The 72,089-nt window shown below is 45.4% G+C and overlaps 1 protein-coding gene across 1 annotated transcript; it reads left to right on the top strand.

Moving 5' to 3' along the window:
- Positions 1-26,676: 26,676 nt before the first annotated feature.
- Positions 26,677-63,598, top strand: LOC120844365. Its single transcript, XM_040216117.1, has 5 exons — positions 26,677-26,808; positions 57,668-57,837; positions 57,914-57,990; positions 60,366-60,443; positions 63,414-63,598. The coding sequence occupies exons 1-5, from the start codon at positions 26,677-26,679 to the stop codon at positions 63,596-63,598; spliced, it is 642 nt and encodes a 213-aa protein (XP_040072051.1).
- Positions 63,599-72,089: the final 8,491 nt, after the last annotated feature.

Raw genomic sequence — 72,089 nt, 5'->3', positions numbered from 1 at the left:
TTGGACTTTTTGAGTACTAAGTCTTAGGACGCTGGTTGCGACCACCATTCCAGTCGTCGTGGGTTCAGGGATGGTATGTTGTCCCACCATTAAGATCCCGCGGTAGTGCAGCAGTAAAAAAAATAAAAAGAAGTAACTTTAGGTGAAGGGACAGTGCAACAATAGAGAGTTTTAGTAGATCGTTCCAATACCTTCGATAGCCCCGATAACGATACAATGCATGCGCAAGGGAGGCGGTGGCGGAGTATCGGGTATCGTTATGGGAGTCATAGGAGCGATCTACTAAAACTCTCCACTGTTCAGTTACAATATTTTTTCACTTTACACAAGCTTACTGGCACTAATGGGAAAGAGAAGCCTTGAGTACACAGTAAAAGTTTTTACACACTTAAGGGTGTAAATCAGTTTGTCCCTGGGCTAACACCCTTATGGCGTTCAGGCAAGCGCCCTTCATAAAGGGTGCTTGCTAACACCCTTGGTAAAGGGTGCTTGGCATGAAATTGGCACCTGCTGGGGTGGCCCAGTGGATGCTGGGCCACCCCAGCCAATCTGGCGCCGGGAGGGTATCATGCGATGTTTTGGTTATGCGGAGTACAAGGTCACATGACGCTCTCTCGACGCTAAATTGGCTGGTAGCGTTCGCCGCGCTCGGACGAAGGGTGAAATGAAGTATAGACCCCAATGAACATTTCATTGGAATGTGTCCAATACACATATCACAACTTGTAAATTGTACAAAAATAATATATGATATTGCATATTCTTATATTATTATTACATGATTTACAGCTTATCATGTTTACTGAACAGATTTACACTTCTTTCACTTAGAGGGATTGCCACATCACCATATACGAGGCATGTGATAAAGAAATAATGAGTCACACTAAACACAACTCACTTCATGAAGTAATACAAAAGAGCTCCTTGCAAGCCACATTATAACCCCGTGGGCAATTGGGAAGTGCTACGGCACCCCCCTTTCTCGAACTCTAAGTGAGCAAGCAATGGCCCCAAGCATCGCACTGCACAGCTGAACCATTGTGAACATCATGGTCTGCCACAAACGAAGCATGTAAAGCTTTCCTGTTTGGAGATCAAGTGACATGATTTGTTTGTCTCAGAGGATTGCAGGCAACCCACGCTTCGCTTATCACTTGTCTCCTACGCGCATCTGGCTCAACTCACAAATCGCGCATTGTACCAAACGGTCCAAGAAGACGGAAAGGAAGGACTCCCCTCATTCTCGGACCCTCGTTCGTGCAACCGGAAACAGCCATTCTCCCCTCGAAGATTAGCCCGTCGCTCAAAACTCGAACAAAAGTTGCTTTCCCCACCCCGTTCAGCCCTAAGCTGACAGTGTTGTGGAAGCTACGTGCTCCTTGGGCCAGCCCACGTGGGCCAGCCGCACGCTCGTCACGCCACGGGTACTTCGAACGGCTCGGTTGTAACGCGCTGACGCTATTGACACCACCACAACGCTGCCAGTGCCACCAAGGGCAAAGCTGATAACCACGCCTTTTTGCTGCTCCACGAACGCGGGGAATCTTTTCTGCTTTTGTTTGCGCGGGATATCCCATGACGCATCGCGCTCTCCGTTCGCTTCTCTTCGAGCGCTTGCTCGAGTGCACCGTTTGGAACGCAAAATATAGCCAGTCGTTCAAAATACAAACATGCGATTATCATTTACGGTTATTATCCCTCATATTTGATTCACTTCCGAACGAAATTTGAATATTTCATTTTTTGTTTCCGTACCCCTTTAAAGAACACAACTGTGATGATGATTTAATGAATGATGATGATGAAATAATTTTGACTATAGAGAGTGACCACAAGGGTATACTGAAAGAATCACTAACAATAATGAAACCTAGAAACCTATTAGTGCATTCCCTGTGTTTTGCCATTGAGTGGAAGAATTTTCTTGGCCTATATTTTTGTTAGAAACAGGTGTGATGCGTCCGTCTGTTTTTTTTTTTTTAATCTTGATGTTGTGCATATTTTTTATTTCCTAGGTTGAAAGCTCAAGGCATTCCCTGTTGTTTGTTCAATCACATTTACCCCAATGTTAGTAGGTTGCTTTTTTATGTTTTCTGTCCTTGGGTATATCAGGGGTTGTGAACAGTAAAACGCTGTAAGGCCCAGGAAGGAATTCCCTTTGTAAAGTGGTGCAAGCAATAGAGAAATTGTAAAGACTGACTTCATGTCTTCCCTTACGCTTTCTTTTTTGGTTCGCCTATTCATTTTTGCACATTAATACTCAGCTGTGTTTGATACTTCTCTGCGTTTTTGTCATCCTTAAGAGAACCCGTCTTTGATAAATTATGTGTTTAGCCTGTTTAGCTAGCTTGCACCCTCCTTTTTGTTTTCGTCCATTAAGTAATGACTGTAGGATTCAACTGCAAGCACGGTGTTAATGCATACTAATAAATAGCAGCATACTTTTATTGACTAGTGCTGATGATTGGACTAGTTAGTAGCCACTTATTGAAAAGAAATCATGAAGAATATGGGAACAGAGGATGTGAACACAACACAGCGCTGTGTTGATATCCTCCTTCTTGCCCGTGCCATTCACATTCCATGTTTTTAATAACACATTATTAATAATTTTCTGCTTGGTATCATCTGTATAGGGGTTCACTGGAACGACCCATCTGCTATTGCATTCACTTTAGGGCAGCTCCCCCTTCCTCATGGTGCCATCGTTCAGGAAGTGCAAGGCGGGTGTTACTCTCACTCTTGTGGTTCAGTTCCCCAGGTTCCCATAGGTTTCAAGCTGTTAGCCAAACTGAGTCAGGCCTTCCAGCCCTGCAGGAAATGTCAATTCCACTCTTTTAGACGTAGAAACCCACATTTTGCGTGTACGTGAAAGAAGCTCCAACAGAGAGGAAACAAAATAATTGGCCCTTTTTTAATGCATCCTTTTCTTTTGCTGAGAACATACACAAACGTTACACGCTATTGTACATTCAGTGGTGCGGCTTAATTTAGGAATAGCACTTTTTTTTATATAACTTTTATGTAAAGAAAAAACTCAATATAATGGGTCGGGCATAAATGGTTGCCATGAATTGCCCTATACATTTTCACATTACCTGATATCACCAAAAGAGTAGAGTAGCGTAGGGCTGCAATGCACCAATTTCGACTTTGTAACCCATTAATAGTTGGCATTTATTTGTTTATTACTATTGGCTATTATTCTTTGACAGAAAGAATTACAGGGCGAGTTGGTACGGGGTAGTCTTTGAACTCCATCAAATATTCAGGTTTGACATTAGTTAATTTTGCCGCCTTTTTTCATGTTTTTGCCTTTTCTAGCTGCTCTGACTTTTGTAAGGGCTTTCGCCACTACTGAAAAACGTGACATCTAAACTCCTTTTATTTTTTGCATCACGCAATCGTAAACTTAAAAATGTGTGCCGGCTCGGTAAACGCGAAGAGACCTAATTTCCGAGGGTGAAACCTCTAAAAACAATGGACAAGTAAAAGAAACAAACACAGGGCGTTGTTTGTCCGTTGTTTTTAGCGCTTTTACCCTCGGAAATATGACGAAGAGACCGCGCGTCTCTGCGCACAGGCATTAGCTTATGCAAAAAATCATGCTGCATGCTCGCTCTTCTAACGTTTTTCTCGCTCCCGCTTTATGAAACAAATCGGTGGCGAGCGGCTGTTAGGACAAGAGGTCAGAACTAGCATGACCTGTGATTAACACTTTGGGACGGCGACTGAATGCTTGAACTGCCGTCAGACGGCACTTGAACGCTCCGCACAAGCGTCGTCGGACGAGCGCCGCACGACGGCGCAAAGAACATGCCCACGGTTCCGCCGCGCGGGTATCTTTCTCACACTGCGGAGCGAGTCACAGGTTTTGAAGAAGATACGCTCTTTTCAAATAACGAAATAACACAGGGCAGAAGCATAGTTAGAATCAAGCATAGCTTAGCAAGCGCACGGTGCACGACAAAGTTTGAAACAGCAGCCCACTTCGCAGAAACAAAAGAAAGTTGCTAACCGGCGTTTGCACGAGTCGTGCATGGGGGGTTCTGAACTTACGGGCGTTGGCAAGACGCAGCGTCTCCCAGCTCTCAGTCATCGATTGGTATTCTTGAACACGGTATTCCTAAGGGAGATATTTAAAATATCCACTAAAACGGCCAAAAACGTGAAAAAAAGGAGATTTCCGAAGCCTCTGGAACTTCAAAAACCATTCAACTATAGTGCCTCGATTGCGTCTTCGACTGGTGTGTTTACCGCCCTATCCCGCCCATACATCAAAAGTGGTCCCGATGTGGCAACAAATGACGCGAATGTCATGCTGTTGCCTGTCGCGATCCTGGTGGTTAACCGTAGAAATGCTGGCGAAAAGCACGAGCGAACGCGAGTGTCGCTGTCGTCACGGAGTCCCTTTAGGCGTCCCAACTCCGGCTGCTCTAGCTTCCGTGAACTGTCACAGTGGAAAGCGACCTGCAGCAGAACAGGCATCTGCCATATACACCACAACTGTTGGGACGCCGCCAGGGTCGGGACCGGCGACAGCATGACACTTTTATGACGTCATCAGGCGGAAATCGAGGGACCACTTTTTTGGCCGCGGTAAACACACCAGTCGGAGACGCGTTCCAGGCACCATAATTCAACCGAGCCCAACGGAAGCCGATTGCGATAGCGATGGTCTTGCGCACTCTTCAAGAGCCTCTTTTCCTTTTTATTTATTGTTATTTTTTTAGAACAATACTAAGCAAAATATTATTATATCAGTAGCAATAAGAATTTCACTAAAATAATAATGTAAAACATTACAAAACGTGAGTAAATCTTAGGTTTTATTTAAACTTTAGGTTGTTTCTTTTTGTCTAAACCGAAACCGAAACTAACTTAAGCAACGTTTCCTTCGTCGTAATTGTTTGCGTGTGTGTGTGTGCATGCGCGTGCGTGTGTTTGTGCGCGCGCGTGTGGATGCGTCCGCGTGCATGCGCGTGTGCGTTTCTGGTTGTGCATGCGTGTGCGTCTGCGCGCGGGCGTGGGTTTGCGCGTGTGCATGCGTGTGTACGTGCGTGCGCGCGTGTATGTGTGCGACTGCGAGCGCGCAAGCGTCTGTTTGTGCGTTCTATTGCACTGCGCCCGCAAGAAGAACAAGTGGATGTCCCGGGACACTTTTAAGACACTAACTTATTGATTAATATTATTATTATTATTATTATTATTATTATTATTATTTAGATGTTTCTAAGGCGTTCGATTTCATTAGTCACAAAATATTAATCAAAAAGTTATTTGACTACGGGTTTAGGGGTCCTTTCTTTAATATACTTGAAGACTTTCTGACGAACCGGACACAGCGGGTTTCTGTTAACAATACCCAGAGCGCCAAAGTATTTCTTAAAGCCGGAGTTCCTCAAGGTTCTGTGTTGTCTCCTCTACTGTTTAATCTGTATGTGAACGATCTTGCTAATTCGATGTCAGGTGGTGACATCTTTCAATACGCAGATGATACTTTGTTACTTTCCCGCCATATAAATTTGCGCAGTGCACTTAACCTGTTACAAGCTAACGCTACAAAGGTAATGGACTGGTTTCAAACGAATCTTATCAAAATTAACGTTCAAAAAACAAAACTGATGTGTTTCTGCAGTCCATTGAAACATAAATGCCTTGATTTTCCATTTGTGCTCCACACGTCAAAGTGTGCTAGCTGCAGCTGCTCACCTATTGAATATGTTTTCACAGCGAAATACTTGGGGTTATATTTTGATAGTGACATGTCCTGGAACTCGCATCTTAGCTATGTTGCTAAAAGGCTCCGAAGTGTATCATGCATGTTATATTCCACAAAATCCTTTCTTCCTTTTTCTGTTCGAAAGATGGTGGTCAACTCTTTAGCCTATGGTGTTTTACGTTACGGTATCACAGTCTACGCAAACTGTTCGATGATTTGGCAAAATAAAATTGATAGCATATTGAGGGGAATTCTGAGGGGCGTAGCTTACGCTCCTCTCGATACTCCAAGTGACGAACTGTTTTTATCTTTGTGCTTGCCGCGTTTTTCAGCTCTTTTTAAAAGAAGTGTCATTATGAAGAATTATTGGATTACCACCTTTAAGACCACCCGTGTTTCCGAGCGTATTCTAAGGAACTGTGAACGCTTTATCATTCCTCGTGTTTATACCAAGTATGGAAAACGATTACGCTCGTTTTATGTGCCTGAACTTTTTAATGCCCTACCCGATTCCTTTCTAGAGTTGAACTCAAAACGTCAGTTAAAGAGACAGCTAAAAACAATATGCTAAACTTTTAAATACTTATTTTTGTCCCTACATTAGCTCCTTCAAGTGACTGTTAAATACTATTTTTTTGTCGTGTTTTTGCTTTTTTGATTGACCTTGTCTTTGTAGCTCTAAGACATTCTAGATGAAGTACGGTTTTCTTTATTTGTATCATTCAGTATTGTAGTGTTATAGTTGTTCTTTCAGTGTTATAGTGACCTTGTTTCTTTTTAAGAGATCCTTCTTGGTGTTCGGTTTTCTTCGCTTGTATTCTTATTTTTTTTTTTAGATTCTTCAATATTTTTTTTTCCTTTTTGCATTTCAATTAATTCATGGCTTTTGTTTGGTTTTCATGTGAATAGTTTTGGTATTTTCTACGCCGCTGCCGGGTCCAGTCCCACAAGCCGCTATTGGCTTTTGACGGACCCGCATTTGTATATATTGTATTTATATTTGTGCAATAAAATTATTATTATTATTATTATTATTATTATTATTATTATTATTATTATTATTATTATTATTATTATTATTATTATTATTATTATTATTATTATTATTATTATTATTATTATTGTTGTTGTTGTTGTTGTTGTTATTGAAACATAGCCCTGAGATTTTAGACACAGGGCCCTAAACTTTTCTATAGCTGGCTGTAACTGTATCTATACATTTTTGAGGCCGACCATGCAAAGCTACAGGGGGTGATAGCCTCCCATTGAATTTCCCATAGACGACCATAGGCCATTTTTTATGGGATGTCTCGGACTGGTTTATTATGGGATTTGCCTCTTTATATGTGTGAGTTTTTGTGCATGTCACCATTTTCTCAAATGAATATTTTACTCGGGTTGACATGGTCATGGGACAGGTTCTAGCAGCATGTCATAAATATTTGTCAAACATTTTCACAATATTTTGATTTCATGTTGCCAGATATAAACTCGAGACTAACTGATTTTCTTACTGTACACTTCCATCAATAAATATTTGTAAAAAATGCTAGTATAGAGCATTTCACCCTACTTTGTGATTTCTGAGCATGGAGTGATTTGTAAGAAAATCAAATATGAACTCATATATAAAATTTTGTTTGCAAACATAAAAATTGTATGCAAAAGAGGCACTTTATTATTAGCTATTTGCATGAATTACAACTGACATTATAAGAAACTAGACTGCTAACAACTGTTGCTTTTCAAGCAGAAATCTTACCTGTACATTATGTACAGAGCCATATATAAGCTTTCCAAAACCATTTCACATTATTTATTCAGCTCCCTCTTCTACACCCTTCTCACATTCTTCACTAAATGTAGGGTGTAACACGAAACAGCACCTTTTTCGCTAAAATTATGAGGTTGTATTCCTAGTTTTTAGGGTGTTAAAAGGGTGTAGCCGAGGGTTATGTTGCTACAACACCCCTTTTACACCCTTAAAGGTGTAAAAACGTTTGCTGTGTAGTACGGCCGAGCATCACTGGCGTCAATCACCACGATAGCGTCAATAGAGTCACGGCGTTGCCCACCACCCTCCAACAACCACGTTGTTAACAACAAAACCAGCGTTCTGCACATCTAGGTCGAGATGTTCATTTTCTTTTTCTTTTACGCGTGGTTCGATTTTGAACCTTTCCGTTGCGTTTTTAACCGAAGCTGTTAGCTTTCCTTGGCTCAGGAAATCAGTATCCTAGCATAGCACCTATATGAAACATTACTGAGACAAGCTTAAGTTTAATCAATATATGAGAGACGTCTTGTTTAGGGTCTTCCAAAACACAAAGAGTGAAATATCCAATCTTATCCGATTCTAGCACAAGCTGATCGGGGTGTGTGGCTAGCGTGGCGGTTTACTAAGCTGAGTTCATTGATACACCAATAGGTTTTTAAGGTAGAGAAGGGGGCTAATGGTCGGTATACAGGTACACTGGCTGGGTAACGGAGGGTGCGTCTTCCAGGAAAGGGGAGCATGTGCGCCCGATGCACCCGACAACAACTTTTTTTACTTCGAGAGCAGTTGGGAAGTAAATATGTGGAGCACTAACCGAAAAATCGCGGATGTAGTATTCGCGCTAAGAGGGCCGCGCATCGACAGAGCGGTATTGTTAGCGCGAAAATGACGTCGGCGCTGCTTTCGTATTTTATTTTCATAGAACAACGACAAGCACAATGTTTTTCCACTTCTAGTAATGTTCCAAAATGAACATATCGCACGACAGTGCTAGTTAAGACAATAGCCTTTCAAGTATAACGAAAAAAAAACAGAATAAAACGGTGATCGTTTGCTTGCGCTAACAGTGTTTTCGCGATGCACGCTCTAATATCCTGCCAACCACTCGCTCATGATGCTTCTCTCGCTGCCCGTCGTTATGCCAAAGTTTCGTCAACGCGATGAAAGTTTAGATTATGGGTGTCCCTGCGGCGAAACTGAAAATCAGCACTTTTGGCCGAACACTTGTCGACCACGTTTATGTCCACGGCGGCCAAGCTGAGAATCAGCTCTTCTGGCCAAACACTCGCTGGCCGTGTTTATGTTTCCGGCGGCCAAGCTGAAAATCAGCACTGCTGGCCAAACACTCGCCGGCCGTGTTTATGCTTCCGGCGGCCAAGCTGAAAATCAGCACTACTGGCCAAACACTTGCCGGCCGTGTTTATGTCTCCGGCGGCCAGGCTGAAAACCAGCACTTGTGGCCAAACACTTGCCGGGCGTGTTTATGTCCCCGGCGGCCAAGCTGAAAATGAGCACTTCTGGCCAGGCGCTTGCCGGCAGTGTTTATGTCTCCGGCGGCCAAGCTGAAAATCACCACTGCTGGCCAAACACTTGCCGGCCGTGTTTATGTCTCCGGCGGCCAAGCTGAAAATGAGCACTTCTGGCCAGGCGCTTGCCGGCAGTGTTTATGTCCCCGGCGGGCAAGCTAAAAACAGCTAGTTTGTGGCCGGACCCTTGCCGGCCTTGTTTATGTCTCCGGTGGCAAAGCACTTAAGGCTCTGTTATACTCCGACGTAACGCGCGCGCAGGCGAACGCCGGCCGAAGTCGGCTACGTCACGTCAGTCACGCCGCGCGCGTCAAAAATTCGCCCTCTTTATACTCCGGCGTCCCTGGCGACTCCCGCGGCTGTGCTTCGGTGGGCCGCCGGCGTAGCGCATGCGCAGAACCTGACTACGAGGGCACGTTTCCTGCGAGAGTGCGCCACTTCCGGTTCCTTTTCGTTTCGAATAGCAGACGAAAATTCTCGCGCTTCTTGTGCGCCAAGTTCGAGCGATGGCGTGGACGTACCTTGCAATAAGAAAACTCGCGCTTGCACTGTTGGTGCACCGCCTGCACCGCAAGCGTAGGCGGTCAATGTACATATGGTACATCTTCGACAAGTGCCCGGTCTACGGTACTCAAGCTTCCTAGTGTTGTAGACACACGGGTGAAAACGAATTCCCTCGATCAGCTTTTCAACCGACCGAGTCCGATTCTTCAAACATGACGCCACACGGAATGGTGCTCCTGTCGTCTGCTATTGCTCGTATTCGCCGCGCTTCCCGCGCGAGGGCTGCCGGGAGCCAGCGCGTGATGCATCCTGGTCCGGCGCCGCTGGCGCGGCCGGCGCGGAATACGGCATGCTCCATTTTGGCGCCGAGGCGGTTAGGCTGCGTCGAACGCCGCCGGTCGCGTCGGTTACGCCAAGACGCCGGAGTATAGAGCGTCGGGTTTTCGCCGACGTGGCGTCGCTGTGACGCGCTCGCACGCGCTCACGCGTTACGTCAGAGTATAACACAGCCTTTAAAGTGTCCAAGCTGTCCAGACACTGGCCAACCGTCGGCCGATCGAAATTCACTTTCTAGTGCTGCTTGGGAAGATCCATGTCAGAAGCAATACTCGGCGCTGCAGCTCCATTTTCTTTTACACGTCAGGCAATTTGCGAGCACAACCGCTGAGTGCTCGTTTTTATACTTTGAGTGTGACCCACGTGACTATGCAAATACAGATGCGTTTCGAGGATGTTTGTTTATATTTTCGCAACTCGCCATGTTTGTTGCTTTTATCTTTGGGCTTTTTTTTCTATTCTACACACCGCGCATACACCTGTTTACTCAGAAATTGCAACACCACCTTTCTTTTAGTCTTTCCGGGTGAACAATGTTCTTCTATTCAATTTGTTTGTGCAACACGAACAATTGAAACTTTTCCCTCGAATCGTATGCGCCCGCCACCGCTTTGACGGCTTTGACGAACATGAAACGAAGTTTATTGTTTCCTGCATTTGAGTACGTGTAACCTAACCGGAATGAGAATATTCGCGGCAACGCTGGAACTATACTCTGTTTTGTTTTAATCCCAAGCGAAGTAAAAGCTACAAGGACGAGCATGTGACCCTGAACACTGCTTGCACAGCACAAGCGCGCGTGCATGGCAGGACGCTGAAAGTCCGCAGCTCGCTCTTGTCACCTCTTTCAGTATAATACCTCTTTCAGACAGGCGCATAAAAGGGCCTTTACGCCAAAGGCCTTAAGGATTTTCGAATTACCTTTAAAGGTCTGCAGTGCAAGAGAGCGCAAGTAAATCTCATTTAGACGACATTTACAGCGATTGAAGTCTCGTAGCTCGTTCACACGCATAAAGCACGTTCACGCAAGAAAAATAAAATCATGGCGATATAAAGAATTTTTTTAGGTTTTTTCTTAAGCAAACAATTAAGAAAAGACAAAATGACGAGTTCAGTCGACTGATTAGAATTGAGTTCACCTTAAACCCAAGGAAAGTGGTTTTTTTTTTGGCAATTAGCGGCAACCCTGAACGTCTTGCTCAGTGCGCGCGCTCCCTGCACTCTAAGAAAAAAAGGAGGAGAAAGCTAGCAACAGCGACTATTCCTCCCTGCTGTGAACAAGTTGCCCAGAGGGGGGAGGAACGGAAGTTCAGATGAAAGGAGGAGGTCCAGTTCCTCCTTGTTCAGTTAGCGCAGAGGTAGAACATCGCGCTACTGACAAAGTAATCTAAGGTTCGATCCCTGGAAGGGGCGGTGCTTTTTTTTTTTTCGTTAAGTCTTTTTTTTATTATTATTATATACCAAAACCAACATCAAAAAACCCAGACCGATGGAAGGAAAATTAAAGTCCTTATCATCCACCGACGCCAAGGAAAATTATACAAATATCGTTTCTACAAGCTTCATCGGCACGCTGTTTGATAAAGAAGATTTGGGCACCCAGATTGGATCTAAGCCGTTTACGCAGGGGCGGAGACGACGAGGTCGGTCCTTCAGTCGTTTCTTTTGCCGTGGCGTTTTCGACATTCATAAAGAAAGAAGTTTAAACACATCCGTCATAAGCCGCTGAGCTTCGAAACGTTGCCGACACTGCTACGCACACTGGGCGGCTGCGATCAGCTGCGATGGCGGCTGGCTTCGGCCACTTTGGCCACATATCGTGACTCGGCTGCCTCGGCCGCCTCGACTGCCGGGCCCTGACCCTGGCTGCGACCACTGCAACCAACGGTGCAAAGACTACAACGCTGTGACGCAACGAGGACTCCAAGCGAGTTGTGGCCCTTTGAGGTCCCTTGTTTTCGCGACCGCTGTGCAGCGACTGTGATGTGTGGTCTCTCTGTGCGTCTTCTGTGCAACGTTCGGTGTTGTCAACCCTTACCGTTTGCCAACCGACCATCACCTTAATTCTGTGTTTCCGGAGCTGCAGATGGCAGTGCTGCTTTTCCGAACGAAGGCGCGAACAATCGCCGACGTCCCATGTGTGCAAGGGCGCCCGGAGGTGTTGGTGCAAGGAGGTGTGTGTGGAAGTTGCAGCGTTCTACTTCTGGAAAAGACGCAAAAAAATGAGAGGGTTTTCCTTTCTACTCCGGCCCCTCTCCTCCCTCCGGGAATAGTTCTGTGGGCGCTCATGCCTGTGTGTCGTGGTATCCGGCCAACTTCTTGAAAGCCAGTTGGTAAAAGGACATTTTGTCCATAGGCCAATTTGCAGATCCCAACTTCTCGAAGACCAGTTTCTTTAGTCACCCTGGTCGCCAGCGGCCTGAAACGCGCGGGAAACACGCAGTGGTCAGCGCAAGCTAGCAACACAAGCTAGCAGCCGCTTCCAAAAGCACCAGGACATGCAAAATGTTTGCAGCATTTTGCAGCACCAGTGAAGAGAAGATAAATGCCCGTGGGATATACCACCAATGAAAATACATCACCCTTCAAAGCTATTTTTTCTTAAAAAAAGTGTTTAATGCTTGGGCCTTGTTTAAAAAGGAATAGTACAGGAGGCTGTTGATAGTTAAAACTGATATTTCATACTTCTGCTTAATTCAAATTTCAAGGTTCTGGTTGTCCCATTGTTTTAATGTATTTTAAGCCTCTTAATTCAAACAGCGTTTTCGTGCAATTCCAACTTTTTGTTCTCGCGGTCCCGCTGAGTGAGCTTCCTTCCGAGCACCGGTGCACCGCAGAAGAGCAACACCTGCGGAGCTTTCTTCTGCGGCTGTTGCTTCCCCGCAGTGAGAGGTGCACTCAACAGGGCTCAAGCAGGAAGCCACGAACGACGTGACGTGGCAACACGGCATAGGTCCATGTCGCAGCGTCTGCGCAGAATGATATGAAAACTGCCGCTCGGTGCCCGTTTTCGTCCCTTCTTGGCCCGATGTACAAACTTAATGTTGTTTTGAGTTGTAATATGCTATCGAAACAGTCCAGGCGAAACAACATTTGACATTCCACTGATCTTTCTCGTGTGGCATACCTGCTTATGATCAATTGGCCTGTGTAGCGGAAATTCTCGAGTATCTGCTTTGTATATGTAGCCATCTATATGGCAAATCACAATTTTATCTTGCATCATATTTAGATGAATTTATAATAATCCAACATTTCCAACAAGTCAAACAAAATTTCTGGCTTCCCAGAGTGTGACTTAATGAGTCTATTGTATAAAGACAAGGTCAATGGATAGGCGATTCTTTGGAGATTTAGCGGGAGAACGCACGGTGCTCGCAATTTGTTCAGGCTCAGAAATATGAAATGGAAATAGAGGACAAAAAGTTGCCTGAAGATGTGGGGTTCTGCCGGGCACTGTTAGTGTATAAGTAGGAATATTAAGTGAAAGGTAAGTGCCAAAGGAAAGGAGTGGAATGACGTGCAACCAGTCGGTTTCATTTTGGCGCATCCGCTTCCGCGACCAACCGCCGATTCCAGACATCAAACCGGAGGCACTTCAAAGCTTCACCGTCGAACGGCAACCTATCACATTATAAATGCAATTCTGCGAAGCGTTAAAAGGGCAGTGCAACGATTTTAATGTTAAAAGAATTGGTAGTTTGTATTTTTTATAATGTTTATCCAAGCATAAGTGACCAAAAACGTGTCACCTTACCCCGATAAACTGCTAATCCGCAGCGTAATCGGAAGGAAAAAAATTAGCTATTTGCCGATCTGCAGCTGCGTGTGGCTGTTGCAGGAACAATGGAAGTCAACAAAAACCTGTCCCCCTCCGCTGCTCCATTCGCCGTCAGCCCCGTGGCGAACAGTCTTTTTTGTCAAACGCTCGCCGCGACCTTCGACAATGCTAATCCTTTAGAAGTCGACAATGTTGATCCTTTGGAAGTCGACAATCGCGGAGGAAGCTGCTGGTCTCTCTCAAGAGAGAACCCAAGGGGAAACCACGTGATCCCCCAGAGTATGTCACTCGAAAGGCGACATGGAGAGTTGAGAGGCACTGATTTGTTTCATTTTTTAAAATAAAAACTAGCGCTCGCAAGAAAATACCGTTTCCTGTTCTTCGTTTTATAGGTGACACAAGATTAATTTCTGCAGGTAATTGGCCAAAGTCCGAAAATGGTTGCACCGCCCCTTTAAGACTCTGAATCGGAGGAGCCGACACCCCAACTGCCACTAATGCCACAGCAGCATTGACATTCGAGGCAACCACCTCGCACCCCCACGACATACTTGGTTTTCTCCAGAGGTAAAAATCCGTCGTGCGAAAACAGTACGACAAGCGCTCCGGAGGCGAGAGATGGAGAGAGAGGAAAGAAACTCACTTCCGCGTCCACCGCCCCATCCTCCGGCCCGCGGGTTGTTGGCGATCTCGTACAGCTTGGGCTTCACCACCTGGTTGGCCTCCTGCAGTACCGAGATGAGCTCCTTGGCCTGCCGCAAGTTGTTGGGCGTGAAGAAGGTGTACGCCGTGCCGGTCTTGTTCGACCGGGCCGTACGGCCGATCCGGTGGATGTAGTGCTCCGAGCAGTGCGGGTACGAACCGGACGTCGCCCACGTGTGCACGCAAGTTCCGGGGGGGGGGGGGGGGGGGGGGGGGGGGGGGGGCACGAGAGAAAGGGTTGCGGTCTAGAGAAAAAAAAAACTCCCGGTTCATTTTGATTTGTCTCAGATAATCGCGTGACGCTGCAGCACCAGGAAGGAAGACGAAGACGAGTGAAAGTCAACACGGAAGTCCACCGAGCTCCGCTATTTTTCTCCTTTTTCATCGAAAGCTCACCACGGATCCTCTACATTTGTGCCAGGGAGGTACATAAGACCACCCGGCACTGGGCGGCCACCCAGCGGCCCATGCGAAGACTCCACAGTCGTGTTTTGACATCGACCGCTCACGGTCAGAGGCATATCTTCAAGCAAGGACGCTGCGTCCGTCCTCGCCCGAGACCACCAAACCCTGCAGAATGGACACTCAAGAGACTCCGTCGGAACAGGAGTGGCGATTGGTCGGATCCGACCAACGCCTGTAAGATAACATCACAGTCGTAATGAAGTTCACTGACGGCACGGCCCTGGGGACCCTCCCGCCTGATACAATCGGCAGTAGCGTTCTCCAAGCAGCCGGCCTCAACTCGGCTGAAAGAAAAGACACCTTTATCAAGATAAGATCAATCCAAAATCTTATCGCGATAGACACCTACCGCCAGTCGGCAGCGGAGAAGATTCTCCGTCTCCACGAAATCCAGATGCATGGTCAAACGCGCAGCGTGATCGTCGATCAAGCCAGTGGAAAAGACACAATCAAGGGAGTCATCAATGGTATCCAAGTGTCTGTCCCAGACGAAATAATCCAACGCTCACTGGAGGTCCAGGGAGCCAAGATCCTCCAAGCGCTAAGAATCGCATCGTCAAAAACTATTTTGATAACCCTGGAGGGCAACCGCCTTCCCCGATATGCTCTTTACGGTAGGGTAGTCATGAGACTATACCCCTACAGACCCAGAAGCCTTTTCTGCCACATCTGCGCCGTCATAGGCCACCGAGCAGATGTGTGCCCCAACAAACCCCATTTCACCACCTGTCTTAACTGCGGAACCAAGCTCCCACCGGGATCATCGGGAAACACGCCCCGCAACTGCGAGATTCAGTGTCAAAACTGTGGAGGGGAACATCCAGCTAACTACCCCCAATGCCCCGCACGTCAAGAGGAAGACCACGCTCGAAGGGAGGAAGAGCGCAACAGGAAGCGGCGCCAACAAGCCCCACCCAAGAAAGACCCTGAAACACACACTAGGGGAAGATCGCGCAAATGTGACAGGTCACAGAGGAGACGCAGCAAGAGCGCAACGGGAATCCAGTGGCCAAGCCTACCAACAAACAACAGGTACTGGAGCCTCCGTAGCCCGGACAGGACAAGGAGCAAAAGCAAGGACCCTAAAAAACAAGACGACAGCCGCCCACGCAAACAAGCAGAGACTTTTGCCAAGGACCGACAAGTCGCCCCGAGAGATTCGTCAACAACACAGAGGTGGCAGATCCACCCATGGAATGGGCGGAGCTGGAGGGTGAGTGGGCAACTTCCTGTCCCAGCCGCTGACGTCACCCCTAGCCAAGAAACACCAGCACCCATGTTAAGCCCTGAAACGCACTATAACCTAACACTGGAAGCAGCTAAAGAGGCTCCTCCTCAAGTCAACCTTATCAAAGCAATGAAAGCAGGCATAGGAAAAACTCAGGAAACTAAAACTCCCGCAACACAGGGCGAGATAATGACAGAGATTCTCAACAGGCTAGACCTTTTCCAAAAAGAGCTACAACAAAGAGATGAGATATTTCATCAAGAGCTTCAGAAGAGAGATATCCTTTTGCAGAGTCTGCAACAAGAATTCCAAAAACGAGATATTATCCTAGCAGAGAAATTCGCCAGTCTAGCGGGAGGACAAACACAACTCGAAAAGTCATATAGCAGGCTCGAATCAATCCTTAACTCGCTTAGAAAGAGGCCATCAAACCCAGATACAGACTCGGTAGAGAGTCCCTGCAAAGTAACTATCCCTGAAGTCAGCACCCAGAGTACACCAACAACTATGCGATATGAATAATCTCAACCAGCCACAGAAAAGCAACCCTAACAACGTGCTATCAATATGGCAGTGGAATTGTCGAGGACTACGAAAGAAAAACGGCTTACTCAAACAATACATTCAACAAACAACAAAAGCACCTGATATCATTCTAATACAGGAGAGCAATGGGTTAATGACCATACCGGGTTACAATTTATTCAGTCAGCCTAGCATACAAAGTGTCAAAGGAAACAACCCAGGTAACACTGCTCCTCAAGGAAAAGTCGCTACATATATACATAAGAGCCTAGACGCTATCCAAATGAACACCACAAACCTAAACACACAAGAGCAAGAATACGTCGCTACCAAGATTAAAATCACAGATTCAGAGCTTGTAATACTAAACGCATACTGGCTTCCTAATAAGGCACACAAGAAATGGAATGACCTAGACCGATTCATTCGCGAAAATAACAGGCACCCCTTACTTATAGCGGGGGACTTTAACAGTCCTCATGCCTGTTGGGGTACGCCTACACCTCGCCCAATGGCAGGAAGCTCGAATCAGTAATGTCTAATAGGCAATTAACCCTCATGAACGACACCACATCTGCCACACGACAAGGTAACAGCATAGAAAGAGATACCATTCCAGATTTAGCTTGGTTTAAAGGAAAACTCAACTGCGAATGGGAGAACCTCTCAGAAAATCTAGGCAGTGATCACTACATTCTGAACATAACCATTCAAATCCGTAGAAGAAATAGAAAAAAAAATGTTAAAGGTACGAAAATAAAAATCACCAAATGGGATCAAATGAGAAAAGAACTAAGAGAATCTTTGTAGAAAGAACCACACATGAACTGGCACCAAGGACTAAATTTCATACGTAATAGCTATAAATATAACACGAAAGACTACCTGAGCAACGAGGACGCGCCATATGTCGATTCTCATCTCAATTTATGGGATAAAAGAAATAAACTCTGCAAAAAACTAAAAAAAAAAAAAAACAATACAAATAGAGGCCTGAAAAAAGCCATCCAGATAATGACGGAGGAAGCCTACGAATACGCGAACAAGCTAGCAAATGAAAATTGGCTAACAACATGCAATCAACTACATGGCCAACTGCATACTCGTAAAGTATGGCAAATTCTTAGAACGCTACTAGGGCAGCCTAAGACAAGACATACTACAACTAAACTATGTCTTCACTATCAGAAAGAACCCAAGGAAATAGCTGAAAAATTCGCAAACAAATTTTATCCTATCCAAAATGCTGCACCATCCCCGGCAGTTGAGACAGAGGATAATTGCGACGAAGATGCTGAGGGTATCAATTCACCATTCTTGGAAGAGGAGCTACGGGCAGCCTTAAACAGCTTCAAACGCAACACCACCCCTGGAGAGGACGGTATAACGTATGGGATGTTAAAAAATCTACCACATGAATATCTAGATTTCCTACTTGAGGAAATCAACAGGGTCTGGAATGAGGGCAGTTTACCGCCTCAATGGAAAGAGGCACTAATCATTCCTATCCCGAAACCAGGGAAACAGCCCAACTCTATTGACAACTTTAGACCGATATCCCTAACATCGTGCGTAGGAAAAGAATGGCACATGGAAAGCAAGAATATCCTCCCAGAAACCATGATAGGATTCAGGAAACATGTCAGCACGCAAGATGCAATGTTACGACTTAAACAACAAATTTTTGATAATCCAAGTTCGGCGCAACTAAGGACGGTTGCAGGGATTGATATGAGCAAAGCGTTCGACGGGGTCTTGCACACCACCATACTAAACAATCTAAAAGAAATTTATCCCGGTCGAAAAATATATAACTACATTAAAGATTTTCTCTCGAACAGGAAGGCCAAGATTAAGCTGGACGACTTTACCTCAGACAGCCACCCTAACACAAGGGGAACCCCGCAGGGCTCTATACTCTCCCCAACACTCTTTAACATAGTAATGAAAAACCTACCTAAACAGCTAAACCTCATACAAGGGCTAGAACACAGCATATACGCAGATGATATCACAGTATGGACGACAACAGGGTCTCCTGGAGAACAAAAAGAAATAATGCAGAAGGGCATAGATACCATCCAAGACTATGCATCCTCCATCGGACTAACTTGCTCAGCCGAAAAGTCTGAATACGTCGTGATTACCCAGGACACAACCAGCAGAACATCCGAGTACAGAGGAATGATAAACCTAACGATAGATGGGAAACCATTACCTCGGAGAAATTCTTTAAGAATACTCGGATACCTACTACAAAATGACGGCAAATTCAACCTTACCATAAATAAGCTAACAAGACAAATAGAGCAAATTCTTGCCATGTTACGGAGAATTACCAGACAAAAAAGGGGCATGAAAGAACACGAACTGCGTAAAGTTATCGAAGCGCTAATATACTCCAGAGTAATGTACCACTTGCCATGCATTAAACTAACTAAAACACAGCACGCCAAACTAGAAACAGCACTCCGAAAGGCCACCCGATTGTCGCTAGGGGTACCAAGATACGCAGCCAACCATAAAGTGGAAGCCACAGGACTCTTTAACTCACTAAATGATAGAATAGATATACACAAACTTGGGCAAGAACAAAGGCTAAAAACCTCAGCCCAAGGCAGGAAAATCCTTCAAAACCTGGGCTACGATGTAACAAACCTCCACTCCATCCCCTTGGAAGCTCCCCCTTGGGACCAACTCCCCAGAATTATAGTTGACCCAATCCCTAAGAATATGCATCAAACAAGAGATATAGAGAGAAGAATAGATAGGGTCAAACGCCTCCAGATAGGGTCAAACGCCTCCAGAACGAGGAGGAACACTCAAATGCAGTATTTTACTATACAGACGCCACCTACAGCACAGAGCACTGCACTGTTGCGATATGGAGCCGGAATAAAACACTGACCCGCAAGTATCAGGGAGCCCCAACGCCCATGCACGCCGAGTTGCTAGCCATAGCAACAGCCATAACTGAACTCATGAAATATGAAAAAGAATCTATAATTAGAACCGATAGCCAAGATGCCTGCAGAGCTATCCTGAATAACGATTTACCTACATACATTCACAACACTCTACAACGACACATGCATAGCTACCCGCTTCTAAACATCAAGATCCAATGGGTTCCAGGACATCAGGGACTGAGAGGGAATAGCCGAGCTCACGAGCTCACCCGCGAACCAAATCCGGGACCCCCTCTACCCTGGCCTGAAGAGTGTGAATATGAACCAAAAGTGGAAAGGAAAACTCTACATAAAGCTAGAAAAGAAATCCTTAAGGACAGGCGAAGAATCTCCTCTTTTCTACCCTCACCATCATATGCACATTCAAGAGAAAAGGCAACCCTCATTAGAAAAGCACGAACACACACTTTACTCACCGAGCAGTATATTCATTACTTCGCCAATGCTCCAGGACACCCCAGCTGCTCCCACTGCGGTGGATACCCCTCGAACCAGCATACATTCTGGGACTGCCCAGCAGCCCACCAGGGTCGACATGAATCCCTCTCCCAGTTACCCCACGACCTCACTCCAAGCGGCTGGGAGGAATGGTCCTCCCCCCCTCCAGAACTCCAAAAGTTGTGGTGGCCATCCCTCGTTCATCACATTCAAACTATGACGGGTGACGGAGACCAGCACCGCTACATAGGCCCGGACCTGGGCTTATATCGAAGAGCTTCCACTCTTCGGTTAAAATAAAGTTTCTCTCTCTCTCTCTCTCTGCAGCACCAGTGCTACGTAACCCGACGTCGGGAGTCGAGTCGCAGTGTCACGTGGTGCCCATAACCCAACCTTAGACTGCCTGTGACATAACACCCGGTGTTCAACACCTAACAACCATAACACCGCAACTTCACTTCGCGGGCCGCGCAACATGCCACGCGCGAGAACGAAATTTTAGTAGATCTTTTGCTAAATTACCCAAGTACAAAAGAGAATGCTGGGAACGTCGGCGCAGTGCACGTGCTCACGTTCCCCGTAGAAAAGATTCGAAAAAGCAGATGACCGAAATAAAGCGTCCGTGGAATGCACATGCGAAGTGCCCTTTGTTACAGATTTTTGCTTTCAAACAGTTATTGGCAACGTGCGCGACCGAAAGCGTCGCTGTGGTCGGCCTTCCACGATTGGCCCAAAAGCTGACTATGACGTCGGAAAGGGTATATCATCGACGGAAATAAGAGGAATGAAAGAACTTTAATTTTAGCGGTGTTTGCAGTGTTGCTTTGAGAGCGCAATGATTTCAGGCTTCCGCCATGCTATTTACAAACACCATCGAACTTGTTGTTCGCAAGGTAATGACGTGATAAAGGGGAACCATAGGAGGGCGCCACCTAAACATCTCGCCGCTAATACCTCAGGATGCCAGCACGCATGCCTACGTTCGCGGCATTCTTTTCTATGCTTGCGCAACTCGGCAAAAGGTCCATTGGCTCCCGTTAGAGTGCAATTCCGCACCAAAAAACGGGGACCGCCCAGATCGCCAAAGACAGCCGCGCAGCTAACCGCTTCTAGCATGTAATCGTTACCCCAACTGCCATCCGCCAGAGAGAGAAAAAAAAAAAGCAAGTCCCCACCGCCACAAGCCAAACTACAGTGCTCGTCTCTGTGTAGTGTGCAGTTAAAGTTGCTCCTCCCAGATTTCCCATTAAAAAAAAGGGGGAAAAAAAAGCTTGCGAGGTAATTTTCTACGGCACGCATCCAACGGGAACATTTCCTCAACGCTGCAAATGCCATGAAACATACTGCTAAGAAAAAGGAAAGAAACCCAAACTATTAAGGCGAACCAAGACCAGTTACTGACCATGGTGGCGCTGCTGGCAACTTGCTAGGAGACAATTATCCCACCCTCTGTAGCTAGGCAAGAAAGGGGAGCTATCAGGGTGTCTACCACAATCTATTTCCAAACTGAGCCTCCTTAGAACCCGCTGTCCAATAATGCAGAACAAAGGCACTCGTAGCATTCAGAGTGGTTGTGAGTTTTAGAATAGGCCACAACACAGTTTCGACAGCTCTACTTTCAGCACCCTTGCCCAAGCAATACTAATGTTTAAAAAAACTTCAAATTATAACCAGTTTGTTGTTTATCTAGAATGCTAACTATTCTAGAGAATTTTTTAAGCCTCAAAAGTTTGCGAGCCATTCTCCAGATGCTTCGACAGACATAGCATCGCTCGCTAAAGGAAATCGTCGGCATTACCACATGCGTTCTGCCAACGAAGTTATCTACGAAATAATTAGACTCGAAATCAGCGGCACAAGACACGCACGATGATCATACTAAAATCAGATACTGAACAGGTTAATACCCGCACCCTCCCCAAGGTTCTAGTTGCAACTAGTTAAGAAGATGCATAACTTAACTCGAACCTAGTTTGAAATCATGATCGCAGGCTCAATTTGCTTACACGGTCCTATTGGTAGACACCATGATGATGTAGAGAACCCCCCCCCCCCCCCCCCCCCCGGGAGAGAAAAGAGGAGAAAAGCGATCCCCGCATCTGCCGTTTTCTCGTGGCCCTCACAGAGACAAGGAAGCACTCCAGTTTACCTGCAAGTGAGTGGGGCCGCTGGGGGCCTTCCGCAAGAGTTCAAAGGGCGAGGGGAGGCCACGCAACCTCCTTCTCCCTCTCGGGCCACCGTCGGTAGCGACCGTGCAAGCCACAGCCGGCGGCCGGGGCCACCCCCAACACCCCTAGTGACCCCCTCCCCCCCCCCCCCCCCCCCCCCCCCTTAAGCGTGGCGACTCACTGTCCTTGGCCGCATTCATTTACAGCCCACCTCGCCTAACGGAAAGTGCCCCTCAAAGGTATCCCTCTTTAAAAAAAGAACATAGGAAACCTGCACTGAGCTAGGGAAGCGGCTCCCCTTCTGCTTAGATCTGGCAGTCTGCAGGTACACCGAGCCTACTCCTCCACGTGGGTCCAATTCTCTTCTTACTCCCCCCGCAGACGGGGGGGCCTAACCTACTCCCTGTCGAGCTAGGGGAGTATGCCCAGTAGCCAAACGACGCCCCTTTCCACGGAAGTCTCCCCCCGAGGGCTCTGTGGGTCCCTTGTCTCCTTCGAACGCTCTTTCTTTGCATTGGGGCCCAGACATTTTTGCTCACGAAGGGGCTGGGCCACCTAGAGCCACTCTATATGGCAGCGTAGCTGCCAGAGTAGCGACACGACGCAAAATTATCTAGATACACGACGTCAGATGCGCTGATAGTGATCTCCATTTTGGGCCTGAGAGGTTGCCATGGTAACCGTGCTTCTAGTGACGCCGGGCGGCAACCTTTGTAGTCTAGTTGATATCTCCATTCGTTCATTGAAAAGTGGACGCTTGGCATCGCGGTATGGCAAGAGCCTCCGGAGCAACGGTGCCTGTTTTTTTCTGAAAAGTGAGACGATTTGCAGCCCGGGGACTGTCGGGCGACGAGAGCTGCTATGGGATCGTACGTGCACGGACAAGGCGAGTGGTTTTCGGCGCCGCCGGGATGGCGGCCGCTTCGTGGGACGAACGTACCGTCCTAGTATTTTCGGACTTCGCTCCGATGGAACAAAATCCGATTACGCCGGCCACGACAGGACGATTGGCCCGGGACATGACTGCTGCTCGACTGCCCCATAGTGAGCGAGTATATGTTTAGCATCATACTTCTTCAAGACCCGATCATCCCTTCAAGATGAGATTTTCTCACCGACTGGTGAGGAGCGACGTCGACGGGGTTCAGCCAAGAAGGACGGCATGGTGGTCTCTAGAGAATTTTTGACGCCATCAAAAAAAGACGGACGCCAGATATGAGGTGTTCTTGCCGACAGGCCAAATAGTCGTTCAGAAGTTTACCGGGAATCAAAAAGTCAACATTTTTATGTGGTGTAGCACACATATCCGTGTTAAAGGGGCCACGAAATTATTTTTGAACTTCTTCTTCCTTACCTGTAATCCTCAACTCAAAAAAGAACTGTGAAAACACGCAGTCGTGACATGCTAGGACACCGGTGCGATGACCCCAAACTTTCAACGTGCTTTTTAAGCACACCGTAGAACTTGGCATTCGCAAGTGATGATAGGTTTTGTCAGGACACTCATTGGCCAGGAACTCGAATTCAAATATCCATGGGTTGCTGACGAGCGCATACATCCGAGCGACGCAGTTTTCGTGTCCAATGCGTGAGTTGGGGTCGGCTGACGTCATTTTGGCCTTTGTAGGCATTGTAAAGAGGATATTTAGAACCATACACACATGATGATAACGTCATAGCACACTGACATTAAGGGGCACAAAACGGGCCCAGCTACAGAAAATAAATATTACACTCGTAAGAAATAAATACGTCTGTAACGTTTTAATTACAAAGACGAACACACTTCTGATAGTATGTGTTGATGCATTGACATTTCATATACGTCATTTGAGCAAGCGCCAGTTGTTCACTTGAAAAACAAACCAAAAAACACTACGATCAAATGCAAGCTATTGCAACGAAAGCAAGTGATATCAAAATCTTCAGAACTGCCAATTCGTAAAATCGGCGATTAGTAAAAAAGGTTAAAGATCGCAGGAGCTTCCTCGCTAAAAAATGCTGTGATTATTTGGTGACTCAGTGCTGAAACAATTTCCCTTAGGCCCTAGACGCGCCGTATACTTTTCCTTATGATTCTCAGGAATTCAGACTTTCAAAGGAAGCTAGAAAAATTCGAAAATTTTATCCTAAAAGCTATGTGGAGCACAAGTTTGTCTGCTTCTTTTCGCAGGGGCTGTGGTGACGTCAGAACGCCGAGATCTGAGTGGCTCCGATTGAAGGATAGTGGGTAGACCTAAAAGCAAGCTGCCTTGAGGCCTACCCACTATTCCTTATTCAGAACCAATCAGAGCTCGGCGTTCTGACGTCACCACAACCCCTACTAAAAGAAGCAGACAAACTTGCGCTGCGCATATCGTAAAATCGTTTATTAGTACACTTGGGAGTTGTGTGAATATTTATACAGCGTGTACCTGGTCAGCCATTTCAAAGTTGTGACGAGTCACTCGCTCTAGATGAGCAATTTAGCCAATGCATTATAACCGCTAGCCTGGGGTCTATAGGTCTTTAACGTGCACCACGAAGTAGTGATACACAACCGCAGGCCGGTGCGATGCTCATCCAGGTTGAAACGGGCAGGGGTGGGTATTGAACCCAGGTTCCCTGGTTGATTAGTAGAAAACGTAAACATCGCAGGAGCTTTCTTGCTAAAAGTTTGTGATCATGCGGTTACCTGGGGCAAAAACAAATTCCTCAAGGCCCAACATGCGACGCATAGATTTCGCATCGATTCTCAGACACTCCAACGTTCAAATAAAGCTAAGAGAATGCGAAAATTGCATGCTAAATGTCATATCGATCCTCAAACACATCCGGGAACCCGTGCACCGCTAAGGCGATATTACTGATGCTGTCGCAAAGGTGCTAATATCCAGAGCGATCTTGCACAGAAAGGGTATAAAGTATAATTCTTTCAGATCTTCACGTTATGCCTACGTCAGACAGCACGAAGAAGCTTTAAATCGTCGGCAAGCTGCAGCACATCGCGACTCCGCGCACCGAACAAACTCGCATCCACCAGCTCTGGGCGCTGCCATCTTACAGATGACATCACGGCTCTTGAGAGGTCACGTGACGAGTCGTCACTCGGTTGCTACGGCAACCGAGCCAGCTCAGCTCGTGGCTATGGTACCGCGTGTGACCAATCGCGGTGGGAGGCGGCACAGGGAAAAGCGTGGCGCTACTCAGGCAGCTACGCTGCCATATCGAGTGGCTCTAGGGCCACTCAGAGCACTGGGGCCACCCAGTGCAATGCGAGGCACTGCATATGGACAGCGTGCCCACACACGTGCCTCTGAAAAGGAAACAGAGAAAGAGGAGAACAAAAGGTCATCCCACGGCCGCAGGCAACGGCAAATTTGGGGGTTTCTCTACGTGCCAAACCAACGAGGGGTCCCAGGACGCCACAGACATACCATTCCATTCGATTACGCCTCGCTCCTAAAACGGTCCACCCGCTCAGTTACCGTCCTTGCCGGAGTCTAGGGCAATCCCATAAACTCGCCGGTCCGAGAAGTGACCTCAACTGTCAAAAAGTTCTAGCGCAAACCAAGAGCTTAACACCAACAGGTTCGCTTGGAGTCACTTAGAGGTGCCAGCGGTTCATGAGAAAACAAGGAATGTTGTTCCAAATAGCCAAGGTTTACTCTTATTTTTAAATCTCCTTGCTATAAAAAGGCGCACAAAACATCCGTCTTGCATTCGCAATCTGCCTACCAGGACACAAAGAAAGAAAAAAATTCTTAGCGCGGAAAATTGAGACACCAGCAATCATGACAAAGCGAAGAAACCAAAACTAGGGATGCCGCGTACTTTTTTCGAACCGAAGGTTCTATGACCGAATCACGCGGTTCGAAAGATTTCCAATTTTCGAACTTTCCATATTGAGAAATTCGACGGAAGTCGAAATTTCAAACTTAAACTAAGCTAAACTAATACTGCGTTTCACTATAAATGTTATCGTGGCAGAAGTTACAAGAGCTAGCTGCGGACTTTCAGCGTCCTGCCAAGCACGCGCGCTTGTGCTGTGCAAGCAGTGTTCAGGATCACGTGCTCGTCCTTGTAGCTTTGACCTCGCTTGGGCTTAAAACAAAACGGAGTATAGTTCCAGCGTTGTCGCGAATATTCTCATGCCGGTTCGGTTACACGTATTCAAATGCAGGAAACAATAAACTTCGTTCCATGTTCTTCACAGCCTTCAGTCCTCCCTCCCGCGGGGGCGGGCACATACGGTTCGAGGAACAAGTTTCAATTGTTCGTGTTACACAAAGAAATTGAATAGAAAAACCTCGTTTACCTAGAAAGACTAAAAGAAAGATGGTGTTGCAATTTCTGAGCAAACAGTTATATGCGCGGCGTATAGAATAGAAAGAAAAAATTGCAAAGACAAAAGCAACCAACATTTGGTGAGTTAGCAACAAACATCCTCGAAACGTATCTGTATTTTCATACTCACGTTTCATGCACTCAAAGTATAAAAACGAACACTCAGCGGTTGTGCTCGCAAATTGCCTGACGTGTAAAAAAAGAAAATGGAGCTGCAGCGGCAAGTATTGCTTCTGACGTGGATTTTTTTTCTGACCTTCGACGTTGTCATCAACGCTGAAGCATCGCAATGCAGCGAAGAAACAACTCCAGAGAACGAGACTGAGAAGGTTAAAGAGGTATGTCATTATGGTGGTAGGGCCTGATTTACATAGTGCGATTTCACACGGGATTTCGCAGCTGCGACCTTTAGGAATCCCAGTGTGAGCACCACGCTTTCTTCTCCGCACAAGCGACGTCGCAGCTGCACGTGCGCAAGAATATCGCACAGTGCCAATCAACAATAATTATCCTTCCTCCCCTGCTCAGTCATGCGCTGTTTTCGAACAAGCGTATTTTTGACCACGTCAGGTGCGGACGCAGGATTTGTAGTGAAAGAACGTAAAGCGTATTGCGCGTGCGCCATATACACACCGTCAGCAGCGCCGCCGCTGTGTCGTGATGTTAGCGACGCGCGTAGGGCTTTATTACGGATGTTCGACTCCAAATAGACGCCGGCAGAAATATGACCTCACCGAAGGACGGCCCTGTTGCAGCAGTATACGCGCAACAAATTCGCAAACAATTGCTGATTCACTATAATTTAAATCGTTCGCGTAATTCACCCAGTTCACATTTGTATCTGTGTCTTGGGCTGTATACAATTTTAAAGCGAAACAAGTGTCTCTGCGTGTTCAATAGTTTCTTTACAGCCTTCCTCCTAATGGCATTCTTACAATCTTATTTAAAACTTTGGTTGTTTGTTTGTTCTTCGTGGAAAAAAGCAAAGGTGCGAAATTATTTCGGGAAAGAATTAGAACCTTCCATTACTGGTATTTTCGGAAGTGCTGAAGAGAGGTAGCGCATTCTCACTGCGAAGGAGCAAATCTGTATTTCTGGGAGATCTGATTGTTTCTCGTCCGCGAAAGAATCAAACTCAAGTTAACTTAGGAGGCCAAGTGTATTTCCTTCCGCCCGAAGAAAAACAAAACGGTCCTTTGAACGCACCACCATGACTAAAGCAGTAGCAGGCACTATGGTGCCTGGACACCGTCTTCGATTGACGTGTTTAGCGTATTTTAAAAGGTTGGTCTCTCAATTTCCTCCCGATGACGTCATGAAAGTGCCATGCTGTCGCCGGCCGCGATCCTGGCGGCGTCACAACAGCTCTGATGGTGTGGTAGACGCCTGTCCTGATGCAGGTCGCTCTTTAGTGCGGCAGTATACAGAAGCTTCAGCAGCCAGGAGTTGGTGGTAAAAAAACACAGACAAGCTTGAGAACTAACTCCCCAATAATAAAGCCGAGACTGGAAAATAATAATCGGCCGCGCAGCGCGGAGTGAGAAGAGAGGGAAGCCCTGGCATCTCGCCAGTAACGACGCGACGAAAGGACAGTCTTCCGTGTCGTCTGCTACAAACACTTGTTTTCAAACCTTACTCGCGTTATGCGAAATCCCACTTTAGCAGTATCAAGTTGCTATGCGTAATGTTGGATGGTTTTGGAAACTTCCAACGCGCTTATCACTTACACTACGGATTAGCGAGCACTGTTGACGGTAATCAGTGGAATCCACGACGCCAACCACGACGACTATGAGAACTAACCACGTTGCACCTCCGTCCTCAGGTACGCGACGGCACAATCTAACCAGCATTGCGAGGTCGTGCTACAGCGATCGCTTTCGTTTCTTCGCACATTGTGGGCGAAAAATACGACTTGTTTTTATTTCTTCTTATTCTCGGGTTTGTCAATAAAAGGGTCAGGAAACGATATCAGCTTGGAATGTTCATGACTTTGCAGAGGCCTACTGGTCCTAGCCTGGCCCAAGAGTAGTCGCACACAATCCCCGCCCCTGCCCGTTTCGATCTGGATGAGCATCGTACCGGCGTGCGCTCGTGTATCACTACTGCGTGATGCACGTTAAAGACCCCAGGCTAGCGGTTGTGCCGCACTGGCTAAATTGCTCATCTACAGCTGGGAAACTCGTCGCCCTTGGAGGCTGACCATGTTCTAGGCTGTATAAACATACACACAACCCAATTTTAGTAGTCGCACAGACCTCCATTGATAAAGAAGCTTCTTTTTCGCTGCGAAACTGCGAGGATATAATGACGCCATATTTGTGGGAGCGGCTTAGAGTGCATGCTCAGATCGAGCTCACATTAAGAGGTTGCTAAAGCCGGCAGTCTTGATGGTGTGCAATGCACGTAGCAAAATAACTGTTAAAGCTCGCCAACAGCACGCGCTCAGCAGTCGCGCACACAGGTATGGCCACCAGTGAATTCCACCTATATGGGTACTTCCGGGACTCCTAGTGCGCAATAAGTATGCGCTGTGGACCATTTCAGCTAACTGTGCTTGCACCCCATTGCTCCGCGCGGATGCGGAGCAGCAGCACGCACTCCTTCACATTCCTCTTCGAATGACCTGATAACCTTGAAGTCGTCCTAAAGCTCGTTTTAGAGGTTGTTCTAGACTTCGTATTCGCGTCGTCCTCAAGATCTCCCTAGAGGTCGTTCTAGAGGCTGTCCTAGATTTCGCCTTTGACGTCGTCCTCTAGGACGTTTTCTTTGACGTTGTCCTTTAGGTATACCTAGAGGCGAGGCTGACGTCGAGAGGATGGCCTAGTCGCTCCAGTCACCGAAGCGGCTGGTTTTGTACGAATTTTGAGTGACGGGTTAATCTTCTATAATCTTGTAGGGGGACAATAGCGACTTCTGCGACACACAATGTCATTCTCGGGAAGGGGGGAGTTCCTCCTTCCCCTCTTCTCTCGTCGTGGCCGGAGGCGAGACACTCACCGTCACTAGCTGTCAAGGTTCCTAGGCGGGCATTACAAGCGAGGCGTTAGCGACATCCACCAGGTGCTCTTTGCTAACCGTTTAATTCGTTTTAAAATTACTTTTCGAGACTTTTCTACCAAGATATTGGTATGTTCGATGTGATACTGCTCGTTTGAACACATGTAGACCAAAAAATGAGCGCCGAAATTTTGTTGTAGTATCCCTTTAACAATGCCTGGAGCTCAGCGCGCGTTGTACACTTTGCCAATCCAGCGCGTGGTTATGATTAAAGTCGGCTGCGTAGGATAGGCGGCATGGTATAGGCATAAGATAGGTATAGCTCAGACTTGGACGTAGTTCAACTACTCTACTCAAACTACTGCAGTTTAACAACTTTTCTGAGTAACTTTGTAACTTTCAATTACAACTATATTTGTGTAATTAGTAGTTTAATTTAACTACGTTTTTCAAGTAACTTCTACTCAAATTACTAACTACTTTAGAAATCTAGTGCTAATTCTGCCGATCACAAAAGTTTGATCGTAGAAATAAATAAGACGCCGGCAGACGAAGTGGCATTCCCGAACAAGGGGCCCTCCTCATATTCTGTTCCCACGCACTTATACTCGGCAGCCGTAGAAACTGCATCACAGGCGTCCTTGGGCCAACGTGGCGACGAGCAGCGAAAACTTGACACAGGGGCGCACGAACGCAGGCAGAGATGCTTAACAAGTCTTGGTCGGGTATTGACCTAATCCGGTAATGCACGCAGACGCCGCGCCTCTAGCTGCAACCATCAAAGACAAGGACACTCAGAGGGTTGTTGTTTTCACGTTCTCTGCCTTTATTGAGTTCTGACTCAAGCGGTTTGGGGGTTCCACGGGAGGCGCCACTCGAATGACCTCGCAGCTGGGCGCCTGTTCCCATGGTCGCGTCGTCGTCAGCGCATACTCCCTTGCAAAGCTGGACTCCCCCGCGCACAAGTGCAGACACGGATAATCCGTTCATGGGAGCACGTTCCCGCTTCCAGCTGCAACTAAACGATGCTTGTTCACGTAACGACGACGATGCTTGTTCACGTAATCCTTCGCGTCCTTCCGACCTTCCACGCCGGGGAGGCCTCCTCTTTGTTGAAAACGTTTTACTTGTCAGGCGCGTCGGGATACCGTAGTCGCCGGCGAAAATTGCGAGTCACCCTTGGGAGATCGTTTTGTTGGACCCGCTATTCTGTTAAACCAAAGCATTTTTTTTTTTCAGTGGCGTAGCACTAACACTGCAACGAGACGAGCAGTCGTCCGGATGATCTCATCGTCATGGCGCGAGACTTGATCCCTTGACGGTCAGGTGCACTCGCTCGGCGTACTCTCCGAACGTCCTGAGAATAAAGAGGGGCCAGTCATAACAAACTCAACTTGCCGAAGAAAAAATTAAAAGGAGGAGAGTTTGTTATAAAAAAACCTCTAGCCGAAGCAAGCCTCACAGGGGAGGAAGTGGCCGAGTGGGCTAACGCGTCTCAGCTCGGAGGGTGGAGCGAAAGCGTCTGCTGGGAACCTCCTGGGTTCGATCCCCGCCGCCCCCGCTCGTTTCGATGTGGATGAGTTTCGTACCGGCACGTGTTCGTGTGATCACTACTGCGTGCTGCACGTTAAAAACCCCAGGTTAACGGTTGTACTGCACTGGCTAAATTTTTCACCTACAGCTAAGAGACCGATTACCCGTTGTGGCGCATCTCCCTCAATGCTGTATAAACATAAAGAGCAAACCAATTTTTTAGCAAGCCTCACTTGTTTCGTCATGGACACCAAAGATGTCCATGACACTCGCTTACCCGACACTGCACAGCCTGTCTCTGAAACTGAACGCGGCCTTTGCATCCAGCGCCACGGTGGAACGTCTGTTTAGCTTGGCTGGGGACGTCATTAGAAGGAAAAGGGGAAAATTCTCCGATAAGCACTGTGGGAGACAATTACTTCTGCGAGCGAATAAACTATTTTGGAAGTCATAAAATGACTGCATCTATTTTAGGCTCGCAGGGTTTTTTATGGATCAAAACTGCAGTCCATCTTGCTACCACAAAATATAAAAAGTAACTTCGAAAGTAACTTCAAAGTAACTCGCTACTTTTTACAGTAATTAGTAGTTTATTCAATTACTATTAGAAATGCGTAATTTCTACTCTACTCCGATTACTTTTGGCATTGATACTCAGTAACTTAACATAACTACCTTTTTTGAGTAATTTGTACATGTCTGGTATAGCTTTGGCTCCGAGTTGAGGGGATAAACGATGCTCATATTTCTCGCTTTTTTTTTGTCGACTGCCATTGCCTAGAAACGAAAAACAAAGCCAATTGTATTGAATTGCTAATTTTAGAAAGTGATTCCAAGCAATATTTAGCGAAGGTAGAAAAATCGTTTCATGGCTCCTTTAGGGGAACTGCAATCCAATTTAAGCGTCTACCTTTGTCGCATTTTCCCCATCTTTTGTGGTTCGGGCAACACAGCAGGCACGGAGAGAGCTAAATGCACTATAAAAAAAGGGGGTGTAGACGTTACACCCCTTGTCACATATACGACACCCCACAACTTCAGTTCGACGTACAGCGCGCTGACGTCGAACTGACTGCCCAACTTTTGCGAGAGGGTTGATGACGGTGCGGTATAACTTATTAAACAGCTAAAGTACGTACCTAAGTCTACACGAAAAAAACACAGGTTTTCCAGTTGAGCCTAGAGAGCCCCGATAACTTTTTTTTTGCAGTCAGTCACACTTACATTAACATTTTAATGAGTTGTACAACTCGGTTATCAAGCCGCTTGTGAAATTTGGTAGCGTCGGTACAACGTCTGTGCGCTGTACATCCAACTGAAATTTTGGAGTGTCGTGTACGTGACAAGGGATGTAACGCCTACACCCCCTTTTTTCTTAGAGTGTATCAGTGCGTAATATTGCCGCGACAGCAGCTGACCAAGTAGGCAGCGCGCTTGTGGCCTAACGGATTCTTTTTCCGGCACCGATAGCAGACGGACGTCGAGTCATGCGCTCCGCAGGGGCGGTTACTTCGGCCGTTTCTGGCCGTGGTACTTCCATAGAGTAACACAGTAAACGAAAAGCGTGGCCACTCAAGCCGATTCGTGACCCAGGAGCTAGGGACTACGACGACCGTTCAGTGGCACTGCAGTCACACACTTAATTTAGACATTAATCATATTTTCACCATTTATAAATAACTCTACTCTATAACCTAACATTTGAAAATTAATAGCAGCTCCAAATTCTTTTAAAAACAATTTGAACTGCTGCGGCTTTGGCTGCGGCTCAGTAGATGGCTTTGAGGGCGTCAACTCGGCGGACGTTGGCTTTCCGTTCACGTTGAGCGAAAGGTCGTTTGGGCTGTTGGGCTGCGCCTGAGGGGCTCGTGCAGGCTTCTCGTCATTCGGTTGTTAGAAAGGTGAGTCGTTTTACTGGCACCGTATTTTGCTTGCTTTTGCCTATATACTAGTTTCGTCTCACCCACCGTGGTCCCACTTTCGCGTGGACTAACCGCGAATGCCGTGCTAGCGCGAGCGGCTAGCCTTGACTGCCTTGACTGGATGGGGCACTCGCTGCGCGAGCGCTCGTGCAGCCGCCGAGGCTTGATTCGAAGCAACTATCTCGCGCTTTTAGCACGCGCGGCTAACAATAGTCCATACTAACGTGAGACAAAGGTTGCACTGTAAAAAAAAAACGTAAGTTAACAGCCTTTTTCAAAACTGGAAAGCGCCGTGAGAGGCGCGCACGGACAAAACGCCGTAGAGGCGACATGACGGCTCGAGTCCGTAAATGTACGGCTTCACATATTTCTTAGTTCAGGTCTGTGTTCCCTTTTCTTTGAAGTAAAAACACATAACACACGCCACGTTTGCTCTAGAGATAGTTTTCTTGTTGGCAGATGTCTCATGTTACGTGCCATTCGTGCCAATGCTAAAATCTCTTTCGAACGGCGGAGGGAGACCCACCCAAAGGCCGGCGCACTCAGCTCGCGGACGACGACAACCGAGCAAGGAGCGCCGTCCATCACGTGATGTTTACTTCCCGGTCTGTATGCTCGCTCGCGCGTGAACAGTGTTGCCAGGTGTACTGATTTATCAGTAGATCTACTGATTTCGTTCCGGGTCTACTGATCCACTGAAAAAGAAGAAAATTTACTGACTTTTTTTAGTAAACATATTAAAAATTTATTATTAGGCCCCCTCAGTTCCCAGAGTCGCCCATCAAAGGAAACTCATATTCTCCCACAATTAAAAACGAGAAGCACTGGCTGGACGGCCCAGAAACCCAATCTGTTCGAGCGATTTAACCGTATATTCATATCTATTCACCCAGAGCAGGTTCGACCAACGTTGGGTTCGACGGTGACATCCGGGCCAGAGTCATATAGGGGGAGAGTTTGGCCAGTCTATGATCTCGTCGCCGTAACGTCTCCCTCCCGAGTGAGCCAATCAGCCTGCGGCGCAAAGCGAGAGGTGTGAGCGCATGCGCATGAACTCTCGGCTGCTTCCAGCTGAGCGGGGAGTGCCGCCATTTTCATTCATTCGCCCGGCAGTATGCATGGGATCGATATCCAAATTTCGGTTGTTAAGTTTTATTTGCCAGGCTTTGGAAAGAAAATAATATAATGTTATTCCTCGGTGGCTTAGAAAGCGAACGAATTAAGTGTCTCCATATGCGAACGCAAACTTTGAGTCAGGCGAAAAAGATATAAGCCAGCAGCAGACGACGCGTAGCCTCGACAGTGCTCCGCGCCGACAGCGTTGCGTCAAAAACTTTCCACAGCCCAGTAAGGAAAAATGGCAGCTTGCAGAGGACATAAAATGAACATACACGCACGCACTTGCTGGAACGTCTTGTTTTGGTTTCGTTTCACTAATACCGACAGGTGGATGTCCCACTGTCGCCCTCATCTGTTGATCCCAAAAGTGGCTCAGTCTCGATTTCAACGAATAATCCTCGAAATCGCAACACTAGTCAATGCTGATAATATATATATATTCACGGTGCCATTTTACTTTGTATAAAGAATTACTCGAGAACTGTTCTTGTTTTTTCGTATTTTATTTGTTTATTACCATGTTATTTTTTGCTCTATAGTATTTCCTCGAAAAATGGTTTATTGGTAATGGCAAAGCATGCCAAAACACAAATTTCGTAAAATATACGTATTTCTGTGCAAATCTACAGACTTTTTGGGTATTAAACTGCTGACTTTTTTTTTCTTCGTCTGGCAACACTGCGCGTGAACCACCACGGGCGGGAAGGGCGGCAACACTCTTCGTCGTCGCCGCGATCATCTTTCACCATTCAACCGGACTAAGAAGGTAAGCCAGCTCATTTTCGCATGCGCCTTGCGAGATAACCGAATTGCAGAAGGAATCAAAGACGCGTTACTTAACGCAATGGCGCGGGCTGAGTCAGACAACGCGCCATATTTTTTGCTTTAGCTTCCGGACTCAGTTGCGCGAGGGAAACCTATCCACGCATCAGACTCGACTTGATGGACGTGTGCAGGCGCAGGGCTCATCGCCATGACTGTTTGGTTTGCTCTGTGCTGAGTGGGCTCTCCCGAACTCCTTCTGTTCGTACCTTTTGCATTCGGGCGCCGTCACCCTTTCGCTTTCGGGCGCGGTAAGAACCGGAGAAATCAGATTTTAACATGAAAGACTGAAGCGCGCTCATTGAATAATCATAATGAGCGCGGTCGCGTACTGAATTTAAGAGCATGTCGTGTTTTCTCTAGTTACGGATCCCCATGTCGCGGGTTCGAATCCCGGCCGAGGTGCCCGCAATCTGACGGAGGCTTATTGCGGAAAAGACGCCGTGTAACCGAGCTTTCGGTTGCAGGTCAAAAGATCCCCAGGTGGTCCAAATTAATCCTCAGTCCTCCGCTGGGGCGTGCCAGATGCCCGTCGTTGGTTTGGCACATAAAACCCCCAAATTTTTGTGTTTTCTCTAGTTTATACACTGATGTTTAGGACAATTGCTGGATCGCGTACCCCCGCTTGATCGCTGCAGCCCGAGTGCGGCCACCGGACGGCAATCTTGCATGTTGAGAAAGCGCGCTTTTGGAGCGTTGCGGAGGCTGGTGACACCGTGCTGAAGACACGGTTTGTACTCGTTCGTCGTCATTCACCGAAGAAGTTCTTTAAAACTATGTAAGACGTGAGACTTGCGGATGAAAACACGTGACAATGTTTACGGAAGCGCAGTGCAGCAGAAAAAAGGCACAACTCGTCGAAAGCAAGTTTCGCCGGTCTCGCGGCATGTTCAAAGCTTCCTTGGCACCCCGAAGCGCTGCGTCTCTATGCCTTCGCACGCTTGGATGCCGGTCAAGAATCAACACCGTGTGAATGTGTTTTGCGAGTGCAATGTGCCTGTAGCCGTATGTGCCTCTGGAGCAGCGGTTTACTTTACTCTGACGACTGTATTTGTAACTAAGTGGCGACGGAAGAGGGGGGGAAAGTACTTCTTTTTTTTTTTTTGCTAGACGGTTCAGAGAATACCGCGCACAACAGCTCCTCATCACTGATCAGCGGTGTCTCATTATCAACCTACTTAACTTCACTTGACGTTTGAGCACGGCTCGCCTAATTGTGATTGGTCAACAGACTGCACACGACCATATGGACCGCGCTTCAAAGATCTCCATTCTCGCCGTCTTGTACTTTTGCCTTCGAAAACCCTCCTTGCTCTACAGCGTTGCTCTATTTGAGCTGCTATGTGATCTATTAGAGTAGATTTGGAACACAGCCATGGTTAATAGTGCATAAGAGCAACTGTACAGATTGCTTTCCCCCCTTTATTGATAGCAACTCGCTTGAACATCTGGATGCTCCAGAACTCTTTAGCCGATATAAGATGCAAAGACATCTGTGCACGACACACCTTCAAAACATTTTCGCGGCACCAATTCTTGATCGGTATCCTAGCGTGCCAAGACACAGAGACTCAGCGCTTCGGCATGCCAAGGAAGCTTTGATCATGCCGCAAAACCGTCGAAACTTGCTTTCGACGAGTTGTGCCTTTCTCTTGCGGCACTGCGCGTCCGTAAAAATTCACACATGTTACTCGCTTATATTTGCCTACGTAAAAGCGACTATTAAAATATATGCTCAAGCAAAAAGTGGCCACTTTCCGAGAAGTGTGTCCAACCCTTAGTTTCCCTTTTGTAGTAGCTTCTCCTTGGCTGGAACGATTATTGATACCTTGCGTGGGGGGAAGAGCGGTGTCAATCATTGTTTCGGTGGTACCGATTACTTGAGAAACACTCGTATGAATGAATCTTTTTCCCATTATTTTCATTTTAGGGAAAAATGCTTGTTCTGACGTGTGGTTTATTCGCTATGTTTAAATAGTTTTGTTGCTTTGCAGTTGTCGAAGGTGGGACTGATTTAGTTATTGCATCAAGCTTTAAAGGCAATGAGGTCATTGCCAAAGTTCTGTGTTTTTGCTTTCTATCCCCATTTCCAACAGCATTCTTTTTGCTGTGAATAATTGTGTGTCATAATTGCAGTTATGATAGTTTTTATGACACTGTGAGGAACTGCGGGAATTCCTATAGTTCTTGCATCGCTTTTTACAATGTGGTAAACCGTAATTTCTGCTCCAAAAGCTCTGATGTGGGGGACACGCTATCACAGCCGTGATGAAGCATTCACGCATCTTTTTGCTGCAGATTATACTTCTGAGCATCGCCAGCAGTGACGGGGCCCCTATGCTGGACGAACTACAGGACGCCACGAAATTGATTGTTCTCGAGCCAACCACGGGAAAACAGTGGTTCCTGGGACCCATCTTGGTGGATTTCAAGTTGGGAGCATTAAGAGCCTGCCAGCACTGGTCTTCAGCTACGATGCCTCTACAGAAGCCGCTATCCAACGCCAGTCGTTCGAGGCAGGCTACCACAGCCATGAAGGAACGCTCGGACATTTTTTTGCTGCAGGTTCGTTATTTGAATACTTCAACTTGCCGTCGTTCAAGCAACTATTGTCTGCTAGTGGTATCCTGCCCCGGTGCTTGGTTGTGCTGTTTTCGTTGCGTGTGGTCTTGGTTTCGGGACGTCATGTCCTTAAGTTTGCAGTGTGCAATAAATTAAATGAAATATGTGCTACAAAAGCCATGTTTTTGCTGCAGAAGCTGTTACAAGCAGTTCTTTTGTAAGCTTCACCACTGATGATTCCATTTTGTCTGTTAATGCATGGAAACATTAGCCACTTGTGCTTTCTTGCCTTTGAGACATGCTCAGATAATTATATGGCTTGAAGTTGAACTGGGGGGGGGGGGGGGGGGGGTGCGGGGGCTTCATTGTTTACTTTTAGAATGTAACACGCATCTCCAATGTTCAACTCAACGAGCTTCCCGCTGCGTCCATCTGCATCACACTAGGCAAGCCTTTGTGCATCTTTTGGCATGCAGGATACAACACTACTTTATTTCAATTGTAGGCTACTGCATTACCGTAAAATACCAGGCAAGCGCCCACTCATAATTTAGAGATAATCGCGAAAAAAATGGGGGAATGGGCGCTTGCCTGGTCATCAAATTTACATATAAATGTACTGTGCATATTTTCTCAGATCTTAGAAATTTGGATATCGGCACTTCATGTGGAATGGGCGGATGCATGGTATTCTACGGTAGCTAAGAGTTGTGCTTGGAGTGTCGTTTGGTACAAGGAAAATAGTTTTTCTTCATATGTTCACAAATCTAGCGTGCGAAGGCACAGAGACTCAGTGCTTCGGCATGCCAAGGAAGCTTTGATCATGCCGCAAGACCGTCGAAACTTGCTTTCGACGAGTTGTGCTTTTTTCTCTCGGCACTGCGCTTCCGTAAAAACTCACACATGTTCTCATTAGCAAGTATCCGGCTTACGCAGGGTTTTAAAAAAACGTTTCTGGCGAATGACGACGAGCAAGTAGAAAACGTGTCTTCAGCACGCTGCGGCCAGCCTCGGCAACGCTCCAAAAACACAATTTTTCGACGTGCAACATTGCCGTCTGGTGGCCGCACTCGCTGAGCGGGGATGCGCGATTGAACAATTGTCATAGAGATCAGTGAGTTTATGTGTAAAAAAAGTTCTTGTCTATGGCAGTTTGTTTTGAGGTGGGCCAATAATCTCCACTAGATTGCTGGATGGCGCATTGAGCGAACAGGTATAAAGCCACCGGAAGTAAGCAGCTTGTCCCGGAAGTGAGCGCTTGACAGGCTTTCCCACTCTTACGAGCGGTGGTCGAAACAGTGTCCAAGGCGCTTGATTTGCTTTTGTTATAACAATAGAGCCTGCTTGTCGCGCAATAACAGTTCATGCAGGCCCGAGATGTCTTCTTGGAAGCCATTTCATGTCTGAGAATTTCTAGATTCTAGTTGATTAAGTGTACACTCCCCAAGTTCAAGTGCCTCATTCTCAAGATAGATTCCTAAAAAGGATTATTAAAACCCACGTAAAAATGCAAGAAAGCATGAACCAAAACATTAACTGAATCCATTATAAAACCCAGCAAACACTCGATTTCTGGGACAAGCATCGAACTTCCGATGGCTTCACTCGTGCCCGACTCCGAGCTAGGCTAAGCGCCTTCCAGGCCCCTATATTAGAGATCAGTGAGGTAGGCCTACCGCGCGAACGACGGTCGTGCGTGCATGACGTCGGTGGTACCACGGGTGGCACCACGGGTGGCACCACTGACGTCATAAGATGCTAGAGAGCCTCAAGTAAGAGTGCATTCAACTTAAACCATGGAGTGTGTTTGCAATGAAATGGCAGCGTTAAAGGTGGCGGATTATACAGTTTTCTGCGTGTAAAAAATGCTTAAACTATTGGAACAAAAATGGTGTCTATAGAAAAGTGTTATTTTATTCTTCAAATAAAATCTTCAAGCATCTGTTTTTAACCGGATTTACGTTGAAAAACTACCCGTATTCCTGTAACCAACAGCAAAATTTTGCAATTTAATGGTGCCCATGAACACATGCCTTGATCTAGCAGTTGAACACACTTTTACTCGAGGCTCTTAATTAGATGCTGGCTGGAAGCAGATGACGACATGCCACCTGCTTCGGCCGCTATGATTCATTAAATACTTTCAGTAGATATGATTTATTACCGTTCGATAATAAATAGGACTAAGGTACACAAACCACTTCCGTCCCTCGGTGAGCTTCCATAGACGAAAACAATTTTTTTCTTTCATGAAATTGAGGAACCCCAAGTTACTCGCTGATATTTGTCTACGTAAAAGCAACTATTAAAATATATGCTCAAGCAAAAAGTGGCCACTTTCCGAGAAGAGTGTCCAACCCTTAGTTTCCCTTTTGTAGTTGCTTCTCCTTGGCTTGAACGATTATTGATGCCTTGCGTGGGAGGAAGAGCGGAGTCAATCATTGTTTCGGTGGCACCGATTACTTGAGAAACACTCGTATGAATCTTCCTCCCATTATTTTCATTTTAGGAAAAAATGCTTGTTGTGACGTGTGGTTTATTCGCTATGCTTAAATAGTTTTGTTGCTTTGCAGTTGTCGAAGATGGGACTGATTTAGTTATTGCATCAAGCTTTAAAGGCAATGAGGTCATTGCCAAAGTTCTGTGTTTTCGCTTTCTATCCCCTGTGAATAATTGTGTATCATAATTGCAATTATAATAGTTTTTATGACACTGTGAGGAACTGCGGGAATTTCTATAGTACTTGCATCGCTTTTTACAATGTGATAAACCGGAATCGCCTGCTCCAAAAGCTCTGATGTGGGGGACACGCTACCACAGCCGTGATGAAGCGCTCACGCATCTTTTTGCTGCAGATTATACTTCTGAGCATCGCCAGCAGTGACGGGGCCCATATGCTGGACGAACCACAGGACGCCACGAAATTGATTGTTCTCGAGCCGACCACGGGAAAACAGTGGTTCCTGGGACCCATCTTGGTGGATTTCAAGTTGGGAGCATTAGGAGCCTGCCAGCACTGGTCTTCAGCTACGATGCCTCTACAGAAGCCGCTATCCCACGCTAGTCATTCGAGGCACGCTACCACTGCCATGAAGGAACGCTCGGACATCTTTTTGCTGCAGGTTCGTTATTTGAATACTTCAACTTGCCGTCGTTCAAGCAACTATTGTCTGCTAGTGGTATCCTGCCCCGGTGCTTGGTTGTGCTGTTTTCGTTGCGTGTGGTCTTGGTTTCGGGACGTCATGTCCTTAAGTTTGCAGTGTGAAATAAATTAAATGAAATATGTGCTACAAAAGCCATGTTTTTGCTGCAGAAGCTGCTATAAGCAGTTCTTTTGTAAGCTTCACCACTGATGATTACATTTTGTCTGTTAATGCATGGAAAAATTAGCCACTTGTGCTTTCTTACTTTTGAAACATGCTCAGATAATTATATGGTTTGAAGTTGAACCGGGGGGGGGGGGGGGGGGGGGGCTTTATTGTTTACTTTTAGAATGTAACATGCATCTCCAATGTTCAACTCAAAGAGCTTCCCGCAGCGTCCATCTGCATCACACTGGGCAAGCCTTTGTGTATCTTTTGGCATGCAGGATACAACACTACTTTATTTCAATTGTAGGCTACTGTATTACTGTAAAATACCAGGCAAGCGCCCATTCAAAATTTAGAGATAATCGCGAAAAAATAGAGAATGGGCGCTTGCCTGGTCATCAATTTTACGTATAAATGTACTATGCATATTTTCTCGGATCTTAAAAATTTGGATATCGGCGCTTAATGTGGAATGGGCGGATGCATGGTATTCTGCGGTAGCTAAGAGTTGTACTTGGAGTGTCATTCGGTACAAGGAAAATAGTTTTTCTTCATATGTTCACAAATCTGGATCCCTCCATTTTCAATTATATATAAGTGGCACAGATAACAAAGATTGTAAATAATTTGATTCCCAAAAAAACAGAAAAAAAGACAAGTGACACATTATTTCTAAGCTCACAGTTCACCATTTGCATCTCTGGTTTATTTCTATGGTACATACTACACAACAAGGAATCACCCTGTGCCACCTACCTTATCTCAATGCTGAGGGTGCTTGCTTTTGTTTATTGGTTGAAGGTGATAAGTTCCTTTTTTAACTAAGGGATGGACCGGATGAGGAAGCAGTTGTGGTTGTCACGAGCCGAAATTTCACCAGCTTCCACATATCCTTGCGATTCTATCCTGATAGCCTGCAGTTATCTCATCTTATTGAACTCGGTCATGCAACCGCATCTGGTAACTGTACTGCCAAATGTTCACACGACATCGAGGGCTGTCTTTGATATAGGGCTTTGCTTGACCTGCATAGGCTACGCAAAAGTGGATCACATATTGTTCCCACCGTACAATGCACCTGGAGGTGTCTCCTCTTGCAACGTTTTTTTTTTTTTTTTGCTTTTCTTCTCTGTTCAATACACAAACTGATATCAATGGGGGTAGGTGGTGCCATATGATTTAAGTTATCTTCTATGTTTTGTTTTATCTGTAATTCCTGGTAGCAACCTCCACTGAGATATCTTTTTGTTTGCCGAGTCACTTCTATCCGTGCCTGTTTTTTATGTTTCCTTTGTGACGTATCAACAAGCCAGTCTACAATTTTAGTCGCCATGCATTTTTATCCTAATTATATTGACGAGTAGGATCACTTGGGCTCTGTTTTGGTTGTTGGAGTACCATAAAAGTCCACGCTATGTTTCATGGGAGTTACTTCAGCTCAAGTTCAAGTTCATTACCTTAAGGGCATTCTCGTGGAATGCATTGGGGGGAACAAGAATTTGTAGTGGCAATAACAACATTCTAAATAGGTTAAGCATTAATTTCACGTACACGCAAACAATTGTTTACGTGTATGTGTAAAACAAAAGAACAGCTGAAGGTATTATTTTAGAATTCAAATGGTTCTAGATTTTTCAGGAATGGAAAAAATGAAATCTAAGTATGTCACCGAAGCCCATTACATGTTACTATAAAGCTGCCAAATTAGTTTATCAAAGAATGCATTAGTTTCACACAAAAAATTCTAATTAGTTGCGGGACCCTTGGGTCCACCTACTCAGCGAGCCAGGCCTTGGTGACGACATCTGCCTTGTCCCTTTAGTGTCTCTAGTCAGTCCCAAGCTGCGGGGCGGTGCCACTCGTAGATCTCTTGTATGCACTTTCAGGTATGGATCAGAAGGCGCCCAGGCGTCCCTCGCCTCAACTAAGCTCCTTTGTCCACCTTTTCCCTCCCAATTTTTGGGAAGTTGGAATATCTGGCACAGCTTGCTCCTTCGAATTCAACGTCACTTAGGTACAGAGCCTGAGTAACGGACAGGCGTGGCGTGGCGAACGCGGGTAGAGAACAACGAAAGAGAGATTGTTTAACGTCTTAATCAGAGTCACGTGGTTTATCGACGAGCTGCCGTCGCCACAGTAGGAGTTGTGTCAAGGTATCCTGGTCCCCAGATAAACATGATGAACATTAAAAAAAATAATTTTTTAATTATTGGAGTTTTAAATATTCTGAATTGTTTAGTGTATATGCAATAAGCTATCGTTCTGTCATGTAACAAATACTCTAACTTGCCTAATTTCTGTGTCCATGCCCCTTTCAAGTAGTTTCATTTGGGGTTTACAGCTTTCTTAAATCACACTGGCACCTGCAGTGCACTTACGTGTAACTCATAGTTTGCAGATATCGGGAGGTTTAGTTTGTCATCGCATTCTATTCAGAACCTAACCGCATCCCGCATTTTTTTTTTCAGGTTCTGTAGTTGTTTATATGGACTTGATTGCTCTGGAAGTTATGAAGATTGCCTTCCCCATGAAAGCTGGACATGACCCATGAATTAATTTTCAAGAATGAAGGTATGCACGTGTTTTACTTCCTACTGCATCTTGTGTGCACTTCCTCAAAATTTCTTACTAACATGGTTTTCAAGCACCTGTTTATCTCTGGGACGTGCACTTGGCAGTAACATCTGAAATTAACTTACGACAGCAGGCTTGAAGAAACTCCGTGACTGCGGCAACTTTATCTTCGAAGGCATTTTTCAAACTTCCCTTGCTAAAATGGTTTCGTAGCATAAGTCATAAGTTGGTTTCACTGTCTAACGTTTGCCAGAATTAAGCTGAGGTTCCTGCACTGCACTTATGTGCAGCGCTTAAAGTCTGGGTCGTCTCAGGGGGTCCCCCACTGATTTTAACGGATGGTCTGGGACCCTCCTCCACAGCCCCAGCATTTGTGAAATCAAAATCATATCTTGCAATAAAATAGCTTGTTTTCAGGACTGTGACATTTGGGGATTAGCAATTCGAGGGTTGCAGGTACGGTGGGGACAGAGTCAGCAGTGGGTGTTATTTTATGTGCATCTAATACATTTCGTCAGAACCCCCCTCCCGCCCTCCTCCCTTCTTATAGGGACCCCCCTCAACCTAAGGGAGACTTCAAGCTCTGCTTATGTGTAACTCATAGTTAGCAGGAAATGGGAGGTTCGTTCTGTCATCACATTCTGTTCAGAACCTAATCACATACCACATTTTTGTTTTGTTTTCCAGGTTCTGTAGTTCTCCCTGTGAGCTTGATTGTTCAGGAAGTTAGAGATTGCTTTCCATGTGAAAGCTGGAAAGCAAGCCCACTAATTATTTTAAGAATAGACGTATGAACATGTTTTACTTGGTACTGCATCTTATGTGCACTTGCTTGAAATTTCTTACTAACATGGTGTTTAATTATCTCTGGAAGGCACAGTTGGCAGTAACTTCTGAAATTAACTCGTGACAACAAACTTGAGGTATTTTATTGGATGTGGAAATTCTGTCTTCAAAGGAATTTTTCTAACCTCCCTTGTTGAAATGGTTTCGGATCATAAGTTACAAGTTGGTTTCACTGTAGTGCTCGCCATAGTTAAGATGAGGCTCCTGCAATGCGCTTAGATGTAACTCGTAGTTTGCTGAAATTGGGAGGTTTATTATGTCATCGCATTCTGTTCATAACCTAACACATTCCACATTTTTTGTTTTTGTTTTCCAGGTTCTGTAGTTCTCCATGTGGACTTGATTGCTCTGGAAGTTAGATTGCCTTCCAAATGAAAGCTGGACGTGGCCCACTAACTATTTCTCAAGAATAAAGGTATGAACATGTTTCACTTCATACTGCATCTTACGTGCACTTCCTCGAAATTGCTTACTAACACGTATTCTTGTGCGAATAGATGATTTTGAGTTAGAAGCGAATAGACGTATTGGCCGAATATTTTCGATTTGAGTATCGAATAGTTTTTCCATGCTTTTTACTATCACTGCATAATCCTTAGACGAAAACCCAGCTAAACTTGTGAACATTGTTCCACTTGTTTGTTTATACGCGAAGTTTAATCTATCTATATTTATGAACTGTGACTTCAGAAGTTCTGATGTCTTGGAATGGCAAGTAAACGATGGATTTGACATAAAATGAATCCTATAGAAATGTCCGATTGGGTGAATTTACAAATCTTGCTATATAAAATAATCTTTCGTTAATTTGAGTTAAAAAATGAAAGCCGTTTACGACTCCCTGTAACACCGGATAAGAGCGCAGCTCTTGAGGAGGAGGATGGAAGGGTACTGAGGGATAGGTGACCCCCTGAGGTTGCGCGACCTCGTGGGGGCAGGTCACGGGACTTCAGGGGGGTGACCCTCGTGAGGGTAACTCTCATAACCCTCATGACCCTTGTGAGGGTGATCCTCGTGAGAGTAACCCTTGTGACCCTCGTGAGGGTAACCCTTTCGAGGGTAACTAATTCTCGCAACCCTTGTGAGGGTAACGCTTGTGACCCTCGTGAGGATAACCCTCGTGACCCTAACCCTCGTAACCCTCACGAGGGTAACCTTCGTGACGTCATTATGGGAAACTTCCCATAATGCAAAGCGCGATTACGGCGACGCCGCTCAAGCCGGAAACGGGCGCCTAAGAGCTGTGCTCTAAAAGAATGGATCGCTCATGAGGAACGCAGGTTGTAAGGGCATCTCTGCCTAACATAGTATACTCTTGCATAACAGTCAGTTTAATTTTAAAACTTTTACTACAAAGTAGATATGCACATTCACAAAGTTTCCATTTATTTTCAAATACAGCCGGCACACGTGCACCACCCCGCGTTCAATGTATGCTTTTCTTCCAACCACGCAATTGCGATATTTCTATTTTCCCAAGTGTTTATCGTAGTGGGTTATCCTGTTGAGTGCGCTTCTTATTGAGCACTGTTGCACTGCGGAGAAGCAACACCCGCGGAGCTCGCTTCCGCAGGTATTGCTTCTCCGCAGTGCAACGATGCTCGGTAAGGAGCGCACTCAACGAGACTAGCCCGCCGCACGCAACCAACACTTCGAAAAACACGAACAGCACAGTTCTTCTCAAAGCGAATATAGAATAGTGTATTATTTGAAACTACAGTTCGAAATTCCGAATACTCGCACAACCCCACTAACACGGTGTTTAATTATGTCTGGGAGACACAGCTGGCAGTAACTTCTGAAATTAGCTCGTGACAACAAACTTGAAGTAACTTATTGAATGCGGAAATTGTCTTCAAAGGAGTTTTTCTAACTTCCCTTGTTAAAATGGTTTCATACCGCAAGTCACAAGTTGGTTTCACTGTTTAGTGCCCGCCAGAGTTCAGCTGAGGCTCCTTCAATGCCCTTACATGTAACTCATAGTTTGTGAAAATTGGGAGGTTTATTCTGTCATCACCTAACCATATTCCACATTTTTTGTTTTGTTTTCCAGGTTCTGTAATTCTTCCTATGGACTTGATTGCTCAGAAAATTAGAGATTGCCTTTCACAAGAAAGGTGGACATGGCCCACTAATTATTTCTTAAGAATAAAGGTATGAACATGTTTTACTTAATACTGTATCTTGTGTGCACTTCCTCGAAATTTCTAACACAGTGTTTAAGCAGCTGTTAATCTCTGGGATGCGCAGCTGGCATTAACCCCTGAAAGAACTTGGACCCGCAGCCTTGTCACATTCCCTGGCCATTAGATATTTAATTTGAATTGTTCCCGCGTCAAAAATTTGTTTACGTGTTGTCTGTAAAGGCGCGTTCACACTCTTGCAACCGAGTACGACCGAGAAAGACTTCTTGAAACCGGATGCGCTGAGCGGAGCTGGTCCTAAGAGATCGCAAGAGGCTTAAAAACCGGTTTGGTCTCTCTCGGTCGTACTCGGTTGCAAGAGTGTGAACGGGCCTTTACTTGCAGCGGCAGAAAGCTGTAACTCTCAATCACTGAGCTGCACATCATGAGTGACGACGGGAATCGTTCCGACATTGAAAATTAGCTGGCGTGTTGTCCGCACATTGCAGCAATGGCCAGAGACTGTTAAAATGTTAGCTGCAGTGATTTAACAAAACCGATATCTCAGTGAACAATAAATAAGCAGTAAAATGCTATATTGTTCACTTAGACATCCATTTTGTTAAGTCACTGCAGCTAGCAGTTTAACAGGCTGTGGCCGACGCTGCAAGGTGAGGACAACACACCTGCTAATTTTGTATGCAGGAACGATTCCTGTTTTCGCACATCACGTACAGCTCGGTGATTGAGAATTACGGTTTTTTGCCACTGCAAGTTACAGACAACACACCAGCTAATTTTCGATGCCGGAACAATTTCAGTCGTTGCACATCACGTGAAGCTCAGTTATTAACTGTTACGGTTTTTTGCCGTCGCAAGTTACGGACAACACGCCAGCTAATTTTCGATGCCGGAACAATTCCCGTATCTGTGGATCACGTACATGAGAGTTACGGTTTTCTGCCATGCTTCTACGGGTCAAGTTACGGGCAAAAACCGTAGGGCCTCATTACTGTCATGCACGTAATACCTACGTAATGCTGTGACCGTTACGCAAGACAACGGAAATTGTACCGGCATCAAAAATTAACTGGCAATTTCCGTAATTTGACGGGATTTTTTTTTACAGTGTGGAAGCACGGGCTAAAGCGCGAGCTAACTGCTCTGAAGGAAGCCCTCGGCAGTTTCCCGTGCCCGCGTGCGCTCGTGCAGCGAGAGCGCCAGTCAAGGGCACTCAAGGCATACTCAATTTCATACCTCGTGTGCATCGCTGTCAATGTTGGTGGCGCGTGAGTGTGGCTTTCGCGCCAGCAGCTTTGACAGCGTTGAAAGCGTTGTACCTGGCTCCAGGTATGAAACAGGGTACAAGTAGCCTTCGTGCGCGCTTTGCTTAGGGCAAGGCCGTCCTAAGCAAAGCGCTCTCACGAGAAAAATACAAAGAAATGGGGTGTGACACTACCGTGAACGCTTTTCTTTATCACCGCCCTTTAATGTCGCTTCAATAATTTTGGTTTACAAATTGCTATGAAATCAAGGCATTAAATTCGCGCAATCTCAAATTGACTTGTGTTATTTTTGTTTCCCAGCTGATGCCGCCAGCCTGTTTGGCTACGGCACCTACTGTTGCGTAGCCTGGTGCGGAAACAATAGAAGAACGCGCAAGAAGCCGGGAACAGAGTTCTTCCGAGTTCCACGAGACGACAGATTGTTGGTGATTTTATTCTTTGCACTCCAGAATGTCGTGCACGGTTTTTAAAAATGTTTTGCACGATTCGATTGTGCTGGCATGTCCGTTTCGTGAATAGAAAATTGGATAAAGTTCGCTTTCATTTTCGCGTCTCTGGTGTACAGCTTGAAAAGTTCAGTGGGTAGAACTTCATTCTGGTGATGTGTTTCAGCCTTTATGTTGCATATCATAAGATATCTACGAGGTAAAATTAATTTTATCGGGATTTTATTGGGCCGTGCAGACTAGCCATTTGTTGGGATTATTTGCAGCAAGTATATTGCACTCTACTCCACTACTAGTCCATTGTGGTGACTGCTTTTTTAAATGGTCATGTCTGTTTTTTCCTATTATGGTCTTGTGGAATCTGTAAGTTCTCATTTTGATCTTTGTTAATACTCTCTTTGAATGCAACTTCCTTTTCTTTTGGACATTGTTTCTGCTTGACACATAAGTGAAGCGTGAAAGAGATTAAAATCAGTGTGTCTACCAACCTGGCAAGTCTGAAATTCTCAGGTAATTTTGGATCACCTGGAAAGGTCAGGGAATTGTCAGGGAAACTGTGAAAAGGTTGCCTAAATCAGGGAAAGTGACCAGTAAAAGTGGCACGGTGGTGCGGAACGAAGCCCGGCGATCAGGTGTCACCACGGTTTTGCTGAATAGCATTGCCCAAAATGTCGTCTTTCGAAGGAAGGAACAGCCGGGGAATTTTGTCAAAATAGTCAAGGAAAAGCTGGAAAAATCTTGGACTTTGAAAGAAGTCATTTGGCAGACCCTGTAAGATGTATTTAATTAGGCAGTGCATATTGCATGCCAAGCCTTGGTGGAATCATTGTGATGAGTAGGTCGCAGATACACTAGGCATCAGTCTGCTTGTAGCAGTCTTTTGTCAGCCATTTCATCTGTGCTTTTTATGGTAGTGGTCATGGTAAAACTTGCATGTTAAATGGTACATGTTAAGTGTTACATGAACGTAAAAACTTATTAGTCCGTCGGTTGGCTTTCAGTTTTTATTATTTTGGTCATTATTGTTACTTAAATCACCAGGAGCAAGGTATGTTTCATTGTGCAGTGCTGGCTGTGTTAGGGTTATTTAATGACTATGTCGCAAACTAAGTAGGTCTATACTAGTGGCAATCTAGTTTAGACATTTACTTGTCTGTTTTTTCTCATTGTGGTCATCGTGCATCTCAGAAGTGTTCTGCTGAACTTTTTATTTGCATACAAATTGCATTGGATCAAGGAGCTTTGATACTGCATGGCCATTTTTTTTTGTATTTGTTGCTGATGCTGCATATGTTATATGTGTGTGTGCGCCTTGCATGGAACTTGCTTGAGAATACAAAATAGGCTTTCAATCCAATGGCAGTTGTAATTCCAGTCGTTTGATAAGATTTTCATGCGTGCCATAATATGCTTGTCATATTTTTGTAGGATGTACTGTTTGTGAATCCTTGATACACGGTGCTTGTGTTTTGTAGTTTTTGTAATTATATACGAGGCACAAACTGTCCATATGTTTTTGTTGCGAAAATAAACTTTGTTGATTACTTCCTGGCGGTGTTCTTCTGGGCACCACAAAGCTACATGGGTTTCCTGTCTTGTAAAGTCAGTGTTAACTGTATATAGTATTGTCCATTAGTTGTCCACATTAGAATTCACACGTACGTGTGAATTAATTATAGTTGAAATTTGGCATGCGGGAATAGTATAAAAAACAACTCACAGCAAACCAGATGGCGCAGGCTACCGCCCAACACACTACGCCAAATTAGATGTCGATTCATCTGGTATTTTTTTTTTTTATGGTGACTCCATTCACATAGTTGGGGACTACGACCGTCGCTGCGTGCGCTCCCTGCCAGCTAAATGGGCCGCTGGGGCCTATGGAAGTGTCCGCTCTTTACCTTGTGTAGATTACTCTATAGTACTTCTGCTGCAGATAACGCGAAAGAAACTAAAAGATTATCAGATTCTGCTGCCATCCCTGCCCGCTGGATAGATCGCGACGAACGCGGTGTTTTTACACTGCGATGTGAAGAAACGCCCCTACCGCATAAAGGACTTCCGACACGAGCTGGAAAAGCTGGACATCATGAAAGACTTGGCATCAGCAGGTGCGTACCAGATGAACCATGTGTGGATGTTGAGACTGCATTCCCTACCTGCGAAGCAAAAGCTGGTGAACGCGAAAGAACTGGTGGTGAAGGGAGGGCGGTGCCTCGTGCTAGACCCGGCGAGCAATGCAGTCAAGCTAAAACTTCTCTGGGTGCCATATAATGTACCAAACTTCAAAGTGCAAAATGAGCTGGAAACGTTCGGGAAGGTCTCCACTTTAACCAGGGAGCGCTTCAGAGAACAAGGTTTTGAAAATGTCGTGTCAAACACGCGTCTCGTGCAAATGACTCACCGTAAGGGTATGACGGTCGACAAAATTTCCCACGAAGTGCGACTGGAGGGATGCAGAGTCCTGGTCCTGGTGCCAGAGAGAGCACCCCTGTGCCTGCGCTGCAGACGAACCGGGCACATCCGGCGAGAATATCGCGTTCCCCGATGCACCGACTGCAACCGTTTTGGACATGCGACGGAGGAATGCGTGACCACGTACGTACATGCGGACAATTTTGTAAAGCTCTTCAGCTGAAAGAACTTCAATTGCAATGTTGCAAATTGATTTAGCAAAGGAATTGGACAAGGTATGTCACGACGATCTTTGGGAGGTTTTGGACCGGGCTAATGTGGGAAAGATTATAATCGAAGGTGTTAAAATGGCTTATAAGGGGTGCTTGACGAGAATAATTATAAACAATTCACTGTCTACCTTTATAAAAGTTTGTTTTCCTCGGTACGCCAGGACTGCCCAATGTCGGCTTTATTGTTTTCTCTTTATTTGGAACCACTGTGTTTAAGTATTATTCGGTCGAAACAAGTTCAAGGTTTCTGAATGGGCGATGTAGAAACTAAGGTTCTAGCGTATGCAAATGACATTGCTGTGTTCTGTAGTAACAAAGAGAGTGTTGCTAGTGTTTTCGAACTGTGTACACAATTTTGCAAAGCAACCGGTGCCGTTGCTAATGTTGACAAATGTAATGGTACCTGGGACGGCGAGTGGGCTACCATGCCTCAATATTTCAGAGGTGTTAAATGGAGCTGCGTTCACAGCAGATACCTTGGAACCCCGCTACAATATATGGAAACTAATTCAGAATATTGGGCGGACGTTGTTGAGGACTTAAGAGAGCGGGCAACCAAATGATGTGGCCGCGACATGTCGATAATCATTAGGGCCACTCTCTGCAATGTTTTTTCTAATCGCCAAGTTATGGTGTGTGCTACAAGTCCTACACTGTGCACGAAATAGTATACAAAAATGCATGGAGTGTTTGCTGCTTTCATATGGAAAAGCACGGGGGAACCAATGAGACGCGATAACCTCTTTCGTTCAGTGTCAAAAGGAGGACTCGGTCTGTCCCGCCTATTTGTCCGACAAATTGTTTCACGTTTTCTTTTCTTGAGAAACCAAAAACATCCTCTTTTGCAAGTAATGTTTCAAACAAGAATAACTCCTCATTTCCTTTCCGTTCTGGTTTCTTCTGCCATTGGGCCCCCGCTAGGAAGGTCGGTTTTGTGAAGGAGGTTGTGAATGCTTTAAAATTCTTAATGGCGTGTAACTCGCGGGAGTATTTGTTCACTGTCACCAGAAAAAAGTTTACCAAAGATCGAATTGATAGTCTCTTCCCCGCTCCGGTGTAGAGAACTTTGTTCATTAACATGTCTGGGGATGATGTGTTGGTTCGCGCGAAGAAAATGTGGATCCCCCCAGCGGCGAAATTTTTTTTCCCCGGCTGCATAGTGCCACACTGCCAGTTAAACTATGGATGGCTCAGAGAGGTATGTTTTTACCTTGGGGTGCTAACTGTGTACTCTGCAAACAGCCTGAGACAGTTGAGCACGTATCCATAGACTGCTGGGGCGCAATCATGTTCTGGGACGTCCTAAAGCGCACTATAATGAAGGACATAGATATAACATCGCATTCTATTCGGTTCCTTCCTGTTAACAAACAAGAGAGTGTCCCGCCCGATATGATCATGGTGTTAGGTTTGTTTGCTCTGTGGAAATTTCGTATGGATGTCCGCCATGCAGTAGAAAACCAAAATCTGCTTCACAGTATTTCACTGAACTTGCTACTCAGGTGAAGAGTGTATTTTGAGTGTACGGACGCAACGCCTGACTGGTCAAGCATGTTGCATGTGCTCTTCTGTATGAAGGATTTTTAACTCTACAGCTGCCCAAAAGATCTGTGTAGTGTGTGTTTAAGCACTGAATAAAAAAAAGCGCTTGTGGCCTAACAGTTATCTTGCTTGGTTCCCACGCAAAGGATCCCGGTTCGATTCCAGGCAGCGGACGTACATTTTTATTATATCTGTAACTCTCACATTCTAGTAAATTCGAGAACCCTGTTATGTATTCAAGGTACGAATGTTCTAGGCGCCTAATGTTCTACGCCGAACATTCCAGAAGCTCTCGCGTGTACATAACGGGCTCCGCGGGGCGAGCCGGGGTCAGTCTCGCCCCAGCGTTCGATCCTGCTGTTACGACGACTTCGACGCCGGCGACGCTCTCTTGTTATCTTCTGTTTCCTCTTTTTGTTTTGGGCACAAGTTCGCTCCATTAAACGTTTCAATTTCATCCGTCATTCCTTGTTCGTCGCCTCGTCATTCGCGACAATATTTTAACCGGAAGACGCGGAAGTTTCCTCCACCCACGGGGTGCCCCGTGGTACCGAACGCGCGCGGCATGGAACGACATCGCGACATTTTTGGTCCTGGCCAGCTCCTGCCTTATCAAAGTCGCTGAAAGCTTTTTTTTTTTTTTTTTATAGCGGCGCTTTTAAGGGCTAGTTTCCCCAGTTTCGTGCGCCTGGAGAAATAAATCTCGACACAACCCTCTGGACAGCTACCGCCATTTATGATCGGCGGCATCACATAGTACAGCTCCGCTGCTCTTCCTTCTTCACCAGAGTGAAAAGGGTGAATTTTTTTTGGTCGAAATACAAAATATAAGTGGTGCAAACTGTTTTAATTATTTATGAAAGTAGTTTTTGTTTATCATTTTACATAAAAATGAAAGCCGTTTACAATTCCCTGTAACGCCGGTTAGACCGCAGCTCTTGAGGAGGAAGATGGAAGCGTACGGAGGGATAGGCGACTCCTTGAGGTCACGTGACCTCAAGGGGGTCACGTGACTTGAAGGGGTCTATGACCTTAGGGAGGTCACGTGACCTTATGGGGGTCACGTGACCTTAGGGGGGTCACGTGACCTCAAGGGGGTCACGTGACCTCTGGGGGTCACGTGACCTCGGGGGTCACGTGACTTAGGGGTGTCACGTGACCTGGGTGGGTCACGTGACCCCCTTAGGTCACGTGACCTCGGGCGGGTCACGTGACCTCGCGGTTACGCCGACGGCGACGGCGACGCCGACGCCACTCAAGCCGGAAACGGGCCCCTGAGAGCTGCGCTCTAGAAACAAACAAATGCTGTTTCTGAAGTACGGAAACAAGAAATGATCCGTCGTCATACCCGCCCCCAAGCGGTGGAAAAGGTGGCGCATACTAGAAAAGGGTAGAGGGATAAGGCGCCCACGCGCGGCCACGCAATTGCTATGAAGCGGCAAACATAGAAAGGTCCCGGACGTACGCAGCGGCGCTGCGGTCATTTGAGCTGGAGGATCCGACCGGTTTCGAGCGTTCCGAAGACCTTTGCCGAGCAGGTTTGGCTTGCGGTTTGGTCGTTTGGCGGTTTGACAGCGCGAAGTGACTCCCGTTCTGAACTGATCTTTACCCCGTGTTTGCTGTCGTTTGTGGCCAATGAAGTGGCATGCCGAATTAGTGTTTAATCGCGCAGCAAATGGAATGCCGAGGTGCCCTGGCCACCCTCTTCATCCAACCATAGCCTCCTCTATACTGACAAAGCATGGCAGATCGCCACGAGACGCTGCCACCGAAAGTGAAAAGGTAGAGCGGCAGACAGTAGTCATGTAACGGGCGCCCCGCTACGGCGAGACGCCGAAACACACTTGTCACGAGCGATGGAATGTCCGCTCGTGCTTCTCGCGTTCCTCGGTCTACCACTTCTTTTCTCGTCGTTTTTGAAAACCATGTTTTCGGGTCCTCGCCGCTGCAGAAGCTGTGCACTGAATACCAGACTCCCAGAGAAATGCTCTGTGCTACCAGACCCTCGCGCTCCAAATCTGCGACCGGGCATTCTATGGCTCCGTCATCGAACTGCCAGGCTTTGTGAGTATAGAGGAGGTTATGATCCAGCCTATCCAGGACATGCTTCAGTGGCGCTCTCTCGAGCCGTCGACACGGAGTGCGGTAGCCGTGAGCGCTCGCTGAGCTCTCTACCCCTCCTGTAGTTAACGGCCACCCAAGCCAGGACCAGGGACGTCATGAGAGAGGTTATTTGTTGCTTCTTTTTCTAATTCTAATCTGTCTATAACTTATAAAATAAAGCGAATTTCGAGAAAAGAAAAGTTTCACTAAGTTACTACGTTCAGTGTGTTCAAATTCGGTGCCAATTGAAAAACAGTCAACACGTCGTTGCCAGACCCCTTTAAGGAGTTGCCATGCCGCAACGGCAGTGACATTCACATTCGATCGTATATTTTATTTCCTCCTCCTCCTACCAGTACTTCTAGCAGCAAGCGCCAGGATGGCGATCAAAAAACATTACAGGCCAGCTTCTGTGACACCAATCCTTGCACCTTTCGGACCACGTTTGCTGTGCGGGCGGCATAGGACTCTCAAAAGCGCACCATTCAAAAGGGAGTTTTCGTAGATCGTTTTCACCGCTGCGCAACCCTCTCCGCAGCCCGCTGCGATACCCAAATCTGTACAGTCAAGGCAGGCGCAGCAGCTGCTTCTTCGCTGCGGTTTGCTTAGCGGAGGGTGAAACGCTGCCTACGACAACTCCCTAAAGACTCGTTCAAGGTACCGCAGTCGCACAAACAAATGTATCGTGTGTTGCTCATGGTAATCGCGGGAGCGCTCCGCCGACGCTTGCTTCGGCGTTGCCTCCACCGCGTGAGGGCCCGTTCACACACCTGCGTTCGGAGCGACCACTATACTTACGGACGAATGCAACCGCTGCAACTTCAACTACAACTGTGCGCGACGAATACACACACATGCAACCGCATGCAACCACACGAATCAACAGCCAATGAAAAACGAGCTTCAGTTTTTTCTCCTAGCCAATAGGAAGCAACCCAGCTGCGCTTACAAACACGGCGGACGGTTTCGTGCTTGGCGCTAGGTCCTCACCGGTGCAGCCCGAGGTTTCGGCTACAGCGTACAGTCACGAAGATCTGCTGTGAGCCTACAATAGCTGTGTAAAGGCTGGTTCAGACATCTGAAACGAACCCGTTATCCACGACTGCGTCCGTTGTGACCGGAACCTCCACACTGCGGGGCACGTACACTCCTGCAGCCACTGCAACAAGCGCAGCGGGTCGGCAGCACGGTGACCGCCTCTCCGCCGCCGTCAGCTGTTTCAGCGGTGCGTCTAAAAAGAAGGGGACGCACTGCCATTCACTTGCGTAACAGTACATAGACAGACCATCTTCTATGACCTTAAGCTTTATTAATTTTTTTCAGGATATGCTTGCAGGGTAGTGCGTATAAAAGGAAAAAAAAATGCAGTACGCCGTCTTGCACGATCACGACTTTAATACACGACATTGCCAACGGTACAAACCTTGCCACACGCCTTTCCTACGATTATAAAACACGATGTAATCTTAGCAGTGATATAGCAACGAAGAAATATAATTTCGTGATCAAAGAGACGTTGCGAGCGTTCAGAATTGCTAGCACTAATCACTTTTTTCGGGTGATGAAAACGCGTGAAAATTCGCATCGTTAATACGGTACGCACCAGTAATACCTCGAACTTGAACACACGCATGGAATGCGCCAAAAAAGAATTCCGGGCGATGTTCGAGGACACAAATGCTAAGTAGGCACTACTGCAGTCGATGTAAACAAACACGACGACACGGGCGTTTCTGCTGTCTTGAGAGTGCCGCCACGAGATCGCCGTACGAGTAGGTGGATCTTCCCTTTTAGTACGTGCTCGGTTATCATAACGACACACGACGAAAATTCAGTCAAGGATAGCGCTTTTACGGGGAACGATGAGTTTCCACCAGACCGTCCACGTCAACGATCGCCACCGACGCCATGTTTTTAGATAGAAGGACCGCGGCACGACCGGGATGCAACGCGCGCGACCAAGCTCTCCTCGACCTGTGATTGGTCTGTCGCTCCCGTCGTTCCCGAACGCAACGAAAAAGTTCAGCCCGGCTCAGCTCCTTGCGTTGCGAACGAACACGAACGAAACGACCGTTTTACGCTTCGTTGCTATGGCAACTCGTCGTTCAAAACGGTTGCATTCGTTCGTAAGCGTAGGGGTCGCTCCGAAAGCAACTGTGTGAACGGGCCTTGAGTCAAAGAAATTCTTGCTCATTTGAAGCGACCGCACGAATCGGTTTCTTAGCGTACCAAGGTTTACGTTTGTACAGAGGTGACCGAGGATGACGTATTTTGTGCATAAATATTTTAGTATCTACGGCGGCAATCCGCTAAAATAAAGGTGTCTGATTGGCGCAGGACCCGACAAATTGTGGCAGCCGTTGACATATATGACTAGAAAGCCTGTACCGTATTTGCTCGAGTGATAAGTCGTCCTTCTGATCAACAAGTACTGTGGGTCTGGTTTCCCGCGGAGCACGGGGAAAGCTAATCACCGCGATCGACGGAAAGATGACAGCGATTTACGGGACGGAAATAACGTCTTCATGCGAAACGTTATCTGCTCAGATCGCATTTTTACGGAGAATCGTGTTCTCGACCTTGTTATTCGTTGCGTTTTTATGCACAACGCGATGATTGGCTACAAGCGTGCTATGCAGGAAAGTAGACACAAGGGCCTTGCTCATAAGAAGTGCGAACATTATTCGTGAAAATGCGGTATTACGGAGAGTTTCCAACAGCTCGATCGAGATCAAATGGTCTATGGACCGCGTTTGCGATAAGAGCTGCGAGGAGGTTTTCGAGAGCGTTGATCGTCTCTCTGCCTTTCCACCTGCTTCCCTTTTCGGCACGCGAAAACGCGGCACATGCGCAGTTGCGATTAACGTTCATAGTCTCTAGAGTGCACTGAACATCATATAGAATATAAATATTAAGAATATAACTATAATCTAAAATACTATTTTGGTTTACGGTATGAAAAGGTCGGTGTATTTGTTCTATAACACTTACCGCTGTGTATGCAGCGGACTCTCGCAACCATTGTAATTTTCTTACTATACTACGGAGTGAGGCTACCATGTAGGATTACACTTTTGCGAACTTACCGCACTCTACAATGGAGAAAAACGTAACCCTTTCAAGGCGCACGTTCGTGGTATAGACATTTACCTTGACACTGCCTGTTTTTCTTCCTACTTCCAGGAGGATCACATTTCATTTTGACAACTTATATTCGTGAACATGTACCACCGCTATAGCAAAACATCAAGAAAGACCGATGGTATTCATGTAGAATAATAATAAATCGCACGTAACTGCCTCTAATTTTTGCCATTCCAGTTGTTGAAGACTCTCGAGGACAGATATACTTTTCGGAAAGACACCAAAACTTCCAAAAAAACTTGGCTGGTTGGAAAACCGACCACATGTTTGCGGATGCTTTGGAAGACAGAGGCGAACATGTCTACCGCCAGCATCTTTTTGACCTACACAGATGAAAGGAACAGAACGTAAGCTAACATTTAAGCTTCGCCCCTAAATGAACCGTAACAATAACTTAACAGACTGTTGTTTGCTTTTTTACAGGATAATCGATATACTATCCGTGAAAAGTGAATCTGAAAATACCTTAGAGTTTACGTTCACTGATATGGCTTTAGAAGGTAAAACATCTTTTACTTTTAACTTTGCGAGTTCAGTTTCGTTGGCATTTTCTTCCCCTTCAGGCAGTTCTTTACTCTGGTATAGGCCTATATAAGAAGGTGATATATGAAATACCTTACAGGTTTTATGGAGCTTCATCTTTCCGCTTGTGCAATAACCCCCCCCCCCCCCCCCCCCCCTGGCCCTTCGCTCAAGGCATATGACGTTTGTTGAAGCTAATTTCCGACTTTTAGGGGCGAAGCTCCCTAGGGTCTAGCCTTGTCCGTCCATCCGAACCTGTGCGGGAAGACCCTAATGGATTTCTAGTCCATCGCCTTAACCACTCGGCCACGAATGCGGGACGAGTAGGGTGCTCTGAGATGTAGTAGTAACTCAAGAGCTGGGGATGTCATGGAAGAAACGTTGCATGTATCCGCTCAACATCTATACAGGAGAGGGCGCTGCGGTCACGTTCCATACCACACATTCTCTTCTTGACATGGACCGTGAGACTTAAGCGGTGGAGAAGCGTTCCCACGGCTTCTAGCGGATCCAAACTGATCCGCTAGAAGAATCACTGGCTCTGCATTTCACCGACATAAAGCAGTAATAATGAAGTCGAAACGCAACCCGCAACTCAGCACTACATGTGAGCCATAAAAAAAATCAGCACCATCAGCACTACCTATGAACTATAAAATCAGTATCATCAGCACCACCAGAGCTTCGCCCCAATCAGCATCATTCGCCTCGTGGAGATGCGGTCATTTTTTCATTGTCAAAGCAGTGAACTTTTTATGTGGACTCCAAAAGTAAGGAAGGCGCATATGCAACAATTTGTCGCTCCCCATATAAGGCGAAATGTATTTTAGTTTGAACGCCGCAACCACCACTGGTTTGTGTCATGTATTAGTCCTTGTTTCTAGCGTTGAGCATTTGACTGGAACTGATTGCAAGAAAATCTGCTCCGAACGATCAGGAAGCGGTCGTGTCAAATGCTTGCAGAAAGTGCACAGTTAAACCACTCCTCTCCATAAGTTATGACACAAACGACGGTGGATGCTGCCAGTTTGTCCGACCAATCAAATAGCGCGTGTCCGTACTGCCACTTTAAGCCGGGGTTACACTGCTTATACCATACAAAATACAGTCTGCTAACAAATTCGAACGGGAGTCATCGAGAGGTCCGTGCTTCGAATGCCTCATGGCAATGAGTTCAAGGAGAAAACTTGGCACGCGGCATTCTACCAACGGATACTGTGGTGAGTCGTGCTTGCAGACTGTCTCTTGCATCATATATGAGTAGCGTGACCCCGGCTTTAGGGATTGCATGCTTTCAGGCAACGCGGTATCGTGACCAAACGGTCATGTACTGTCAAAATAACATCCCGCTCTTTTGCAACCGAAGCTCTATGGCGCTTAAAGTCTCATATCGAGTTTCTTCTCGTTTATTCGAAGGATTAAAACAAAAAAGAGGTTTGTGTGTTTCAAGCGCATTTGGGTTGTTTACACGCTTCTAAGAGTGCACAATTATGGCTGGACGTCGAATAAAAAATGTAACCTAATTAGTCGCCACCATTTAATCGAAAAATAATCGATTAATTGATCTCGTTCGTTTTCATGCTTAATATTTTTAGAACGTCAAATTTACATTTTGTTTGCCTTTGCTGATAATGTTTCAAACGGCGCAATATGCAATTTTGATTATGAATCAAGCTCGACGTGTAGTTAAGAACAGTTAAAGACATTCACACTCACAGATTCTCACTTCAGCTGCATGATGCAAAGGGGTTCGTTGATACCCTCCGCCACGAGTGACCTCCTTTCATTGCTCACAGTATAGTCTCTGCGGCACTAAATGAACACTCGCACGGCGTTTAAGTGGCCGCGACAAGTGTTGCTTTCTGCACATCGTCTGGAGTTACAAATCTCGCTCCTACAGGTTACTTTAGGTAAGAATTTCTCTCAACGTTTTTCCTGCTCACAGGTGTACCCGTCCACGTTTGTTTAGAGAAAGCGTTTAATTTTTACTTTCTGTCGGTTTGTTAAACTTTTACCGATTAACCGGTTAAAAATTAATCCCGATTAAAGCATTGTTTGAATATTCGGTTCATAGTGCAATAACAATATTAAGGTTGCACCAGAAGAACATTATGAATATCGGAGGTCAAGTAGATCACAAATCACTGGTACCATATGACACCCATTAATCCGGAAAGGGCACGCGTACCCTGTGTATGTTATTGTAGATCTCAGGCATAATACTAACATTGCTATTTGCAAAGAATTCAGGTGTCTTATTAAACCAGCACAACACCAGAAACAAAAACAGAAACATACAATCTGCAAGAGCTGTTCTAACTTCGTTTGCCGAAATACATTTCTTCTTTTTCAGAGTTCCAGGACAGAAAGGTGAAATATAAGGTTCTTAGTACGAATTCTTCTTGTAGCATTTTAAAGATACCAAAAGCCAGCTGAGAAAGTAAGTGTTTAATTCTATTTTCTGAGCCTTTATCGGTCACATTACAACTCAGTAACATTAGTAGGTAATGTAGAACCAATAATTCCAACTAATCTCATTTTTTCTTTACTAAGTTGTAATTGCCTAGAATTTTGTAAATTTCAGCGTTGCGCAGACATTTTCAATGCGTCTGTGTCAAAGAAAATCTTTTGCGTTATTTAGCTAGATCTCTAAAATAATTCTGCAACTATTAACTGTGGAGTCTACGTGAATTACCATAGAAGACGAGAAACAATGAAACGTACGGGATATATTTATATGAGGTTATTCTGCCATGTCTTGAATGTTCAAACGCACCTTGAATTGTAGGCTTCAGAAAAGGGGACCGAAAAGGGTACAGGTAGCGCGTTACGTTTTTATGTAACGTAGTAATCTACTTGTTACTTTTCCAAAAGAGTACCGGCAACGTACATACGTTAATTATTTGTAACAGGCAACGTAGTTACGTTACTTCTTACATCTTCCCAAGGCGTGAAAAGAATACAGATAAATATTTCCGTGTTTCTATATTTTTGTTATAGGCGCTAAGTCATTAATTATTGCACTCATTCTACGTACCTTCAAAATTTTACCAGTCTTTTCCCCGCGCAAAAAAACCCCGCTTTAGGAAAAACCCCACACCCTCGCCCTTTGTCTTAGTGTCAAGTAAAAGCTGTCGCCAAAAAAAAACGCTGTTACCGTCAATTTATATTAAAAAAAAAAAAACGCAAAAAAAAGTCACGTGCGTTACAATAATCGGTCACGGTAACGCGTTCCATTTATTTTGAGGTAGCGTATGTCTGTAACTCTTTCCTTTGTTTTGCAAGTAGCGATCGAGTAATGCATTTTGTCATGGCCCTGTGTCATTAGGCGGTGGGGTGGTCTTTGTCGGTGTACATAATATACAAACCTGCAATCGCAAACTAAGGAATTTCAACTAAAGATTTATCAGGTTTGTTCTTTAAACCGCTAATTCATACAGACAGGTGAATTTAATATTATATTTCCAAACATTTTGAATACGGCAGTGCGACTAGTATCGTTCGAATATCCGACTGTCCGGAAAGAAGGAAGAGCGAAAAAGAGCCTAGGAAAGGGGTGGCCAAGCTGCAGCACGCGAGGCGCATGCGGCTCTTCGCGTGTTAAAGCGCAACTCGCGGTACCCCCCCCCCCCCCCCCCCCACACCACACACACACACACACACTTTCCCGCCTCCCTCCCGGTCACAGGAGCACTTCTTCCCGGTCACAGGAGCACTCCCTCCCGGTCACAGGAGTCTGGCCGCCGACCAGACTCGAGATTCTGCAAGGCACAAGGTCCCCCTCACCATGGGGGAGGAGGAAACAGGCAGTGAGGAACAGGGTAAAACGGGAGAGAGGAGGAAACAGTGGAAAAGTTGAAAGCGAAAACTGGTTGTCACAGGTTGCGGTTTGTTAGTTTTGTGCTACTGCCACCTTACGTACAGTTGGACTGCTTTTTACTCGGATAGATTGGAAGTAGTCCGAGCCTTCGTTTACTGCTCTGAAAAAAAAATTGCCCCTCTCCCCCCCCCCCCCCCCCCCCCCCCCACCGCGGCTCTTGAAAGCTTTGTGGTTTTTTTTTTTTCGGCTCTTAGGTCGGGTCAGCCCGGCCACCCCTGGCCTAGACCAAGGCAAGGCCCAAGGAGGAGCCCAATTTCCGGGGTTGCTTCCTCTTTCTGACGCTCGTGACATCATGCCTCCAAGCTCTGCAGCCTTTCCTTGGTGTTGCATTTAGACGCTGTGCTTCAAAGCCTGTTTAACCTAAGTCACCATAAGAGACGTTCCCCAAAGAAATAGTGACGCTCCGAATGACGGGAGGCGGACCTTGGTGGAAGGGTACTCCTCGTGGAAGCAGCGTTTATGAACAATGCCGTAACTGAGTTAATTTAAAAACGTTGGCTTTGAAGGCACGCCCCAGTAAGCTGTTAAAGAGTATAATGCGTAAATGTGATTAAGTCAGACTACAGTTGCCACACTATACAGTCGAAGCTATGGACGAATGTGCGCTTGCGGAGCGTCCATTAGGCTGTGCACACGCACTATTAATGCGAAAGCATTAACTGTCCTGTGGAGCGAGCTGACGTCATCAGTTTGAAGCGCGAAAACGGCACCTAGTTTCCTTGATCCCAAAGGAGAGAAGTAAAGCTGATGGATTTCGCCCTCGGTTCCATTGACTGGCGCGCGTCAACGGGGCTCTCATTGGCCGCTGCGCTTGTCAGATTCCACGACCGCTCACCCCATGGCGCTGTGTGCCCATCAGCGCGCCGCTAACACGGAGCGTCCAAGGTCAGCGTGCCCAGGGGAGCATGCGCGCTGACCGGCGACGAAAGGTACGCAGCAGACGAAAAAGGAAGCGGACGAGCGGCCTTGCATGCTTTCGCGTTCACAACTCATAAGAAGTGCTTAGGTGTACCTCGAGCCTTTTTAACTTATTCTTAAATAGCTCTCTGAGAATATAATGTGGCAACGGCGGTGATGCTTAACCGCCGAAAGGGCGTGCCCCGTATAACTAGGGTATAACTAAGGTACACAACGTTCTCAAACGGTACTGTATGTATTGGCCACTTTCATAAAGTGCCGCTACAGCTCACCACGTCAACCGCGCTCGTGATCGCTAAATACTACCTCAATTTACGGTTCATAGTTGACGTCACGTCCTGCTCAGGAGACGCTTTTTGACGACAAAGCAAAACGTCAGTTTTGGTTTCGTCAATTTTGTTTTTACGCAAAATAGTTTTATTTAAAAACTTGAGCATATTGCTAGGTTCTACAGGATCGGATATTACCCTTTTATAAAAACAATGTCTAAAAACGTCCTAATATTTCTTTTTCGCGCCTAATTTTTTAAAATTTTCAACTTTCCTTTTGGCGAAGTATTGTGCAAATTGATATGGACGTTGCAAAGATTGTGAAAGAGAGCAGACAAGTGTAAGGCCTATTGTTTTGTTTCATATTGTGCGTACTGGGTCCTGTACATTGGTGGAGGTGGCAAGGTTGTAAAGTGGTGCAAACCGCCCAGGAATCATACGTGCGATGTAGAGATACACACCCTCCAAAACCCTGGGAGATGCAAGGAAAAGCCCATGTGCTTTTACACTGAAACCTAAGTAGTTTACGTTTGTCCCAAAGCGATGTGGTTTATGTATAGAGTATGAGAGACAAAAACTATTGAAGAATTTCAACCTGGAAAAAGTAAAAGAAAAATAAAGGCGTCGCCAAGCACGAACGAGTGACATTCACGCTTTTAGCGTAAAAACCTTGATTGCAATGGCATGGAAACAGCATAATGATGTTTTTCCCCATACTGGCGAAGTATTGTGCAAATTGTTATGGATGTCGCAAAGATTGCGAAAGAGAGCAGACAAGTGTAAGATGGCGAGAAAGACAAAATAAAACAACCAAAACAATAATAACAAGAATAAGCCTTTAGTTGTTTAGACAGGGTATGTTTAATCAGCCAGTGCATGGCGACATTTTTACCCACTGCAGATGAGTAATTTAGCCAGTGCAGTAAGACTGCTGGCCTGGGCTGATGAAAGCTCATAACGTAACAGTAAAGCGCGAGACACATGCGCGTCAAAACTGTCCAATCCGACGTGCGAACTGTTTGACCGACGGTCAAACACGAGGGTTTTCGTCTCACCGGAGCGTCGAGCTCCGGCATGCGACCAACTCGCCAGATATTCGGCGCACGGCTGTCCGATTGTCGGAGGGCCGCAGCCAATGGCAGCACAGATGGCGCAAACGTCACGTTGTCAGGTGACTATCGGACTGATCGGGAAAGGAGGTGGTACGCGGCCCTGCGGCCGAAAAAATTTTTGCAGAAATAGTGAACAGACTGACGGCAATTCACATAGAAATCATAGAACTAACGACACAGCAAGTTGCTACTAAAGTCTTGATCGGCAAGATGAATGTAGGGCTTGTTGAATTTGATAAACTACTCTAAGAGCGCAGGCAAAAAAACGGAACGAATTCAGGCACTTCAACGTAGCATCGCTGATCTCAAAAGGACTATCAATTTTCGAAGTGGGAAACCTAGAGAACTCGAATATAGAAGCCGTAGATGAAACTTGGCTGTCACCAAAATCGCTGAGACGAAAGATGAATGGGAGGATCAGCTTAAGGCTAAAGTGTTTACAGAGGTTCTGGACGGCATACTAGGAACGACCTGCAACTCTATTTGAAGGATCCACAGACTGGGCGAATCTGGTGATGGAAGACCTGTCATCTTTCAAGATTTTAATGAAGAAGTAGCAGTACTTCGCAATGGCATGAAGTTAATAACGTATACACGAATATTCATTCGCAAAAAGTTAACAAATATACACTAAGTACACTGGCAAACCGCCGGTCGCTTTGGCTAAGCACCACGGACGATAAGAAGCAAGGGAAACAAGTTTTCTTTTTGGTGCATGACAAACTCCGAATAAATTATGACTGGTACATCTGAAATGACGTTGCTAATTTCCGTGTTCGCTTAACACCATAGCGGCGAAGTTCCAGTGAATGGCTCTTATGTTCCGCCGTATCTGAAGGACTCTACATTTTAAACATAAACGCACAAAGCATGGTGAATGCAGTTGACAAACTGGAACTTCTTTTATTGAATTATGACCCTCATATTACTGTAATAACTGAAACTTGATTGCATGATGAGATTGGCGATGACAGCCTTGTCCCTCCATCCTACAAGAAATTCCGTAGACACCATCCATCAAGTGGTGGAGGGGTTGCTGTAATATTGAAAAGTAATATTCATGCTGTGCTTTTAGATCAGATCAAATATCATGGCAGCTTATGTATGAAGCTGAATTGCTGGGGCAACAACATTGTTCTGTAGGCTGTGTGTAGAGCTCCCAATTCTCCACCCGACTTTCTGAATCAGTTATATAACCACATGTCCCTGTGCAGGAAAAATAGGCTTGAAGTCATTGGTGATTTCAACCTCTCGGACATATATTGCGTAATTCCTTGAGCATGATCCACATGTTATTGTCCTAACCGAGACTTGGCTACATAGTATCATTGCCGACTCCGAAGTCTTTCAAAGGGACTATGGCGTGCTACGGAAGGACAGAGAAACTAGAGGAGGAGGCGTTTCCGCTCTCATAAGGGACTCTCTAAAGCATGAGGCGTTGCCTGGTATTAACGACCATGAGAGCGTATGGTGTAAACTACTCCTTGACGAGATGGTCTTCCTATTTGGTGGCGTGTATAGGGCCCCGGGCACTGGAATTCATTTCCTCGAGAAGATAGACGATTTTTGACTACACTTGTGAGAAACAGATCTAAAATTATCGTAACGGGAGACTTTAACCTGCCACATATTGATTGGCATGAACTAAGCCCAGGCAGAGCGAATAGATTGCATGAAGAATGTTTGTTTGATATAATGCTTAAATATGAACTCACAGAAGTAGTTAACGAACCAACCAGGATTCAGGGATCATGTCAATCTGTATTAGATATCTGCCTGGTATCTGATTACTTTTTGAATTACAAAGTGTGTGTAGAGCACGGAATTTCAGATCCTAAAATGGTTATCTTGACAATAGAATTGGGCAGTCTACGCTTTCAGGAAATGAACCCTCAAATTGTTTATGATTTCACACGAGCAGACGACGCATCGATATTAGATTATCTCAAACTATATTTAGACCGCATAGATAAAAGTAATGACGTAGATTACTTGTGGGGCTACTTTTCAAAATGCAGTGGCTTAGTGTCTTGCAAGATTTGTTCGGAAAAGAACAATAAAAAGAAACAAGTATAATCCATGGACAACACAAGACATAATTCGCCTTAAACGTAAACTAAAACGAAAAAGAAAGTAGAAAAAATAAGAACGCTCTAGTGATTGCTAATTTAAGCCGTGAAGTACGACCAAAGGTCAAGGCTGCTAGAACAGAGTTATTTTCTACTACCTCGAACGATTACTTAAGAGATTCGCCACGCAGATTCTGGCAGTATCTGTCATGTAAGGAACATAGAGTTAACGAAATCATAAAGGATGGAAAAGTATGCAGCAATCCAGCAATTGGCGGCTGAATTTAATAAGTTTTTTTTCTTTCGGTTTTTACCGAAGATAATGATCGTTAAAGTGTCAAAACTGATGTTACTGGTCTGCCTGAAAGAGAGGTTGTAGTCTCGTATGAGGGTGTTCTTTCTATGCTACTGAATATCAATGCAAAAAAAAGCGCCGGGTCCAGGTAACATACCAAAGGAATTTTTGAGACGTTACTGTCTAAGAGTTACTGAGTTTTTAATACTTATTTTTGAAGCGTCATTGAACCAGAGGAGGCTACCTAAGAACTGGTTACTTGCGCGAATAGTCCCTATTCAAAAATCCGGGAGTCAACTTAATGTTGGAAATTATCGGCCGATATCTCTTACTTCTATTGCCTGCAAACTCCTCGAACATATTATTTGTAAACATCTTACAGAGTTCATCGAACAGAATTGCCTCTTTTACGAAAGACAACATGGTTTTAGAAGGAAGTTATCAACTGTCACCCAGTTATTTCAAGCAACTCATTATTTTTGCATCTGTTTTAAATGAGCGTGGGCTAGTAAATGTGATGTCAATTGATCTGTCAAAAGCGTTTGACAAAGTCACGCACTCGAAGCTGCTCAAAAAATTGTTGGGTTTTAGGCGTAAGTACGCCTATTGTTTCTTGGATCAAATCTTACTTGTGAAACAGATTTCGATTTGTTGAGATCGTGGGGGAAATTTCCACGCTACTGCCAGTCACTTCCGGTGTGCCTCAGGGCTCGGTTTTGGGGCCAATTTTGTTTCTTCCGTATATAAATGACATTGCAAATGAAATTCATCCATCTTTTGACGTCCGCCTTTTTGCAGACAATTGTCTAATGCACATAAAAGTTAATTCACAAAGGGACCATATGTAATTAAATAACTTGTTAATAACTATGCACGAGTGGTGTCACAAATGGGATATGAAGAAAAATTTTGATAAGACAACTTTTGTAACAATCACAAAAAAGAGGTCGCCTAATATGTATCCGTATTCCTATAGTGGTTCACTTTTGAAACAATCCGAAACTTTTAAACACTAAGGAGTCACCATTTCTAACGATCTAAACTGGATGGTACATATATTTATTTATTTATATATTTATTTATTTATTTATGTATTTATTTATTTATTTATTTATTTACAATACCCTCAGGGCCATAAGGCGTTAGAGAGGGGAGCGGGTGTTTAGTACAATGGTTGATAGTGCTTCTCGGAATCTGATGGGATCCTGAATGGTGACGATGTCTTCGGGAAGGTCATTCCAGTCCACAATTGCATCAGGAAGAGCGGCGTGCTGATGTTTGCACGCCGCTCTTCCTGATGTTTGCACGCCGCATAAACACTTGGCCGGGCTATTTTATTGCAATGATCAAGTCTTAAGGAAAGATAAGCCGGTGTGGAAAGAAGAGACTGATTTAAATGAGGTGAATAAAAAAACTTTATGGGATATTTTTCGACGGGTGAAAAGCAATGGGAGAGAGAGATTTGATTTAATGAGGGAAACACTAGAAAAACTGGAGTAATCAGACTGAATAAACGCGCAGCACGGTTTTGAACAGATTCAATGTAGTCTGTTAATGTAGCTTGATGAGGATGCCAGATTGAAGATGCGTATTCTAATTTAGACCGGACTAGGGCAAGATAGGGGAGCCGTTTTAGTTGAGAAGGGGCGGATCTGAAATTGCGACGAAGGAAACCCAAGCTTTTGTTAACGGAACTCACAACTGAATTAATATGGTTTTCCCAGGGGAGGTTTGAAGTTAGAAGAACGCCGAGGTACTTATACATATCCGTGGATTGAAGAGGGATGACATTAAGAAAATGAACAGGAGCGGTTTGAAAAGAGGAACGAGAGGAGCGCATGCATTTATATTTGCTGACGTTAAGCGTCATCTGCCAGTTAGTACACCAGCTCTGAACTAGGTCGAGGTCATTTTGTAGGGTTACAGAGTCATGAGGGAATGTTATTTTTCGGTAAAGGACACAGTCGTCGGCAAATAGGCACATGAGTGAAGATACTTGAAGAGGAAGATCGTTGATGTAGATGAGGAAAAGTAGCGGACAAAGCACCGTTCCGTGAAACACGCCAGATGTTACGGGGGCTAAAGCAGATTAACAATCATGAATATAAACAAACTAATGACGCTGAGAGAAAAAAGATTCAATCCAGGAGAGAACGTTATTATCGAGGTTTAATGACGATAGTTTTAGAAGCAGTCTGTTATGCGGAACTTTGTCAAATGCTTTAGCGAAGTCGAGAAATACAGCTTCAGTGAGGTAGCCAGAATCAAGGTTTGCGAACAGGTCGCTGGTTAAGCAGAGAAGTTGGGTTTCGCAGGAGTAGTTTCGACGGAAGCCGCGCTGCGCTCTGTTAAAAAAGGAGATAGAATCAAGGTGACTCGATAGTTGCTTAGGATTACGTTCTCCAGTATTTTAGAACGTACAGAAGTTAAAGATATTGGCCTATAGTTTAAAGGAGAAGATGTATCACCGCCTTTGTGGACCGGGATGACCTTGCCGATTCTCCAATCCTCAGGAACCGCCGCCGTATCTAATGATTTTTGAAAAATATTTGTTAGAAATAGGCTTGAGGAATATTTAGTGCTTTGTAAAACCTTACAATTTATGCCGTCGACACCACAGGAAGAGGACATTTTCAGTGACTTAATAGTACTAACAATACCTTCGTAATCAATTCAAATTGGATCCATAGGGAAAACATTGCTAGTAATAGGTAAGGAAAGTGTTAAGAGACAGTGGGCGGTCAAATGGGAAGAAAATATATGATTAAGAACTGTGGCACACTGATTAATCTCGATAATTTTCTCAGAATCATCAATAAGCGCTAGTGGGGAGTATGGTACATAATTTACAACATTCCAAAATTGGAGCGGGTTGTTTAGTAGCATAGATGGAAGGGTCTCCTGGTAGAATATGCCCTTCTGCTGCTCTAACATAATTTTATATTCAGTGGCGCATTCATGATATTTAGACCAGGATAAAGCAGTGTCTTGTTTTTTGGCTACTCGAAAACGTCGTTTTTTCTCATTGTTAAGGGTTTTCAGTGAGCGCGAATACCAAGGATTAGAACACCGGGAACTGATGTTAATAGTTGGAACACGAGGTTCAATGAGTTGCAGTAATTTGTTTTTAAAAAGGTACCAATTTTCATTTATATTCCTATAGTCAAAACCCTCCAGGAAGTCTGAGAAATAGCTTGAGAGGTCCTGGTTAAGCTGCTCATAGTTCCCCTTATTATATAGCCTTATTTGCTTGGTCAACCTGACTGGTTCTGGTGCTTGAAATCCTAGGTTAAAGAACACTGCTTTGTGGTCACTGATGCCTTCAAAACCGGTGAGAGAGGAAATCGATTTCGAATGGTTAGTCAAAAGCAAGTCTAATATATTTGAACATGTGGTGGTTACACTGGTAGGGAAAGAAATCACCTGGGAAAGGTTAAAATCCAGGCAGAGACTAATAAATCGCGACACTCACCAGAACTTCCACTACCAACAAGATCTGATAAGTTCCAATTAATCTCACGGAAGTTAAAATCGCCTACTAAGAAAACAGAATGACCAGTATACTGTGTGAACAAAATTGACAACTCATCACGCAAAGCAGCTACAAAACTAGGTGACGCATCTGGCGGTCGATAACACACGCCGACTAGGATTGACTTAAAACCACATTTCACTGAGACCCAGATGGCCTCAATTAACATGGAAACGAAAAGAAGTGTGCTTATGATACTCTTATCATAAGCACTTAGGAGTCACTATTTCTAACGATATAAACTGGAAGGTACGTATAGAGAATGTCTGTAGTGCGGCTTTACAAAAACTTGGGATTTTAAGACGGGCACTCAAAAATACAACGCCTGAAGTTAAATTATGTGCGTACAAGATCATCTCTTGAATACGCGTACGTGATCTGAGATCCATATGTCAAATATAAAATAGAACAGCTTGAGCGTATCTAGCGGCGTGCAGTAAGATTTGTTTATTCGAGTATCGCCGCACGGAATCGGTAACAGAACTATTACAAAAACCGGGGCTGCCAACCTTGGGTCAGGGGAGAAAAATTGGAAGGTTAAAATTTTGACTGAAAATTTTTGAGTGACTATATACAGCTTCCTGGTAGAAGGTCACCGATAGTTAATAACCAGTTTAGAGTCAAGCCGTATTTCCTAGATCTCGATGTTTTTAAGTACTCTATTCTTGTAAAAACAATTGAGGAGTGGAATAGCTTGGATGGCGACCTCTTTGTTGGGATTGACAGTGCCGATAAGTTTGAAAGTGTATTATTTGATTTGTATGCGGAGACATACTAGTATTCTTTTTTGGTGGTGACTTTCGGTGGTGTTGTTCAACCGGAAGTGTATTTAAATGATTGTATTGTGGGGATTTTTCTTGATCTTCGGTTCTTTATTTCTGTTGTTTTATTGATGTACACTCGTTAAACAGCCCGAAAGGGCTCTCAGTATTGTAAATAAATAAAATAAATAAATATTGAACTCATTTGTCAGGTGATTTATGTCAGCGCAGTCAACTTGTTTTTGACACTATGTTTGCCTATGATCTTCAGCAAGTTGTAGCTGAAAACACACGGGAGGAAATTTAAGCCACTCCGTTCTAGAGATTGTGTTTTGTTAGTAGATGTATATCTGAATATATGGTCAGTGTCGAAAGGGGGATTTCCGGTCATAAGCTCGTTTGCTTTTGTTGCACTTTGGTGAAGAAAAAAACTATCCGAACCAAAAAGTTAAGTTAAAATCATTAAAGACTTGTAGAACGCCAATGACGAATGTATCCTAGACTATCTTGAATTGGCACTTGACAGTTTTAATAGCTCTGGCGTGCATGTTTTATGAGTTGAAGGATATTTAATTCATATAATCGTTTTAATAATTTTGTCCCTAGTAAGAAAAAAAAAACGTGGAAATAAGGCTCACCCCTGTATCAATCGGAAAATCGTTCACTTAGAGCGAAGGATTAAACGCCTTACACAAAACAAAATCTGCTAACAACGGTCGGCTAGAGAACACGCGGAGCGATGCACTCAACAAGCCCGTGATCACTACTTTTCTAACACACTGACTAATTTTCTTACAAACGTTCCTCAGAAGGTTTGGAGCTATTTGAGCAACAAAAGAAAACCAATCAGCCAAATATTTGTTGACGGTACGGTGCATGCTGATGACACAACAATCGCTCGTCATTTTAATCTTAATTTTTATTTATTTGTCTTATATCCAGAAACATCCGCGGTTTTGGTAGTAGTACACACTCACGCACAACATACTCTTAAAAAAAAGAAAACACGCACACATAATGGCAGAATACATATAAAACCCGAACACTGATGCTAGTAAAAATGAATTGTTAGTGCGCTTTTAAAAACCTTTTCACTCCCAAAAACATCAACCACCGCGCTCAGTGCATTAAAACTGTTCTGAATTTGTAAAATTGGGGAAAATGAACATATGTCTTGCACGTAAAACGTGTTGTACTGTCGGCAGTTTACTCGGGGTACATGTATAGAAAGCAGAAAAACT

This window comes from Ixodes scapularis, unplaced genomic scaffold (assembly GCF_016920785.2).
Source record: "Ixodes scapularis isolate PalLabHiFi unplaced genomic scaffold, ASM1692078v2 PGA_scaffold6__148_contigs__length_123643588, whole genome shotgun sequence".
Lineage (NCBI taxonomy): Eukaryota > Metazoa > Arthropoda > Arachnida > Ixodida > Ixodidae > Ixodes > Ixodes scapularis.
This window is presented reverse-complemented; position numbering and strand designations above follow the sequence as displayed.

What these genes read in the sequence shown, in the direction of transcription:
- LOC120844365 (XM_040216117.1), top strand. Translation starts at nt 26,677, where the DNA reads ATGGAGCTGCAGCGGCAAGTATTGCTTCTGACGTGGATTTTTTTTCTG. An exon ending in ACAGATGAAAGGAACAGAAC is followed by an intron (nt 57,838 to 57,913) that starts GTAAGCTAACAT and finishes GCTTTTTTACAG; the next exon opens with GATAATCGATATACTATCCG. An exon ending in CACTGATATGGCTTTAGAAG is followed by an intron (nt 57,991 to 60,365) that starts GTAAAACATCTT and finishes CTTCTTTTTCAG; the next exon opens with AGTTCCAGGACAGAAAGGTG.